Source organism: Ovis aries, chromosome 1 (genome assembly GCF_016772045.2).
Source record: "Ovis aries strain OAR_USU_Benz2616 breed Rambouillet chromosome 1, ARS-UI_Ramb_v3.0, whole genome shotgun sequence".
Lineage (NCBI taxonomy): Eukaryota > Metazoa > Chordata > Mammalia > Artiodactyla > Bovidae > Ovis > Ovis aries.
In genome coordinates this window covers 238,076,070-238,148,158 of record NC_056054.1, presented here as the reverse complement: position 1 = coordinate 238,148,158, position 72,089 = coordinate 238,076,070, and the positions used below count along the sequence as shown (strand labels likewise).

The 72,089-nt window shown below is 44.6% G+C and overlaps 1 protein-coding gene across 1 annotated transcript; it reads right to left on the bottom strand.

Annotated features, from left to right (window-relative positions):
• Positions 1-38,543: 38,543 nt before the first annotated feature.
• On the bottom strand, positions 38,544-58,409 carry SIAH2 (siah E3 ubiquitin protein ligase 2). The gene is made up of 2 exons (XM_015092602.3): positions 57,666-58,409; positions 38,544-40,120 (listed from the first exon to the last, which is right to left on the bottom strand). The coding sequence occupies exons 1-2, from the start codon at positions 58,092-58,094 to the stop codon at positions 39,563-39,565; spliced, it is 987 nt and encodes a 328-aa protein (XP_014948088.2). The 5' UTR covers positions 58,095-58,409; the 3' UTR covers positions 38,544-39,562.
• Between the last annotated feature and the right edge of the window lie 13,680 nt (positions 58,410-72,089).

Below are 72,089 nucleotides of genomic sequence, written 5' to 3'. Positions count from 1 at the left end.
GGCACATGTTACCTCCTCACAGAGAACTACCACTCAGGCCTCCATTACAGTCTCCTCTTTTATTTTTTTGAAAGGAACTAGCCCTGCCAATGGGCTTCCCTGGTGGCTCAGTGGTAAAGAATCTGCCTGCCAAGTAGGAGACTCTGGTTGGATTTCTGGGTCAGGAAGATTCCCTGGAGAAGGAAATGGCAACTCACTGTGGTGTTCTTGCCAGGGAAATCCCACAGAGAAGCCTGGCATGCTACAGTCCATGGGGTTCCAAAAGTGTGGGACGTGACTTAGTGACTAAACAGTAACAAAGCCCTGCCAACACGGTGACTTTAGCCCCATAAGACTCATTTCAGACTTCTGACCATGAGAGAATACTGAAGAACTGGCAAAGGAGGGGAAGCAGTTGGAGGACCGGGTTAAATTCACTGTCTTAATTGGCTATGGCTGCTAACACCACAGCCTGTTTAAGGGCGGCTTAAACAACATGAATTTATTTTCTCGCAGTTTTAGAGGCTAGAAATTCATGACCAAGGGACCAGCAAATTTTCTTTCTGGCTGCCTTCTTGCTGTGTCCTCATAGTCCTTGCCTTGGTGCATGATCACTTGGGGGTGGGGGTGGGGGTGTGTGGAGTGAGTTCTCTGGTGTCTCTTCTTGGAAGAACAGTAATCCTATCAGATCAGAACCCCTCCCTCCAAGACCTCATTTAACCCTAAGTTCTTAGCTGGACCTATCTCCATATAAAGTCACCCTTGGCGTCAGGGCTTCAACATATGAATTTTGAGGGGATGAAAACATTCAGTCCATAAATACCCACCTTGAGGAAAACAAAAGAGCCAAGGTTTCCAGTGAGCCATTGTAGCGGGGTGGTGACCAAGAAGCAGAAGCAAATTTAATGAAGTAAACACATTAGGACAAGTTTTAATGACCAAACATTAACTAAAATATGTATAATTAATATAAACTTCTCCATAAATGGTGTGAAAGTGGTCACACTCATTGCCTTTCCCAAGTTAATCACTTAAGCCCTTACCTGCCTGGCTGGCACAATCTCAACGCCAAAGGCCGCTGCCCTGAGTTTTCCAAAGAAGATAATTCACATCCTGGTTGCTAAGTGCCCCTTGTTTGGGTTCACAAACTTACAGCTCTTATCCCATTCTGTTCCTATCATAGCTGCTCCGGACTGGACTCCACTACCCACCACCTCTTAGACCGGAACTACTGACTGCCTTCCCCCTTAGGCTCTACCTTTGAGAGAGGAGTTTTCCCCTTAAACATCCTGAGCACGAAGACTCTGAAATCGGGATGTGCCTTTCCCATAGACATTCTAGCTTGTTCTTCCGGCCAGGTCAGATACTCCTAGGAATTCCCAAGTGTCTTACACAGGTCTTTAGGGAATATGGTCCATTGAACACTAAGATGGCTGCAAATTCCTCCCCTCCTTGCCTTCACTGTTATGGTAACTTTGCAGCTTCTCCCTTCAAGAGGTTAGAGTCCATTTTCCCACTCCTTGAGGTTGTTTCTGGTCATGTGATCGGCTGTGGCCAATGGAGTGTTTGCAAACATGACGTATGCGGAAGTACGTACGCACTTCCGCTTTGGGAGGCTTACCTGTTTATGCTGCTGGGAACGTGGAAGCCCTCAGGTGCTGGCGCCTGGGTTAAGCTGCTGGCGGATGCTAGCCCTCTTCGAGGCAGGCGGAGCAGTTGCAGCGGAGGGTCCTGCACCCACTAGTCAGCCAGCCAGCTACTGTGAATGAACAGCCCAGCCCACCCACCAGCTGACCAAAGGGATGAACCAGCGGGCCCAGGTCAGAATCTCACAGCTGAACTCCAGAACTGCAAGTGAAGTAAAATGATGTTCTGTTTTGTTTTTAAAGTCACTACCTTTGTGAGTGGTTTGTTATTTGGCACAGGTGACTGAGTTTAAAGCAATTTTTTGTTCTAGCTTACAGAGTGCAGTAGCTGAGACTTATCTAAGGAAACGAACAAACACGCATTTGGCAGGTAGCTTTCCAGATACAGATGGAGATAAACAAACGTACACACATACATGGGGCTTCCTGGGTGGCGCCAGTGGTAAAGAACCCACCTGCCAATGCAAGAGACTCAAGAGACGCCAGTTCAATCCTTGGGTCGGGAAAATCCTCCTGGAGCAGGAAATGCCAATCCACTCCAGTATTCTTGCCTGGAGAATCACATGAAAGGACGAGCCTGGCAGGTTACAGTCTATAGGATCACACAGAGTCGGACAGGACTGAAGCGGCTTATCAGGCACGCACACATACAGGCAGGAAAAGAGTTTTTGTTTTTTAACGTTAAAAACAAATTCCTCTAGGGAGCGGGAATGAAGGAGGGATGGAAGGAGTGAAGAAGTCCTTTGACTTTAGCTGTATGTATACCTGTATGTAGATAGTTTGCAACAAATATGTATTTACAATATTACCTGAGTTATTTTGAAAAGTGAATAAATACCCATATAATGCTGAGGAACTTTCATGATGTCCCTAAGTTGTGGCCTGGAGGACTAATTCCCCTTCCCTCCCAGCCATACTCCTGTGGAGTATCCCTTCCCTCAGGAGGTGAGGGGACGTGTGCCTAAACATGGCTCAATACGGGAGGCCTCAGAGCAGCTGGAAAGCTGCCTACTCCCCTTTCACCATCCCCACCCCCATTTCCACTGGTAGGAGTAGGGTGAGAGGCAGGTATGGGTGGCAGAGAGAAGGTAGGGGGAAAGGCATGGAGGAAGAGGAAGTAGAAATGTGTTCTGCTATTTCCAGATGCAAGGAAGTAACCTCAGGTCTTTGGGGGCAGTGCTGAGGGCCTTCTTCTGGTCTGTCCCAGCATCCCATTTGCTGACCCAGATACTCCTTCCAAACTTCACGGGATGGCTCAGTGGAAAAGTTGTGGGAGCTTAGATTTTGAATACAGACCAGAAAATTTGCAAACAGATGGGGTCTGGGCTTCCCAAGACAAAAGAAAAAGGGGTTTGTTTAGGAAATGAACATGGCTGAGCAGAGAGGAAAATGTGATAGCTGAGTTTCTGTACTAGGGATGAGTTTGATATGGAAACTTTATGAAAGGTCACATTTCCCTGGGTTTAATTTCATGAGTAATGGTGGCTAGTGATCACTGAGATGTCTTTGTTCTGCTTCCTTGAGAAGCACCCATTCCATTCGAGTTTCTCTGGGATGATCTTTCACAGCTTCTTGCCACAATCAGGGTTTGGCACAGCACATGGTTTCCTAATTCTAGAATTTTGATTGGGAAATTATATGGAATATAGAATATTATATTATAAAATCTTCTCTGTCCTTAATATTTTAATATTTTTGAATGGAAACTTTCAGTCTTTTGTCTCCTTTAACATGTAAGCATAGTTATTTTTCAGCCTATGTCTGATAGCTCCAATATCTAGAATCCCCTAGGTCTGCTTCTGTCATCTCTTTTTCTGCTCATTTGTTGCTGTTGTTCCTATAAATCTTGTCACTTGGTGTTTTTTTTTTTTTTTTTTTTTTGAGTACCAGACTTCCCTGGTGGTTCAGTTGGTAAAGAATCTTCCTATAATGTGGGAGAAGCTGGTTTGATCCCTGGGTCAGGAAGATCCCTTGGAGAAGGGAATGGCTGTCCACTCCAGTATTCTTGCCTGGAGACTCCCATGGACAGAGGAACATGGCGGGCAGGCTATAGTCCATAGGGTTGCAAAGAGTTGGACTTGACTGAAGAGACATAGCACGCATGCATTGTTATTTGAAAATACTGTAGGAGTTAATTTGGAGGTTTAGGATTATATCATCTGTTTCTGGAGAGGAATTCCATTTGCTGTAGGAAGGAACCTAGGAAAGCTCGTAATCCAGGATCACGTTAATCCAGTTTCAGTGATTATTGTGATTTAATGCTTCCCTGGTGGCTCAGATGGTAAAGAATTCTCCTTCAATGTGGGAGACCTGGGTTAAATCCCTGGATTGGGAAAATCCCCTGGAGGAGGGCATGACAACCCAGTCCAGTATCCTTGCCTGGAGAATCTCCATGGACAGAGAAGCCTGGTGGGCTACAGTGCATGGGGCACAAAGAGTCAGACAGGAGTGAGCGACTAAGCACACACTGTGTTTTAATCTAGATTGCATCTCTACAAGGATTATTTTATTTCCACTTCACCCTGTGATTTGAATACAGCCTTCAGGGTCTCAGCCTCAAGTGTGGGCATTCCCAGCACCTCTCTCCCAGACTTGGTTGGCTTGGACTCTTTTTTTTTTTCTTAGCCAATTCAAGGCTCAAAAATCTTTCTCTGCCTCTCAGTTGCCTCTTCTAGAGTTGGCAAGTGCCCAGGGAAACAGCAAATCCAAATTCATCTCTTTGGATTTACCCATTCTCCACTGTCTTAGCTTAGTTCTTTTAACTGCCTTGTTAGCTCTTCAGTGCCTTTAAGTACATTTTTAGAAATTAATTGCATCTGGCTTTCATAGAGGTCCTCAGTGGGAAAGTTGGTCCAAGTTTCACTAGCCTATCGTTAGTTAAAGTAGAAGTCCTTATGTAAAGTGGTAGCTGTTTTGAATGGGAATATATATTAAAGGTGGATGTATGGAAACAAAGGCATGAAATCTCAGCCGTAGGAAAGGAAAAAGGATTATAGCTTTAGAAAGGAAGCTCTGCCCTCTAAAGAAGATACAGGCTGCTGCTGCTGCTGAGTCGCTTCAGTCATGTCCAACTCTGTGCGACCCCGTAATTGGCAGCCCACCAGGCTTCCCCATCCCTGGGATTCTCCAGGCAAGAATACTGAAGTGGGTTGCCATTTCCTTCTCCAAGGCCATGAAAGTGAAAAGTGAAGTTGCTCAGTGGTGTCTGACTCTTAGCGACCCCATGGCCTGCAGCCCACCAGGCTCCTCCGTCCATGGGATTTTCCAGGCAAGAGTGCTGGAGTGGGGTGCCATTGCCTTGGTTACGACAAAAAGAAGTATAGTTCAAACAAAGTCACAGTGTGTCTATTTCTCTCTCACGTAATAGTCCAGAAGAAGGTAGGTTAGGTTCTCGAGGCAGCTCTGATCAAGGAATGTCCTGTTGCTCCACCACAGAGCAATGTGGTCCTCATCCTTGTAGCCAGATATTAGCATTCCTGGTAACATCCATGCTAACTGGATATTAGCATTCCAGTTGGGGAGGAGGGGAAAAAGAAGAGGAAGGCAACCAGATTCGTTTGTTTTTTAAAGCCATAATCTGGAGGTTGCATGTATCACTTGCATTCATATACTCTTGGTCCAAACTAATTATCTGCAGAACCATATCTAGAAGCAAGAGAAGATTGATTATATAGTTTCCCACTTGTATTAGAAGAAGAGAGAAGGGTGGAATGGATCCTGAACAGTTAGTCTCCGTCACGGGCCCTAGTTAATAGAGGTAGAGAATAACATCTCACACTCAGGATGGGCTGATGGGACAAACAGAGACACAAGTATGACCTCACACAAAAATAGGGGTACCTGATGTTTCTGTTTTAAGGGGAGATGAGTTTGAGTGGTGGTGGTTAGATTTGAGGAGGCATCAGAATTGTCTAAAAGGCTTGTTAAAATACAGGTTGCCTGGTAGTGCCTCCCAGGCACTACCTATATTCATTTATATGCTTCATTTTTGAGAATTTTGGTTGTGTGGCTCTAGGGTCGATCTGAGAATTTTCATTTCTAACAATTATCTGGATGATGCTGATGTTACTGGTCCATAGAACAAACTTTGAGAACATTATATTTTGTGCTGAATTAGCTTGGATCTGCGTTGTTTCTGAAAGTTGATAAAGTAGAGTGCATATAACAAAAATAATACAATTGAGCAATATATTTTTGGTTTTAAAGTTCTGAAATCCTTCACCATGGTATTCCCGAGGGGCTTATTCAGTCTAGACTAGGTAAACTTCTTAACACAGGTGAGCAGAACCGCTTTACTCTTGATTTCCTGACACTTTCTCTCTCCCTTTCGATAGAATATCCTGGAAAGTCCCTTAAAGCTCTTCACTTGGAGATTCTATGATAATCAGATTTCATTGTGTTCACTAAGATATGTGCAGTGTATTTTAATTATTTAATTTAATAAAAATTTTAAAGCTTTTAATTTATTTTTTAGTGAAAATTTTATGTATTACAGGTCGTGGTTCTTCAGGACAAAATGAAATACAATTTATTTAGTTGCTTTCTCCCCTTTTAAAAAAATTAGGAAAGGTTGTATTTACTAAGTGAGGGACCTGGATTTCCATTTACTATTTATAGAATAGAATTAAGGGAATTCTCTGGCAGTCCGGATGTTAGGACTCAGCGCTTTCATTGCCAGACCTGTGTTCAGTCCCTGGTCAGGGAACCAAGATCCCACAAACCTTGTCGTGTGGGGGAAAAAAAAAAAAAGGAACTGAAAACAAGGACAGATCAATTTGAAAATAATTACATTTCCCGAGGAAATTACCAAAGGGGTGGAATGGATGAAATTCATTTATGGGCTTCATTTTTGATGATGGATATCCACCACTTAGCTAAACTTTGGGTCGTTTTATTTCGAATTCCAAGTGGCATTCATCAGGCAGGTGGGAAAAAGAGAGAGGAATGACCTTTAACCCTGCAGTATGGCAGTTGACCCTGAGCAGGACCTTAGGGGACACAACTGGAAAAATGAGAAGGAGCCCAGGTATGAAGAAAATAAGAAATGTGGGAAGTAATGCTGAGGAAAGAGCTGCTATTCAGGTCAACTCCCAAGTAGCATGTGGCTCATCCAGGGCAGTTCTCACTTTCTCAAATCTAATATGGTGGAAACCTAACATGGCAGAAACAAGCTGGAGGTACAGTTTGAAAGAAAATTTGGTAAAGATCCTTATATCAGGTTCAGACCTGGGTTACCCATGTAGAAGAATGTCAGGCAGGACTATGGCCACCACCCAGCGGCCTCTCTGAAACATTCAGGAGTTTAGATTTTATGTGGAGAAGTAACTGTCAGTCCAAGCTCCACTAGTTTTCTGGGCAAGCATGTAGAGAGTGTCAGAGCAGTTTCGTGACAGTTAGATGCTGTTTCAGACACTGCCTGAGCAGACCAAGTGAGTCTACCTGGGGCTGAGGTTTTTGGATACCACAGCTGAATCTGGAAGGTGCTTTCTTTAAAGCTGCTTATTCAAAATGTCTTAAATAAATGGAAGATCTCAAATCCTAAGACTCAAGAGTCTTCTCTGAGAAGCGGTGTCTCTTAAACACCTTCTGAGTCTGGGGTTAGGGTTCCAATAGGATGAATGCAAAAACCTGTTGTTGCTTTGCATTTTAGTATTTAGCCGACAGGTGGGGAAAAGAGAGCGGGGTGACTTTTAATCCTGAAGTATGGCTGATGCTGAAAAAAACCCAGAGACATTACTTTGCTGACAAAAATCCGTCTAGTCAAAGCTATGGTTTTTCCAGTAGTCATGTATGGATGTGAGAGTTGGACTATAAAGAAAGCTGAGCACCAAAGAATTGAAGCTTTTCAACTGTGGTGTTGGAGAAGACTCTTGAGAGTCCCTTGGACTGCACTGAGATCAAATCAGTCAATCCTAAAGGAAATCAGTCCTGAATATTCATTGAAGGACTGATGCTGAAGCTGAAACTCTAATACTTTGGCCACCTGATGCGAAGAACTGATTCACTGGAAAAGACCCTGATGCTGGGCAAGATTGAAAGCAGGAGGAGAAGGGGACAATGGTGGCTAAGATGGTTGGATGGCTTCACTGAGTCGATGGACATGAGTTTGAGCAAGCTCTGGGAGCTGGTGATGGACAGCAAAGCCTGATGTGCTGTAATCCATGGAGTCGCAAAGAGTCAGACACAACTGAGCGACTGAGCTGTACTGATGGCAGCTGACCCTGAATATAGGGTCAGTATTTACTTCACTCCCCTGATACAGGAACTTGAACTTGAAAGATGGCTGTGGAGAGCATTAAGTATTTTTTCCAAATATATATATCTTTTATTGAATGTTCTTTTAAAATTATTATTAAAGTACACATTCTGACCTCTGCAGGAAACTTCCCTTTTGTCCAGCCTTCCTCTACTTCTTGAGTAGTGAGTGACTCACCCCCGAGGGAAATCCCTGACTTGATATCTAACAGTATTGGCTAGTTTTGTCAGTTTTTACCTTTTATATATGTAGAACATATACTTTTTTTGTATCTGGCTTCTTTCATTTTTATCACTGTTGTATAGTTGTGGATTGTATATTCTCGTTGCTGTATAGTATTCATTGCCTGAATGTACCAGTCTATTTATTGATTATTCTGTTGATGGATTTTGGGATAACTGTCCAATTTAGGGCCATTATGAGTCATGCTGCTGTGAATTTTCTAGTTTATGACTTTTGGTGAGCACATGTTCACATTCTTTTGATACTTCTCTTTTTATTTAATTTTTATTGGAGTAAAGTTGATTTACAGTGTTATGGTATTACAGTTTCTGTTGTACAGCAAAGTTAACCAGTTATACATAGACATGTTAATATATCTACTCTTTTTTAGATTCTGTTCCCAAATAGGTCATTGCAGAGTATTGAGTTCTCTCTGCTATATAGTCGATTTCTTATTAGTTATTGATTTTATATATAGTAGCCTGTATATGTCAACCCCAGTCTCCCAATTTATTTAAAAATAGTTTACCATTGCCAACATCTTCTTTGAGTCAGGAATTGCATGGTAGATGCTGTGAAGAATTAAAAGGGAACAATTCGGTGTGTCTAATGGCAAAGTTCGGGTGAGGAGTAAAGACAGCTAATGCAACTTTGGAATCCTGCATTGGCAAAGGGACTCTATCCAAACCTCAGCCCTTCCCATATATTCTTTCATTTAATCCTCCCAATGGAAGTTCCATTTTCTCTTCATTTTACAGATAAGGAAACAGAGGCATAAAGGCCAAATATCCTGCCCCGAGCCACATGGGCAGCAGGTGGAAAAACCAGAATTGAACCCAAGCTGTAGATGCCGGACCACTGGGGTTGTCACTCAGCTTTCTTGCTTTTCTGTACCTTCATCCTCCCATCTCTACTAGAAGGGTGGATTCTTCTCATTCACATGTAAATATGCCTCATCTTGTCACCTTAAAGTCAACTCTTCCTTGACTCACTGCTCTTTTCAGCTGCCTCCCTGTCTTCTGCCCTTTATTTCCATAGTTCTTGAAGGAGCTGGCTACTTGCATTGTCTGTTTCCTCACCTCCCACACCCCCCTCACTTCATTCCAGCCTGGCTTCAGCTCCTACCACCCCGCCAGCCGTGTTAGATCTTGCTAAGGTCTCCAGTGATCTTTGCAGCTAAGTCCAGTGTGTGTCACATAGTACATGCCGGTGTACGAAAGTCTCTCATCTCTTGACTTGAATAATGTTCCCATTTCTCATCCTACCAGTTGACTGTCTCCTCAGCCTGCCTCTTCTGCTGACCAGTCCTCATCTGTATGTCCTTTAAATATTGCAGTGCTACGTGCCTCATCCCTGGGTTCCCTTCTAACTCCATACTTTTTTCCTTAATAATCTGTTCTCAAGGCTACATTTACCACGAACATCCTGAGCATCCCACGTGTGTACCTTTAGCTTGATCTTTCCTGTGAGTTCTAAACTGTCATATCAGACTGCCTACTCCACCTTTCCACCTGGTGTTTCCTGGGCGCTTGTAGCTTCTTGGGAATAAACTCATGATCTTCCCCTCCCCCACCTGCTTCTTCCCTGGAGTTTCCCTGATCTAGTCTGTGGCCCCAGCAGCTGTCCAACTGCAGAGTCAACCTTGACGTCTTCCACTTCCTAGCCCCTGAATTTAATCATTCACCAAGTTCTTTAAAATACCTCCCAGTTTTCTCTCAAGTCTCTCTACCATCTCCAGCCCTAGACTCAGGTTACCTTTCTCTCTGGCTTGGAATAGTTTAATTCACTTCCTGAAAGGTCTGCTTTTATTCCTTCTTTGTAGTCCTTGCAGTGAGAGTGATCATTGGAAATCCTATATATAGTCCTAATACCTGCTCCCTGACTTAAGACCCTTTAAACAGTGACTTCTTATTGTTCTTGGGGAGAAGGTCAGAACTCTGAACACTAGTTGTAATGCCTTGCATGACTGAACATTGTAATGGTTTGCTTCCCCAGCCTCCACTCACCTTGGAACTTTCAGTTGTCATTCCTGCTCAGCCCCTCCCTTTCCTCTCTTCCTACGACACAGCCCCTGCTTCCAATAACAGTGAGCCCGCCCTGCAGATCTCCACTCAAACTTCCCTTCCTCTGAGAAGTCGCCCCTGAGCCCTCAGACGAAGTCAGGACCCTCTGATAGGTGTCTCACAGCCTCTGTTACCTCTCTTTCACAGAGCTTTCTGTGACTGTAATGATTTCATTGTGTAAAGAGTTGCTTAGTTGTCTCCTCTGATAGAAACTGCCCCCATGTGGCTGTCCACCCCTTTCCCAGCACCTCACATAGCCTCGTCCCTCTACTGCTGCTGCTGCTGCTGCTAAGTCGCTTCAGTCGTGTCCGACTCTGTGCGACCCCATAATTGGCAGCCCACCAGGCTCCCCCGTCCCTGGGATTCTCCAGGCAAGAACACTGGAGTGGGTTGCCATTTCCTTCTCCAATGTATGAAAGTGAAAAGTGAAAGTGAAGTCGCTCAGTCGTGTCTGACTCTTAGCGACCCCGTGGCCTGCAGCCCACCAGGCTCCTCCATCCGTGGGATTTTCCAGGCAAGAGTACTGGAGTGGGGTGCCATTGCCTTCTCCTAACAGGGGCTCAAATAAAAGAATAAATGAATGACTTGCCATTTTCAGAATTTTCAGCTCCATCTCCTCTGATTATTTTTTGCTCATATTTTATCTGAGGCATTTAGACTGTTAATAAAAGTAAAACTAGATTATATTAATTGGGCCTATGTGGCTTCTGTATTACAAGTATCAGAAAAGTGAAACACTAGCCTTCAGAGACAACGCAAAACAAAACCACAACGAGACACTACTTTACATTCACTAAGATGGAGGTAGAAAAAAAAGACTTGTCGGGAAGACTATGGAGAAATTGAACTCTCATATGCACTCACAGGAGTGCAGAATGGTGCAGCCACGTTGGAAAACAGTCTGGCAGTTCTGTGGTATGTTAAAAGTGGAGTCACCATGTAACCCAGAAATTCCGCCCCTAGGTGTATGCTCGAGAAATGAAAACGTATGTTCACATAAAAACTTGTGCATGAATATTCATATCAGTGTTATTCATAACAGTCAAAGAGTGGAAACAACCTGTGTTCATAAACTAAATGGGTGATTAAAATGTGGCGTGTCTAAGCAATGAAATATTATGTAGCAATAAAAAGAAATACAGCATTTATACATGCAATAGTGTGGATGAACTTTGAAAACACTATGTCCAGTGAAAGAAATCAGTCGCAAAGGACCCTGTGATTCCATTTTTTATGAAACGTAGAATAAGCTACATAGGCAGACCTGTAGAGATCGATAGCAGATTCAGTAGGATTTGGGGAAATGAGGAGTGACTCCTCGTGGCATATTGTTTCTTTGAGGAATGATGAAAATGATCTAAAATTAATTGTGGTATTGCACATCTCTGTGAACATGTTAATAAAAACCATTGGATTGTGTCTTTTAAGGGGTGAATTATATGGGATGTGAGTTATCTCTGTAAAGCTGCTAAAAAGAAAAAGATGGTTTACTTTTAAGGGTAAACCAAAAGCACACCACCTAGATGTTATTAACAATCTAACAACAGCGTGAAGCCGTGACTCTGCTGTCTGCATGTTTATTCCAGGGTCCTTGCTCTGCATACCATGTTTGTACATGCTCTGATGTACAAACTGATGTTCTCAGTACATCTCAGTACATCTGGAAGTTCTCAGTTTTGATGGGACATTTTATGTCTGTCCCCTCCTTTCCATTCATGGCACTTCACGAGCTCAGAGCAGCTTATAGTTCTCCCCTCTTAGGATTATTGTGAGGATTAAATGGACTAATATATACAATGCACTTAATATTGTACCCAGCACATGGGAAGTATACAATAAATATTTTTTATTATTATCCCAGCCAAAAATTAGCAAATTTTATGTGGTTAAAGAAAATGAAGAACTGTGGCTTATGTTTTTCAATTTAAGTGGCAGTTATTTGAGTACTTTTGACAGTTCTGTCACATGTCTGATACACTTATTTTTCCCTCTGAGAAGTGGAGGGGCATAGACCTATGTCTATACTCCATCCCCACCCTATTACAACAGAGTGCAATAATGTAGATGAACACTAGGGGGCAACATGCAATTGCAGTTAAAAATCACACTTGAAATTCGGACCTTAAAAAAGAGTCAAAGGAAAGGGAAATGTCTTCCTTTAATATGATGCTTTATGGTATTCTTCTGTAGGAGGGAAAAATTATTACTGTATCAGAGGGGTGTTGCTTCCAGAAGGATGACTTCAGCATTAGTCAGATTCTACCTATATGTGTGTGTGTGTGTGTGTGTGTGTGTGTGTGTGTGTGTGTGAGAGTTGCTTAGTCGTGTCTGACTCTTTGCGACCCCACGGACTGTAGCCTGCTAGGCTTCTCTATCCATGGGATTTTCCACGCAAGAATACTGGAGTGGGTTGCCATTTCCTTCTCCAGGGGATCTTCCCAACCAAGGAATCAAATCCAGGTCTGCATTGCAGGCAGACTCTTTACTCTCTGAGTCCGGGAGTTGGTGATGGACAGGGAGGCCTGGCGTGCTGCAGTTCATGGGGTCGCAAAGAGTCGGACACGACTGAGTGACTGAACTGAACTGAACTGAACTGAGCTATATACATCTGCATAAAAAGGGTATATAACCATTTCCTCACACGCTACAAGCTTTGTGTACATGTGAGAACACATAGCTTTTCCTGTTAGGTGGTCCCACAGATGGGAAGTGTTTGAGCTGCCCTTGAAAGCATTTTAACATAATATCTCGTCTCTGGGAGGCCTAGATGTCCTTCAAATCCTAGGTTTCCCTGAAATTGCTGATGAGTTTCTGTTGAGGTATATGTGCCCCCACTTGAAATTAGTCCTCCAAGGGCAGGGACTATAGCCCCTCTTCATCTTTTGTCCCCAGAAGTTTGCAATACTCGACATGTCCCAGTGAAGCCAGATAAGTGTGTATTGGACCAGACTGCTCTGTGAACTGAAGCTGGAAAAAAAGGGAAATTAGGACCACCTTGAGTGTGAGCAATAAGACAACCTCAGTGAAGTTTCTTTAATTATTTTTCCTAAGGGAAAAAAAAAAAAAGAGTTTAGTCTCAGACTTCCCTGGTGGTCCAGTGATTAAGATTTTGTGCTTCCAGTGCAGGGGATGCAGTTTCAATTCCTGGGTGGGGATCTAAAATCGCACATACAGTGCTGTGTGGCCAAAAAGAAAAAGCAGTTCATGCTTCTAAGGAAAAAGCAGCAAAAAGAACACTTAAATTGCTCATCATTCTCATCCACCCAAACCTGGGGATACCACAAATTCCTTTTACCTGGTGTCAAAGCATAAAATATAGATATGTGTGTGTGTGTGTATATATATATATGCACACATATATAGATATATAGTGTTTACATTTATGGCATAGAACATGGTATTCCATTACATGATGGTATTATCTTTATTTAACTAATCCCCCCCACTTTGGGAACTCAGGCTATTTCTAAATTTTGCTCTTTTAAAGAGCGGCCTGGTGAATAACCTTGTAGCAAAAGCTTACCCCACATTTTTTATTAGTTCTTTAGGATAAATTCCCAGAAGCAGAATTGCTGGGTGATGGGTAATTTACATTGTCACCCACAGTGACAGTGCCCTTGATCAGGTGAAAAGTTTTAATTAAACATCACACAGAATTCTATAATCTTGTCTCAGTAGTGTCATCACCACTCAAAACATTTAGTGAACTCTGTGTTTGGTGATCCAGGCTATGACTCACACAAGAAAATAAATCTTAATCTCTCATCTTGCCTTTGATCTTGGACTACTCAGGAAAATCTAATTCATCACAAAAAAAACAAAGAAAGTAACCCTGGAGGATACTCGAATACATGTGCCGCCAGAGTCAGGAGGTAAGAACAGAAACACTTGCTATGGTGGAGTAGGGGGCACACCAGAGCATAAGTGTTAGGAGCCCCTCAGGCCAGCTTTCATTGTATGTGTCCTGATAGAATTATTCAAAACTCATGTCATTGCACCTTATGTACTCTCCATGTGCCTCTCTCTTGATGCTTTCCAATTTGAAGGTTTTTTTCACCTATTATTTTTATAATTTTTTTTTTTAAATTTGAGTGGAATCATCTGAAGACCCCTTATGGGTTACAACAAAGAAGGCTCTCTTAACCGTTTTTTTCCTCAAAGGTTCCCAAGCTTCTCTTTCTTTAGGTCTTAAAGTGAAAGTGAAGTTGCTCAGTCATGTCCAACTCCTTGCGACCCCATGGACTGTAGCCTACCAGGATTCTCTGTCCATGGGATTTTCCAGGCAAGAGTACTGGAGTAGGTTACCATTTCCTTCTCCAGGGAATCTTCCCAACCCAGGGATTGAACATGGTCTCCCGCATTGTAGGTGGATACTTTACTGTCTGAGCCACCAGGGATATACATAAATAAAGAACTAAGCATTTCAAAATGTTTTTATAGGGTTTCTTCATGGAAGGTAAAGAGACACAGTAGCACCCAACTGGGGCTTAGTCTTTCTTTCCTTTTTTTTTTTTTTTTGATTTATCTTTTTGGCTGCACTGTGCAGCATGTGGGATCTTAGTACCCTGACCAGGGATCAAATATGTGCCCCCTGCAATGGCAATGCCGAGTCTCAACCACTAGGCCACCAGGGAAGTCTCTGGGACTTAGTGTTTCTATATGGAGGGTTTTTTTTGCTTGCTCCTTAGAAGAAAACCTATGACCAACCTAGACAGCATATTGAAAAGCAGAGACATTACTTTGCTAACAAAAGTCCATCTAGTCAAAGCTATGGTTTTTCCAGTAGTCATGTATGGATGTGAGAGTTGGACCATAAAGAAGGCTGAGCACCAAAGAATTGATGCTTTGGAACTGTGGTGTTGGAGAAGACTCTTGAGAGTCCCTTGGATTGCAAGGAGATCCAACCAGTCCATCCTAAAGGAAATCAGTCCTGAATATTCATTGGAAGGACTGATGCTGAAGCTGAAACTCTGATACTTTGGCCACCTGATGTGAAGAACTGACTCATTGGAAAAGACCCTGGTGCTGGGAAAGATTGAGGGCAGGAGGAGAAGGGGATGACAGAGGGTGAGATGGTTGGATGGCATCACCAACTCGATGCGATGAGTTTGAGCAAGCTCCAGGAGTTGGTGATGGACAGGGAAGCCTGGCGTGCTGCTGTCCATGGGGTTGCAAAGAGTCAGACATGACTGAGTGACTGAATTGAACCGAACTGATGGAGGGGTTTAGACGTGGCTCTTGATTGATGCACTGATTTTTACTGTGATTATATGCTTAGTTGGTGAAGTCTTGGTGAAGAGCTATTATTTTATGGAGGGAACAGGCTGAAATTAACTCAGGCCAACCATTGTTGCTGCCATGTATATTACTTTATTGCACAGAACTCCTCAGTGGCTCTTGGCAGCCTGCCAAGTAAAGCTGTGCTGCTTGGGCTGATGTTCAGGGTCCTCTGCAATGTAACTTCCACCCTGTTTCTCCAGTTTAACATCTCCTACTCCTTGTGCAGCCCTGTGTGGAGGCTCTTCATCTTTTGGCCCATCTCCTTTCTCCAGCTGCTGCCATGGTAGCCAGCTTTGTACACATGTGACCCAGAAATTCTCATGTAGCTGCACGGAGAATTGTTCACATGTCCCTAACTCTGCAGTGTGGACACATTGGTCTCCTGGTTGCCTTCTGGGCATGCAAGGGACTGACCATCTGTGGGGCAGCCTCTGGTAAGTGGGGATGGGAACTGGAGGGTGAAGAGCCCCCTTCCTGTCTGTCAGCTGGGTGATTCTCAGGTCCTTCCACACGACTCCTCAGAAGTCCCCACAGGACTGTGCCTCAGGTGTCCACAGCAGTGCCTGGCTGATAGCCCACCTCCATCCTTGGGCTGGTCTTCCCTCCTTGTCTGTTCCCCTCCCCCAGTCCCTCACCCTCATTTCCTGGGATCACTTCCCCAAATGCACGGCATCGAAGCCTCTTCTAATGCTTCACTTGTTGGCAGGAATGAGTCCCATTCTATTTTCTGATCATGTTCCTTGCTCTTGTCTCTTCATTTCTTTAATATTCATTCACAGGGAACATCTAGAATATTCCTTGTCGAGAGAAGGGCCCCCAATACAAAAAGGAATCAGGCCCAGGCTTGCTCCTGAGGTGACAGAATAAGTGGTCTGGTTTGGGGCATCTGAGGTTTTCTCCAGAATGTCTTTTTAAGGAAGGAATTTGCTGGGAGACAGTGGTGGAAGACGTTCTGTTTTGTTTTTGTAAACAAGATGGCCGAGGGAGTGGTGCAGGCAGAGAAGTAGGGTGGTGAACATGGTCTGTTTGGGGACTGGAAAGTTGAGGGAGACTGAAGCGGAGGGCCTGGAATGTGCACATGCCCACAAGGTCAGGGAGGGCCTTGAGTGGCTCCTTACATGTTGCTTTCCCGGTCTGGCCTTCTGTTCTAGGTGGCCCTTGCTGGGCTGTGGCTGCTGACCAGGTGTGGGTGCTGGCTGGCATGGCCTTGGCACAGGCCTCAGTCTGAATCTCTCAGTACAGGAGCTCTGGGCAGCTGAGTCTCGCCTCACCCAGGCCATCCTGCCCCACAGCCAATCTCTGGAACAGCTGGCAGGCCCAGGAGGTATGTCCTACACCCTTCTTGAACGCCCCAGATCACGCTGTGCAATCTGCTTATGTGTGTTTCTGTTTTCTTTGCTCTGAAGCAGTCCTGCTGTGGGGGTCTTTATGCTGAGCCCGTCCCGCTGTGGTCACCATGCTGCTCCTGGCTCAGGGGCAGGCCAGTGACTTTACAGTGGGGCAGGGTGTCTGGTAGCTGCCCCATCAAGCGGACCCCATCTTGGGGACCTGAAATTAAAAGACGCACAGAGATGGCAGCAGAGAGAAGCAGTGAGGACGAGACAGGGCGAGCAGAGGGGAGCAGCGTTGTTGACGGCAGGACAAGCAGGGAGATGGTGGTTGAGTCCCAATGATGTGGCCGTACCAGGACCTGTGAGACAGTGAAGGATCCCCAGAGAGCCCTGGAGGGTCTTTTTGTTTCTGAACTAAACCCCAACCCTCACCCCAACTCTGATCTCCTGCCCCCCTCCAAGGCCAGTTCAACTGGAGGTCAAAGGACAAGGCAGTTATGAGGATACAAAACCCAGAGGTCAGCCCGCCAGGGCCCAGGGCAGGTGGTGAGGGTAGGAGCAGAGATACAGCCCTTGGAGCCTGTTTAGCACCTGTGCCGGCTGAGGTGGCTGTGACTCTTGTGACAGTAAATGCCTGTCACTTAAAGGCTCAGCCTGTCTCCATTCCTTGCAAGCAGAGCAGCCCGACACAGCACAGTGGGGAGGGCCACTTGGTCTCCTGGCTCCCAGAGCGCCCTCCTACGTGCCCACAGAGGGCCAGTACTTGTCAGCAAGGCCTCTGTTGGGCCATGGCTGAAGGAACCCCAGAGACACATCAGGCCTTCTTAGTTACACTGTGAGCTGTTTATTCACCATGTAGCTATACTTAGGAATGAAGACTCTCACAAGGACTCCTTCCCTGTATTTATCTACCGAAGTTTATTCTGTCAAATCAAAAAGAACACTCTGAGTACCCTTCCCCCCACCCCAGAAGTTTAAAAAAAGAGATTAAAAAAAAAAAAAAGAAATATACACCAGCTCTCTCAGGGCAGCTGGCCTCCTTCAGGAACCAGCTGAAACTCCAGGGGACAAGAGCAGAAAAGCAACTTTAGGTTCAGAATGCTGAGTCATATGGAGCATGGGCTGGCTGCTGTGGGAGGCGATTAGGGAAGAAAATTGCTGTGTGTGTGAGTGTGTGTGTGAGAGGGAGAGAGAGAGAATATTTACGAGGAGGAGGTGTGGACTGGAAGGCGGTGCCCAGCTTGGATCAGGGAGGAGGCCAGGCCCAGACCAGACTCCTCGCTGGAGCCCTTGTTTACTCAGCCAGTTGTGCCAGACCCCAGGCTTCCCCGAGCTCACTGTTGTAACATCCCTGTGGTGTCACCCCTGTTGTCCGGTTCAGGACCCTGGGGCTCCAAGTTCCCAAAGCCAGCGAACGAGTATGTTAAGCTATGGAAGTGACAGTCACTCAGTCGTGTCCAAGTCTTTGTGATCCCGTGGACTGTGGCCCCCCCAGGCTTCTCTGTCCATGGGATTCTCCAGGCAAGAATACTGGAGTGGGTTGCCATTCCCTTCTCCAGGCGATCTTCCTGACGCAGGGGTTAAACCTGGGTCTCCTGCATTGCAGGCAGATTCTTAACCATCTGAGCCACAGGGGAAACCCTAAGATAGGGATGTTGGTTGATGCTGTCAGGGTTAAAGTGAAGCAACAAACACATTTGTCAGGATTTCACTAGTTCATCCACTTCATCAAGGATACGAGTGACTTTTTTGCTGAACTGGGTAAGAGTTTTAGAATCCTGGGAAAATATTTCCTCATTTTTTGGTTTTATTTGCAATGTAATGGATCCCAAATGTGGCACACTTTTAAGTGAATGCTGTGCTATTAACACTTTCTCCTTCACTTTCTTAGATCTAGATAACAAGACAAGAAATAAAACCCCAGTCTGTAGCATTTGCCAATTCCTGCGGTATAAATATTCCTACTATGGCACATTTCAAATTACTGACACGACACTGCTGAGAGTGATGCAGATTTGGGAATAGAAAGGCAGGGCACGCCTTTTATAGTATTTTCACCATACAGACACGGTAGATGTAAATGACCAGAATAGCCCGGGTAGTCGTTAGATGTAGCAAAATAATTGGGAATGTGTGAGTATTTAATACTTTTGTGTTTCATATAATTTATTAAATTACAAATTGCTGTAACTTAGTTTTTAATAAGAACTGTGTTTATCACCTGGGTCTCCAGATTCTTCAGAAATTCTCTCACCACTGGTGTGTGTCAGCTCCAGTACATCAGATTGTAGCCTTATCTCAAAACTTGGCAAGTCACACATGCACCATGTGGAGCCAAGATCCTGAATCATTTCTGCTATTTTCAGATGTACACACATGCCCCACCTCAGTGAAAGAGCAGAGTTTGTCCCTCGTCTTACTTCTCTAACTTCGTGTCCTGTACTTTCCTTCTCACTGACTCTGCTGCCTAGATATTCCTTGAACACACTGGGCTTGTCCACCTCAGGACTTTAGCACTTGCCATTTTCCTGGCCTAGAATGTTCTTCCTCCAGCAGTCTGCATGGTTCATTCCCCTGCCTCCTTCAGATCTTTGTTCAGATGTCACCTTCTCAGTGAGGTTTTCCCTGCCCACCTTGCTTACAACTGCAGCCCCTCCTTTCTGTTCGCCTGCTGACCATCTCTCTTCCTTGCTTTATTTTTCTCCCTAGTGTCAGTTACTTTTAATGTATCACACTGTACAAATCCTCCTATTTATTCCTTTTCTTTATTGCCTGTTTTCATCCATGAGGATGTAAGTAGTTCAAAGGCTAGATATTTTTTGCACGTTTTGCTGGATCCTATGTGTATAGAACAGTGCCTAGCACAAGATGGGTGGTCAGTATATACTGTTGTGTAAATAAATGATTGAACAGTGGATGCCCAGTAAATATGTATTGAATAAACAGATGAATGTTGCCTCAAGGTCTGGAGGCATCAGATTACCAAGGGGGGATTTAAAAACTGTATGTTTGTGTGTATGTATGTATATATGTGTGTGTGTGTGTGTGTGTGTATGAGAGTTTTATTGAGATGTAGTGTTCACCCACTTGATGCTTACAGTTTAATGGCTTTTAAAAATTATTGATTTATTACTATTTATTGATGCTTTATTGATTAATTATTTGTTTATTGAGCAACTGAACAACAACAACAAATTGATTCCTTCCACTATATAGATTCAATTTTTGGCTGTGCTGGATCTTTGTTGCTGCATGTGGGCTTTCTTTAGTTGCATCAGGGAGGTGTTACTCTTCGTTGCAGTGCAAAGGCTTTTCATTGTGGTGGCTTCTCTTGTTGCGGAGCACAGGTTCTAGGGTATGTGGGTTTCAGTAGTTGTGGCACATGGGCTTGGTTGCCCCACAGCACATGAGATCTTTTTGGATCAGGGGTCAAATCCATGTTCCCTGCTCTGGCAGGCATGTTCCTAACTACTGGACCACCAGGGACGTCCAGACAATTCAGTGGTTTTTTTAATGTTTTCAGAGTTATGTGAGCATCAATGATACCAATTTTAGAACATTTTTAATCACTCCAAAAAGAGCCTCATGCCCATTAGCAGTCACTCTCCATTGCCTCCAAATCCTCCCAGCCCTAAGCAACCATTAATTTACCTCCTGTCTTGATAGACTTGACTATTCTGTACAGTTCATACATATGGACTTGTACAACGTGTGACCTTTCATATCTGGCTTCTTTCACTTAACATAGTCTTTTCAAGGTTCATCTATGTTATGGCATATATTAATACTGCTTTATATTGGTGAATAATATTCCACTATATGGGCATATCAAGTTTTATTTATTCATTTGTCAGTTGATGTATGTTCAGATTTGTTCCATTTGGGGGGCTATAATAGATAATGCTACTATGAACATTCATGTACAAGTTTTTGTGTGGGTATATGTTTTCATTTCTGTTAGATATATACCTAGAAATAGAATTGTTGGGTCATATGACACTCTAAGTTTAATATTTTAGAGAACCACCCATCATCTATGTAGATTTCCAATTTCTTCACATCCTCAGCAATTCTTGTTAGTATCTGTTGATTCTATTATAGCCATATTCAGTTCAGTTCAGTCGCTCAGTCATGTCCAACTCTTTGAGACCCCGTGAACTGCAGCACACCAGGCCTCCCTGTCCATCACCAACTCCTGGAGTCCACCCAAACCCATGTCCATTGAGTCGGGATGCCATCCAACCATCTTATCCTCCATTGTTCCCTTCTCCTCCTGTCCTCAATCTTCCCCAGCATCAGGGTCTTTTCATATTAGGAGGTAAGAAGTCATTTGTTAATTTGGTTTGTAGTTCTTTTTTTCTAAATGAAGTATACTTGATTTACAATACTGTGTTAGTTTTAGATGTACAACACAGTGTCTTAGCTATTGTAAATAGCGCTGGTTTACATTTGTTTGGTGACTGATGATGCTGAGCATCTTTTCATGTGCTTATTGGCTATTTGTGTGTCATCTTTGGAGTCATGACTTTGCCAGTTTTTAAATTAGGGTTGCCTTTTTGTTGAGTTGTAAGAATTCTTTATATATTTTGCATACTAGACTTATTAGATATATCATTTACAAAAATTTTTGTGCACTGTTTTTCACTCTCTTCTTGATGGGTGTTCTAAGCACAGATGTTTTAATTTTGATGGTGCCTTATTTACCTCAGTTTGCTTTTGTGTCTCGTGCTTTTGCTGTCACATCCAAAAACAATCACTTAACCCAAGATTATAACGATTTACACCTTAGGTTTTCTTCTAAGAGTTTTATAATTTTTGCTCTTACATTTAGGTCTTTGATTCATCTTGAGTTAACTTTAATGCATGGTGTGAGGCAGGGATCCAACTTAATTCTTTTGCATGTACATATCCAATGGTCCCAGCACAATTTGTTGAAAAAGCTATTTTCACCCATTGAATTGTCTTGGCATTGTTGTCTAAAACAAGGGGAGATTTTAAATCAGATTTTTGTGATTAGGTTTATTTATTTGTGATTTATTTTCCTGGAAGCATTGAGAAGTCTAGTTAAAGTCTATTATGTAGAAGGCAGGAAATGCTTTCAAACTATTTTAAGAATAAAGGGAATGCTCTTAATGCCTAGACTGTGATTTTTTCAAAATGTTTTACCTTTTTTTCTGAAATTGAGGTATAATTACATATAATATTTTATTAGTTTTAGGTATACAAAGGAATGTTTCAATATTGCAAAATGACCACTGCAATAGCTCTGTTTAACATTTGTCACCATACATGGTTATAAAACTTTTTTTCTTGTAGCGAGAACTTTTAAGATTTACTCTTTTAGTAACTTTCCTATATGTAATACAGTATTATTAACTATGTGCTTCCCAAGTGGCTCAGTGGTAAAGAATCTGCCTGCCAACCAGGAGACTTGAGTTTGACCCCTGGGTCAGGAAGATCCCTTGGAGAAAGAAATGGCAACCAACTCTAGTATTCTTGCCTGGAAGATCCCATGGACACAGGAGCCTGGGCTACAGTCCATGGGGTCACAAAGAGTTGGACACTACTTAGCTAGTAAACAACAACAACAATTGTAATTATTAATTAGTAGCTATTGTCACTATGCTATAGATTGCTTTCCTATGACTTACCTATGTTGTAACTTTTGACCCCCTTCACCCATTTTGCCCACCCTCAACTCCTTTCTCTGGCAACCACAGATCTGTTCTCTGAACCTATGAGCTTTCTAAATTTTTGTTTTCATTTTTAGATTCCACATTATAAGTGAGATCATGCACTTGGCTTTCTCTGTCTGACTTATTTCATTTTGCATAATACCCTCCAGATCTGTCCATGTTGTCACAAATCTCAAATTTTCACCCTTTATCATGGCTGAATACTATTCAATTGTGTATATGTACCACTTCTTTTTCACCCATTCATCGATCAATGGACGTTTAGGTCATTTCCATGTCTTGGCTAGTGTAACAATACTGCAGTAAGCATTAGACAGTGATCTTGAATTATTTTCTACTAAAAGAAACCAAGGTCCCTTGGAGACATAATTGATTCTAGGTTGAGGGCAGGAAAACCTTGGAACAACAAAGACTGCTATCTATGTTCATGTCAAAAAGACTCAGAAACCAAGCTACATAAGCATTCACTAGGCCAAGATGGAATGGTGATTATTAACAAGAATAATAACTACAATGGACTGAAATGCATTAAAAATGTTTAAATCCATGATTAATAATGATGTTTTAAAAGTATTTCTTCACTGGTTACTTTTGGAAGATGCCAAGAAATCACCTCATTATTTTGTAAATTGATGGAGGAAAATAAGTATTTATCTTACCTTGCTCCTCTAAAGTGTACCCCATGGTAACCAAAATAGTTGAAAAGAAGAAGTTTCTGTAAAAGTTTTCCAGCTATTAAAGGAATGATAGGTTTGGAATGTCATTCTGTAATCCCTAATAAATGAATATGGGCCATCAGTGGCTGATAATATCATCTAAATAGAGAAAGAGGGAGAGAAAAAGAGAGAGAAAAAGGTGGTAGAGAAAGGAAAAGGAGAAGGAGAGAAGGAAAAGATTATTTTGTCCTTCCTACTATGCAGTACACAGTACCCCCACACCTATGAAACAGGTTAAAAAATAAAACAGAACTTCCCTGGTGATGGGATAGGAGTCCGCCTGCCAATGCAGGGGACACTGGTTCAGTTCCTGGTCCGGGAAGATTCCACATGCCGAGGCGCAGCTGAGCCCGTGTGCCACAGCTACTGCCCCTGAGTGCTGCAACTACCGAAGCCTGTGGACCTAGAGCCTGTGCTCCGCCACAGGGGAAGCCGCTGCAGTGGGAAGCCTGTGCACCGCAGCAGAGAGCAGCCCCACCCACCTCAGCTAGAGAAAGCCCGGGCGCAGCAACGAAACCCAGCGTAGCCGTCAGGAAAGAAAGAAGGGAAGCCAGCTAGCTTCCCTGGTGGTAAAGAGTCCACCTGCCAGTGCAGAAGACGTGGGTTCAACCTCTGATCCAGAAAGGTCCCACGTGCTGAAGAGCTGCTAAGCCTGTGTGCCACAACTGCTGAACCTCTGCTCCGCGGTTCGTGACTCACAACCACTGAGCCCATGTGCCGCAACTACCAAAACCCCTGCACCCTAAAGCCTGCGTCCCACAACAAGAGAAGCCACCACAGTGAGAAACCCATGGGCTGCAGTGAAGAGTAGCCCCCACCCACTGCAACTATATAAACAGTCTGGGCAGCAACAAAGACCCCACACAGTCAAAAATACATACATACATAAATGAATTAAATAGGAATCTAATCAAGCCTCTTGTCCTAACTACTCATTGAAAGAAAATACAGGAAGCAGAAGAATATGTTAAATGATATTCTGGGGATATAATGAAACTATAGGAAACTCTGTTGTAGGAAGCCTGGGTTTCTGAATAAATAATTTCATGGAAAGAAAAGAGATGGAAGGAGAATCTATACATTCTATAGATTAAGAGATGTAACCATTTCATCAGTTCAGTGTAAAACTCTAACATGGATCCCAGTTCAAGTAAAGGATCCCAATTTGGAGTATACATGGACCAGAGAAACATGTACGTTGATTGGATATTTGATTACACTAAGGAGTTATCACTAATTTTTATATGTGTGATAGCAGTATTGTTATATACTCTAAAGTATTGTTATATACTCTGAAACCATTGTCATCTACTTTAAAGTCCTAGTTTTTCTACACTTAAATATATACATATATACCCACACACATACATACATACATACATACATATATATATATATATATATATATAAAGAGAGATGAAATGATACAATGCCTGGGATTTGATTGGAGAAATCCACCTGTGGATGTAGGTGAGGATATAGAGTTTTGCTAGGAGAATGCACTGGTCATAGCAAACACCCTTTCCCAACAACACAAGAGAAGACTCTACACATTGACATCACCAAATGGTCAACACTGAAATCAGATTGATTATATTCTTTGCAGCTAAAGATGGAGAAGCTCTATATAGTCAGCAAAAAGAAGACCGGGCGCTGACTGGGGCTCAGATCATGAACTCCTTATTGCCAAATTCAGACTTAAATTGAAGAAAGTAAGGAAAACCACTCGACCATTCAGGTAGGACCTAAATCAAATCCCTTGTGATTATACAGTAGAAGTAAGAAATAGATTCAAGGGACTAGATCTGATAGATAGAGTGCCTGATGAACTATGGACAGAGGTTCGTGACATTGTACAGGATACAGGAATCAAGACCATCCCCCAGAAAAAGAAATGCAAAAAAGGATAATGGCTGTCTGAGGAGGCCTTACAAATAGAGGTGAAAAGAAGAGAAGTGAAAAGCAAAGAAGAAAAGGAAAGATATAAGCATCTGAATGCAGAGTTCCAAAGAATAGCAAAGAGAGATAAGAAAGCCTTCCTCAGCGATCAGTGCAAAGAAATAGAGGAAAACAATAGAATGGGAAAGACTAGAGATCTCTTCAAGAAAATTAGAGATACCAGGGAACATTTCATGCGAAGATGGGCTCAATAAAGGACAGAAATGGTATGGACCTAACAGAAACAGAAGATATTAAGAAGAGGTGGCAAGAATACACAGAAGAACTGTACAAAAAAGATCTCCTTGACCCAGATAATCACGATGGTGTGATCACTCACACTCACCTAGAGCCAGACATCCTGGAATGTGAAGTCAAGTGGGCCTTAGAAAGCATCACTACGAACAAAGCTAGTGGAGGTAATGGCATTCCAGTTGAGCTATTTCAAATCCTGAAAGATGATGCTGTGAAAGTGCTGCACTCAATATGCCAGCAATTTGGAAAACTCAGCAGTGGCCACAGGACTGGAAAAGGTCAGTTTTCATTCCAGTCACTAAGAAAGGCAATGCCAAAGAATGCTCAAACTACTACACAGTTGCACTCATCTCACATGCTAGTAAAGTAATGCTCAAAATTCTCCAAGTCAGGCTTCAGCAATACGTGAACTGTGAACTTCCAGATGTTCAAGCTGGTTTTAGAAAAGGCAGAGGAACCAGAGATCAAGTTGCCAACATCCGCTGGAGCAAACTGTGTGATTTTGAGCCAAATCCCTTAGCCTCCCTGAGCTGCTTCTTTCTTTGTGAATGGGAATGATACTGCTCACCTCAAAGTGTTTTGTGAGGATTAAATTCTATTAGGGATGTAAAAGCACGGGACTGGGCACAGATCAATTGACTGATGTGCCTTCAATGAGTAGAAATGTTAGGCCTTGAAGGGTGAGAGGCATTAGCATAGCTGGAAAGATAAGAAAGGTCAGGAAAGTGAAGTGCCTCCCCAGCAGTATGCCTCCCTCCGGAAAGGTGAGAGGGTGCGTTGGCTAGGCAGAGGGTCAGCACTCATGTCACTCTGGATGGGACGTCTTTTCCTGTTTTCGGAGAAGCCACTGTAATTCTGGGACTTGGGTAGCCCCGTGTGCTCGTCTGGTGTAATGGAAACTCTGCCCTCTCGGCTGCACTGTGCCTCTTACTTGATATCATTGCCCCAGCCACTGGTAACTTGAGCAGGACATGGCGCTTGGCTCTCAGGGAAGTACAGTTTGACATTTCTCCTCAGTAGCATTCCACAACCAACCCCTCTGTTCTACCTGAGTCCAGTATTCTCTTGGGGGTGGGGGTTGTGACACCATATTCTCTGGGATTTCCCCCCACTTAAAAAACACATTTTTATTTATTTGGCTGTGCTGGGTCTTAGTTGCAGCACCCAGGATCTTCAATCTTCATTGCAGCGCTCAGAATCTTTAGTTGCAGCATGTGGGATCTAGTTCCCTGACCAGGGATCGAACCCGGGCCCCCCTGCATTAGGAGCATGGAGTCTTAGCCACTGGACCATCAGGATTTCCCCCAACGTTGACAGCCACTCCTGAAAGTCTCCTTTCCTGTCTCTGGCTCCTCATGTCACCTCCACAAGGTTGGCAGTTTTGGGACACAAGACTGAGTCACTCCCTCATTTCCATGCATATCGCTCCCCAGGTCTTCTCTCCCCACCCCACAGCTCAGAAACTCTACAGATGCTGATGGCCCCAAGTGCTCCCTCCAGCCTGGCCTCCCTCACAACTCCAGACTCAGATAAACATCTGTCTGCTTGCTGCCTTCAACCACGAGTCTCTCTCTGGCTTTCTCCCCTGAACAAACCCTTTCCTGTCTCTTTCATCTCAGTAAATGGAACTTAGTTACTCAGGATAAACACCTAAGAGTGGCCACCTTTGGCTCTTTCCTTTTTCTTATTCCTATAACCACTTCTCCACCCCATCTCCCCATCCAATCCTTTAGTAACGCCTGTTGACTCTCCCTTTAAAACACAGCCCCCAGGTACCCCCTTCTCCTTAGCTCTCCCATTCTTGTCCAGGCCAAAATCATGTTGCCTCTGAACTAATGCAGTAGCTTCCTGAATGTTTCATTCCTTCCTGAATGCATCCACTATACTCATGTTTCTTTACAAAGCAGCTTGAGCTAGTTTTAAAAATTAAATCATGCCATTTACGCTCCTTCTTAAAATTCTTCAGTGGCTTCCTTTCGCTGGAAAGAAATCCAGTCCCCTAAGCTTTGGCCTCTGAGGGCAAGGATCTAGCTTCCCATGGACCTCCTCCTCAGACCACTTCCCTGCATCCACTGGCCTCCGGCCTTGCTGGCTGACCCGGCCTCCGGCCTTTTGCACCTGCCATTCTCTTCTTGTTAAGATGCTTCCCTCCAGGTGACTTCGCATGTATTTGCATCCCTTGGCCACTCCATCTCAGGTAGCCATCTGGTCAATTTTAGCATCTTGCTCCATTCCTGTTCTCTGTAGCATGCTTCTGATATTTTCTTGTTTGGTTTCTCATCTGTTTGTCTCCCCCAGTTGCATGTACACTCCATGAGAACAGGCGCCAGGCTGGTTTTGTGCATGGCTATGACCTCAAGGGCCCGCACAGGGCCCACCACACCCAAAGTGCTGTCCGGTCTGGAATTTGATTCTGCCCCGCTTACAGGCTAATGAATTAGCCTTTGGCTCTTGCATGGGTGCTGGCAGGAGACATGAAACTCGGAGGTTGGAAATTAAGGACTTATTCCTCCCAAGACAGCAAGCAGCATGTGTGTGCCAGGTTTCTCTTGCTCCTAGTTCTCAGGAGGGAGACAGGACCTGGGCCAGATGGTGAGAGCATGCACAAGGAGCTTGTGCTCTGGGCGAAGGACACAGAGCTTGGGGGAATTCATGACTCTGACAGTCAGCAGTGTGCAAGCCTGTCCTTCATCCGAAGGGAGACATTACCTCATCCCTCAAGGTTTCTTGCTGATGACACAACCCTGAGAAGTGAGTAAAGAGCAGTCAGGCCTTGTATGCCTGGCACACCCAGCTAGGTGTGTAGGTGTGTGAGTCACATGGAGGAGGAATGCGGTAAATATTTGTTGAATGAATGAATGAATGAAAGAAACCTAGTCTAGTGACCAGTGTTGATGCCTGCAGATGGACTCACCTGGTGGCAGTTCCTGCCTGGATCCCCACCCCCCACCTACCGCTGTTCTTCTCAGCCCTCACCACGCCTCACTCCCGCCTGCATTCACAGGCTGAATGCTTGCTGGGACTGGTGGCATCTTCTGCTACCGCCTGCGTCAGATACTATCTTTTTCTGCTTGCTGGATGGGGATTCCCCCGTGTCTGTGGCTGGCAGTCGCCCCAGAATCTGCCCTGCTCCACCCCCACATCACACTGCTGTTCAGTGGCCCAACATTGGCCCTGTCCACATGACATGAGGCGTGTTAATGATGGTGCTGTGATGGCGCTTTCTGTTACATACTGGGTGTGTAAGAGGTGTGGCTAGGCATGTGTAAGGTGTGGCTGCTCATGCTTCTCATCCTAGAAAGTAGTCTGTGAAATGGCATTACATTGTCCTCTCCTGTCATCCAGTCTAGACTTACAGATTTAGAAAGTTCAGATTTCTAAATTTTTGAACTTGAATCCAGGCAGTGTCCAGGGTTGACATAATTTAGTGATGTCGACTGACCAGTTAGCTCTAAGAGAGTGAAGATATTTGAAAAGCAATGAATTTAATTAGCAGAAAGTCCTGTCAGATAGTTGGAACATTAACAGCAGTATACCCGAACATTCCTACACTGTATGTAAACTCCATGGGAAGTTAAATTCTATTCAGAAGCGGTCTGGCAGGCACAGAATTAGACACCACACTAGGAGGAGCTGGCTCGGGAGGGTTAATGGCATCCTGCTTCGGAAGCCTAATGTATCTGTTTTCATGTTAGAGACAGTCCTAGGAATTTCTTGGTGGTCCAGTGGTTAGGACTCTGTGCTTTCACTGTTGAGAGTGTGGATTCAACCTTTGGTCGGAGAACTAAGATCCCACATGCTTTGAGACCAAAAAATAAATACATTAATTAAAAAACATTAAAAGAAAAGAAACATTCCTGCTAACGAGCCTTATCGTTACCTTGAAGAGTTCTTATTATAAGCCAATTGTTGTCTCTTGGATTCTCCTTTTTAATATTTCTAGGGTTGACAATTCTCCCTTTTTGATCAACACATTTTTTTTCTTTCTTTGGGTTTCACTTCCATTTGTTTTTCTGTTCTTTTACTACGTAACTGATACATAAGTACATTTTGATGTAAAAGATCCAAGCAACACATACATCTCTAGAGACAAAGCACATGGAATTTCTCTGTCACATCCCTCTGCCATCCTCTCTCCTATCCCACTGGGACACCATGGACCTGGAATATGGAAAGAATCAGACAGGAAGGCCTCAATACGTGTAAGTGACTGTTTCTCAAAGAGGAGTTTGTTAGTGATTTATATTTATCTTTACATATTACTGTTTTCTTAAAATAATAACTCATTATTTCTTATAAGAAGAAACAAAATGTTTTCCTAAGAAAAAGTGGAAAAGAGCATAGCCTCTGGAATCCCACAGACATGGATCTGAATGCCGGCTGTACCCCCCTTCCCCCCCGCCCCCATGTGTACACACTACTTTTCCTCCTGAACCTCAGTTTCCTCATCTGTAAAAAATGGGTATAACACGCCCTTCCCCCACTTACGAGGTTGTTAGGAATAAAGTACGTGAAAGCACCTGACACGTGGTCATCACTCACTACATCAGCTTCCTCCCAAGGAAAAGAAAAGGCGCGTTGCCCTGGGACACCTTGACAGGTCATTTCTAATTTTACACGTTAAAGGTTCCAGAGCTGAAAAGTTGTGAAGATACTGTGTGTGCACACATGTAGGTGTGTGTGGGAAGAAAAGGAAATCTAAGAATAAAACTCTTAAACGATGCAAACTATGGGAGTGTACATAATACCACTGAATTGGGCACTTAAAAATGGTTGGAATGGTAATTTGATGTTAACTAATTTTACCACAGAAAAACACGTTTTTTAAAAAAACTGCTAAAAGAAGAGTGAGAACACCTTTCTTTCTTACACCCTTTGAGCCCCAGACTTTCTCAGGTAAAGCTGCAAAGCCATGTTTTGGGTTTTCTTACAGAGTTTCAGTCAAAGGAGCTCTTTTTACCTGTGTTAATTCTACTGTTCCAGTAAATACAGATAAACATGCAGTATGGAAAAGTGGTTTTTTTGGTAAGTTTCAAAAACACACAACAAACAACACACAAACACAACTCAGTGATTATAGGTCTTTGACCACTGGCACAAGCTGTTTCTCCAATCAGGGTAGCCATCTGGATGGAGGGGGAAGGGAATGGAGTGGGACTAGAGGTACGAGCTGGTGCAGGGGGCCAAGTGGCTGGAACATGTGGCAAAAGAGACTGGCTTTGCTCTTTTCCCCTTGGATCTCACTTCCAGCCTCTTCTTCTGCATCTTTTCAATGTTGTTGTTCAGTCACTAAGTTGTGTCTGATTCTGTGACCCCATGGACTGCAGCATGCCAGGCTTCCCTATCCTTCACTGTCTCCTGGAGTTTGCTCAGATTCATGCCCATTGAGTCGATGATGCCATCCAACCATCTCATCCTCTTCACCCTCTTCTTCTGCCTTCAGTCTTTCCCAGCATCAGGGTCTTCTCCAGGGAGTCTGCTCTTCATATCAGGTGGCCAAAGTATTGGAGCTTTAGCTTCAGCATCAGTCTTTCCAATGAATATTCAGGGTCCATTGATTTCCTTTAGAATTGATTGGTTTGATCTTGCTGTCCAAGGGACTCTCAAGAGTCTTCTCCAGCATCACTGATCAAAAGCATTGATTCTTTGGCGCTCAGCCTTTTCATCTTAGTCTTAATGAATGTTTTTTCAATACATTGGCTCCATACTTGGAGAATATGCTGGGGAAGAATTGCAATGTGCCAGCTTTTTACTCCTGGGACAGCCATCTGCTGCTGCCCTGGGGTGCTCTGACTTAGGCAGTCAGGGTAGCTGCCAGTTATTAGGGCCCTACTACACCCAAGTGCAAACATTCCATTCTCCATACTTTGCTGGTATTTCTCACAGTAACCCCCTAAGGTGGGCTTTATTACCTCCATTTTATAAATGTGGAAACTAAGATCCAAGCAGACTAGTGTTTTGCCTAAAGCATCACTGCTAATAAATGACAGAATCAAGGATCTGAATATTGACCTGTTTAATCTCTCAAGTCCACACCCTTTTCATCATGCTTGGTAGGTCACTCCACTTGTTTTAACTGTAGTATAAAAAACAAGGGGAAAAGAAAAGAAGGCCATGCAGTTGGGCTAGATTGGTAGTTCTCAGCTCTGGCTGCATGTTGGACTCTGCTGGAAAGACTGAGAAAGAACATGAAGCACAGCCCTACTACTGCCAGGGATTCCAGTTCAGGTCCTAACATGTTAAAACTCCCCCCGTGATTCTAAAGGGCAAGTGGGTTGAGAACCCCTAGTCTACACCAGTGCTTCGCAAACTGGAGCTGCATGCAGTCCACTTGGGTTTGTGTTAAAATGCAGATTCTGATCCAGCAGGTCTGGGTGTGCCTGAGATGCTATACTTCTAACAAGCTCCCGGGTGGTGCCGATGCTGTGGGTCCTTGGACCACACTTTGAATAGTCAGCGTCTGAACCATCTCTAGGTCTCTGTGCCCTTCTAACGTAGAGAAAGACTGTAGAGAAGACTCTGGAAAGGCTGTAGAGAAAGAAGTTCTAAAGCACAGGCGTTCTGTTCTGTTTCCACCAAGCTTCCTGCATCTCTATATCCTGTCATCTCCATCTGTATTTCTGTTGATGGTCAAAATATGTAAAGGCTGAGTGCCAACATGATGGACCATGGGCCATGGGGAAGAAGCTTGGACTAGGCCTGGGTTCACATCCCCACTGTTGCTTGCCAGCTGTGTGAGTTCAGACAAGTTACTTAATCTCTCTGCGTCTTAATTTCCTCAACTCCAAATTGAGGATGCTGCTGCTGCTACTGCTGCTGCTAAGTCGCTTCAGTCGTGTCCAACTCTGTGCCACCCCATAGACGGCAGCCCACCAGGCTCCCCTGTCCCTAGGATTCTCAAGACAAGAACACGAGTGGGTTGCCATTTCCTTCTCCAATGTATGAAAGTGAAAAGTGAAAGTGAAGTTGCTTAGTCGCGTCTGACCCTCAGCGACCCCATGGACTGCAGCCTTCCAGGCTCCTCCATCCATGGGATTTTCCAGGCAAGAGTACTGGAGTGGGGTGCCATTGCCTTCTCCGCAAATTGAGGATAGTAAACCTTTATTGCACTGGGACATGGGGAGGATTAAATGGGTTAATATAGACCAAGCACTTTGTACCAACAGGTGTGCAACAAATGGCAACTGCTGTTGCCTCGGTGGACTTTCCAGGCTGACCTAATCTGATAGAGCTCCCTGTGAGTCAGGGGAACCCTGATCTCTGTCCTCTGCACAAAGCAGAGTCCGCCTTTGATCTCAGTGTCAGGTGACACGGTGACGTAAGCCATCTCAAGGCGCAGGACTTTTGGACCAGTGTCCTTGCCTAGAGAATGACGGGCTTCCTCCCTTCTCAGGACTGTTTGATTATCTCCCCATCTCTGTTCCCTGCCTACCTGTGGAAATTCCCTGGGGGTTTTTGTTATTAAAAACAGAGAAAGTTAGCTCTTAAGGTATGGGTTCTTAAGTGCTGCTCTGAGACTAATCGTTAGGAGTAATTTATTCAGTCAGTATTAATAGATGCCCAGGTACCGGGGATACCAGGGACAAACAAAACCTTCACAATCTCTTTCACCTTAGAATTTGTCAAGAGGGTGGGGGCAGATGTTGAACAAATACAATATCCATTTTCCATTGTGGAAAGTGGTGTGAAGAGAAAGAACAAGGCTTCCTGGAGAGAAAATACTGCCAAGTTTGTGGCACCATCAATTTTGACTTAAAAGCCTTGTGATTGCCTGTGTGTAGACTAGGCTGGAGCAGGACAGAAGGGAGGCAGGCCATGCTGTTAGGAGCTCTGACAGTGGTCCAGGCTCAGGTGGTAGCAGTGGAGCCGGAAGAAGTTGGTGGAATCACGACTAGGGGCAAATTTCTTTCATTTGTCTTGAGTATCATAAAATGTCAGTTTGTAGATCGAATAGTTTTATAGTTTTTCCCCTTTTGTTCAATACAGATTGGGGCTCAGCTGATAAAGAATCCACCTGCAATGCTGGAGACCTGGGTTTGATCGCTGGGTTGGGAAGATCCCCTGAAGGGAAAGGCTCCCCACTCCAGTATTCTGGCCTGGAGAATTCCATGGACTATATATAGTCCATGGGGTCACAAAGAGTTGGACACGACTGTGTGACTTTCACATTCAATACAGAAGACACCATGTTATCACCATGGAAAATTCTAACTAGTTTTTTGTTGTTGGTTTATTTTTAGGTCAGTGACTTCCCTTCTGTATGTCTCTATTCATCTATTCATTCTGTAAAATAGTGATAGTGGTAGCAGGTGTTGGTATCTGCAGCATCTGACATTCTTTCTTGCCCTGTCTTTTGGAGACTCCAAGGCAAAGGTATTCACAAATAAGAATTTTTTTAAAGGTTTTATTTGTTTTTATTTTGGCTGTGCTGTATCTTCCTTGTGACGTGAGGGCTTCTCTTGTTGCAGAGCAGGGCTCAACAGCACATAGGCTCTCTAGTTGCGGCTCAAGGACTCAGTAGTTGCCCCTCGGCATGTGGTATTAGTTCCTCGACCAGGGATTGAACCCTTGTCCCCTGCATCAGAAGGCAGGTTCTTGACCACTGGACCACCAGAAAAGTCCTCACAAATTATCAGCTTCAAATGAGGAGCAGAAGCAGAAAGTTTAATACTGAGGGCGGTGAGATTTCCTATTCTTGAAGAACTCCTGGCTCCCTTTCTTCGGGGTCAGCATAGGTCAGTGAAATTATAATCATACTTCAAACACAGAATGCATGAGTCAGGAAAAGTCAAGGCCACAGGCCCCTCAAGCCAGAACTACAAAGCAAAGCTGATTTCAATGCCCAAGTCCCATCCCTGGCTCTAAACCGTGGGAACTGAGAAGCAGCTAGAGCATGACTCACCTGCTAACTCTGAATGACACACGCTGGATCAATTATCCCTGAACCGTGGCATCCAGAGCCCTGCTGGAATGACCTACACACCTCAACTTTGTAGTTCAGCTGTCTCAGGAAATTAGTACTAGAGCAAAAACTTTTACAAAATGAAACCACGTGTTGCAGAGAGGTCACTCATGGACCTAAGGTCATACTGCCAGCTACTTGGCAAGCCCTGGGAGCCTAAAGTCAGGGACAAGGAGAATTTCCTTGGAATGGTATTTTACAGGAAGTGCAGGACTCTGCTGCTGAGACAAGTTCAATTCAGTCACTCAGTCATGTCTGACTCTGCAACCCCATGGACCACAGCACTCCAGTATTCCCTGTCCATGACCAACACCTGGAGCTTGCTCAGACTCATGTCCATTGAGTCGGTGATACCATCCAACCATCTCATCTTCTGTAGTCCCCTTCTCCTTCTGCCTTCAATCTTTCCTAGCACTGGGTCTTTTCCAGTGAGTCAGCTCTTCACATCAGGTGGCCAAAGTATTGGAGTTTCAGCTTCAGCATCAGTCCTTCAATGAATATTCAGGACTGATTTCCTTTACAATTTGTCTGGTTGGATCTCCTTGCAGTCCGAGGGACTCGCAAGAGTCTTCTCCAACACCACAGTTCAAAAGCATCAGTTCTTCAGTGCTCAGTTTTCTTTATAGTCCAACTCTCACATTCATATATGACTACTGGAAAAACCATAGTGTTGACTAGACAGACCTTTGTCAGCAAAGTAATGTCTCTGCTTTTTAATATGCTGTCTAGGTTGGTCATAGCTTTTCTTCCAAGGAGCAAGCATCTTTTAATTTCATGGCTGCAGTCACCATCTGCAGTGATTTTGGAGCCCAAGGTAATAAAGTCTGGTACTGTTTCCATTGTTTCCCTATCTATTTGCCATGAAATGATGGGACTCGATGCCATGATTTTTGTTTTTCAAATGTTGAGTTTTAAACCAGCTTTTTCACTCTCCTCTTTCACTTTCATTAAGAGGCTCTATACTTCCTCTTCTCTTTCTGCCATAAGGGTGTTGTCATCTGCATATCTGTGGTTATTGATATTTCTCCCAGCAATCTTGATTCCAGCTTGTGCTTCATCCAGCCTGGCATTTCACTTGATGAATTCTGCATAGAAATGAGCAGGGTGACAATATACAGCCTTGATGTATTGCTATCCCAATTTGGAACCACTCTGTTGTTCCGTGTTAAAACTGTTGCTTCCTGACCTGCATACAGATTTCTCAGGAGGCGGATAAGGTGGTCTGGTATCAGTCCACACAGTCAAAGGCTTTGGCATAATCAATAAAGCAGATGTTTTTCTGGAATTCTCTTGCTTTTTCTATGATCCAGCAAATATTGGCCATTTGATCTCTGGTTCCTCTGCCTTTGCTAAATCCAGCTTGAATATCTGAAAGTTCATGGTTGACAAACTGTTGAAGCCAGGCTTGGAGAATTTGGGGCATTACTTTACTAGTGTGTGAGATGAGTGCAATTGTGTGGTAGTTTGAACATTCTTTGGCATTGCCCTTGTTTGGGATGAGACAAAGTGCACGCCAAGACAAGTGCATGTGTGCTAAGTCACTCAGTCGTGTCCAACTCTCTGTGACCCCATGGACTGTAGCCTACCAGGCTACATGAGATTCTCCAGGCAAGAATATTGGAGTGGGTTGTGGTGCCCTCTTCCCGACCCAGGGATCGAACCTGCGTTTCTATGTCTCCTACATTGGCAGGCAGGTTCTTTACCACCAGTGCCACGTGGGAAGCCCTGCTGTTTGAGGGTGGAGTTTCAGCTTCTACTTAGGTGTGTTCCATGATGTAATGATGGTTCCATGGCCTCTTCTCAATATTCCCATGATTTGCACTGGACGGTTTGCTGTGAGGACACCATCCTCTGAATCCTCTAAATCTTAAGAATCCAGGGAAACCAAGGCTAGTTCCTCCTCTCGGAAAAGTTAGGAACCTGTGATCTCAACTGGTTAGTTTAAAAACAATTTTTTTAAAAAAACAGAGAATAATGAACGCTAATATAACACATACCGGGTCCCTGCATCCCAGAATTAATGAGTATTAACATTTTCTTCAAGGTACATTAGAATCTTTTTTTTTTTTTTCTTTAGAATGGTTCAGGCAGTATAAGATATAGGCTGAATCTAGCATCGTGCTCGATTAGCCAGATTTCTATCAAATTAGAATACAGAACTAGCATGGGAAAGAGAAAGGTTGTTTTTTTTTTTTTAATATGGTACATAGGTGGATCATGAGTCTTGACAAATGCTTATCACTGTGTTTTTTTAAAAAATTAACCAACTTTTGGCTTTGCCGGGTCTGTCTTGCTGTGTTCAGGCTTTCTCTAGCTGTGACGAGCAGGGGCTACTCTCTAGCTGTGTGCTCGGGCTTCTCATTGCGGTGGCTTCTCTTGTTGCAGAGCAGAGGCTCTGGATGCAGGGGCTTCAGTAGTTGTATCACGTGGGCTTATTAGTTGTGGCTTGAGGTCCTTAGAGCGTGTAGACCTTAGTAGTTGTGTCATGAGGACTCAGTAGTTCTAGCACATGGGCTTAGCTGTTCCGCAGCATGTGGAATCTTCCCAGACCGGGGATCTGTGCCACCAGGGAAATCCTATCACATATTTTAAATTGCATTTTACAATTGGAACTAAAAGGAAAGATTTTAATTTACATGATGTTTCACTATTTTTCACTTCCTCTTAAAACAGGGAACAACCTGGGGATTTTTGTTTGTTTTCTGGCAGAAAATGGTTAAGTTAAAAAAAAAAGCTGGAGAATAAAAGTTAAGTTCACAGATATCCAGTGACAGAGACTAAAGAGAGTCAGAAAACTATGGAAAGTAAAAGCTCAGTTTTGTTGCCTACGACCTTATTTTCATTCTAGACAGTGTCTGAATGGGGAGTCAGGAAGCCTGAATTCTGTGCTCCCATTAGTGCACTGTATGACTGCTGGCCCATCCCTTGACCTTTTGATGCTGATCATCTAACATTTTATGCTTTTGCGGTGACTTGATTCCACTGTCTGCTCCTTTACTGTCTTTTGTTTATAGTTTTACCCTCTGGTACTTCCTTGACCAGTTGGTCCTGATTTCCTCCATCACATATAACAAGAAGGGTGAGCTATGGGCACCATAGGATGTTGGTGAGCTTGGCTAGTTTTTGTACAAAACACATTGCCTGGGTGTCACGTTTGCACCGGGCAGCCATTCCTGGACCAGCTCCACCCTGAGGGTCAAAGTCTGCCTGCTCCTAGATCTTAGTCTTACCTCCAGGGAGCCCTCTGTGTACCGGCTTGAAATATGACTTTTTCCATGACGAGAACTGTGGTTTTTATTCTTTACTCGACCTGTTATAAGCCTGTCCTTTGATTTGTGGTACTGCTTTTTTTTTTGGTTGGGGGGGCTTCCCACGTGGTGCTAGTGTTAAAGAGCCTGCCTACCAATGCAAGAGAAATTAGAGCTGCGAGTCTGATCCCTGGGTCAGAAAGATCCCTTGGAGGAGGGGGATGGCAACCCACTCCAGTATTCTTGCCTGGAGAATCCCATGGACAGAGGAGCTTAGCGGGCTACAGTCCAGAGTGTCCCACAGTCGAACGAACACTACCGACCTGACAGCATGCACATGTGTACACATACTACTTTTCACCTTCATGTGAAGAACAGTCTTGAAGGTAAGTTACTTTAGCAAATTTCTTAACTGTTAAACTATTCCCTGGCTAAAAACTCAGCCCTGCAACTCACCTGAAATATGAAGTAAGTCTAAAGCCATCACTCCCACCTGGCACTTCTCTGATGTCATCGGGCCACTAAGGGAAGCAGTCCATCCTTGCCGGGCATTTGGGGCTAAACTGTGAATTCCTTTGAGAGTTCAGGGTTGGGATCAAGGGAGTGGGTCACCCTGGCTCAAACCTAGTGCTCCGGACATCACAGCCAAACCTCTTCCTTCTGATTCTGTAAACCAGGAAAAGTATTCTCTCTCTACAAGCCCTGGCACTGTCAGGCAGAAAGAACCACTCAAAGGAGGAGACCTGCCACACCCATGTCACTTTGTGGTTGAGAGAAGTGAGTTCAGACCCCAGTGGTGCCAGCAATCTGTGCTGTGGTCTTGGACAAATGCCTGTTTCTCCACACAGAAACAGTGAGAGCTCCAAGGGGTGCTAAGGGTGAAGCTTCATGGCACCTGCACAGTAGATACCCAATAAGTATGCATCATTCCACTCAAGATGAAGCAGAATATTCATTTTTGAAAAATATTTATTAAAAAACTAAAGTGAATGTGGAAAAAAAAAACCAACAAACCAAACCCAACACATACCTTTAAATAGCAAGCATATGACACTGGTTATAAAGCTTTTCCAACTCTACTGATCTAGTCTTTCCCACCATCTAAGTTAAGGAGGGCCTCTGAGGGAAGCCAGGTGTAAACAGGTCATTTGTACTAGTGATGAGCAAAAACTAACTACGTGAGAGCTATCAATGGCTACCCTTTTTGCTTTCCTAGGCAGTCCCTCCCAAACACAAGAGAGTGACTAGATCTCAGGACTGTGTTTGTGGGGATCTGTGGTTCTTGTTTTAATCTGGGAGTGGGAGTGTGTGTGGATGAAATAGTAGAAAGACAGACAAATCAGTAGAGGGTAATCGGAAAGCACCTTTAAAATCTGGACCCTTTCCCACAATTTAACCCAGTAATTCTCAAACTTTACTGTTGGAAAGCATCCCCTGATGAGATTGTTAAATTCGCAGGCTCCCCAAATTGCATGTTTCAGATAAGCACTCCATTGATTCTGTGCACACTGGTTAGCCATCCGGTTTGAGAAACACTGTTTAAAATGTAGTAAAACAATTCCTACCTCCTTAAACACAAGGTAAAAGCAAAGTTAAGGACTCTGCTGACAGTCACTGTGCTTTCGTCAACTTGGAGGGACCAATATAGGGAGGCAGGAAGGAGCCTCCAATTCCTAACAAACATCCTGGTCTAGAGGAGCCCGAGAAACCTGTCAGGTGCTGTTCAGGAAGGAAGTAAAATTTAATAATCAAGTTGATTTCCGATCATAGGGTAGCCTCCAAACGACTAACCGGCCAACCTCCTCTGTCCCGGTTTAATGAACTTCGTTGGGCCAGTGCCAGATGGGAAGCTGCCATTCAGACAGGACACGGGGAAACTGTGGGTCCTGACTTGTGAAGACACTGTGAATAAAACACCTATAAAAACCTTTATTAACCAGAGAGCGCCATGCCCAAATCATGTCGGTGTGTCACGGACAACATGTAGAAATAGTCACATTGATGCCAAGGTTCCCGTTATCTGCAAAAAGATGCGCTATGGCTGTGTCGAACACCAGGCAGTCGCTGTTCATGATGGCTGCGGACACGCCATCGTGGATGGACCGGGGCGTGGCCTCCCAGGTCAGTCTCCTCCGGTTCCCATTCAGTTCCAGTCTGTAGGCGAAGTTCTCCGCCTGCTTGCGAGTGCCGATGAGCAGGACGATGGCGAAGAACTGCTGGTGGCCCTCATACTTCTCTTGTTTCTCCAGCACCAGCATGAAGTGATGGCCGAAACACGACTGCATCATCACCCAGTCCACAGCTCCTGGCAGGTTAATGTCTGTGGCCAGGAAGACGATGTCTTCTCCCTGAAGGGTGGTGATGCTCTTGTGGGCGTGCATGAGATGGGACATCACGGCTTCCAGGGACCCCTGCCACTTGCAGGAAGCACCGGGACAAGGGCAAGAGTAGGGACGGTATTCACAGATGTCTTCATGCTCTGGCTTCTCGGTGTGGTGCAGGGTCAGGGAACAGCCCGTGGTCGCATACTGCAGGGACAGAAAGCAGCACAGTGAGACACTGGGGGCTTCTTCCACCTCTGAGTCTGCAAACCTCAGGTTTTCCAGACTCAAACTGCACTTTTGTTTCAACTACTTTGGTTCCAGGTGAGTTAAATATTGCAGACTGAAACGTCTTAGTGCCTATTCATCCTTGCACTGCCATGCATAACATCAGGGGCCCATCCCGGCCAGGAATGAGCTGCATTCCTGCCCCCGTTCCAGCACTGTTGAAACTGTGAGAACTCAAGTACTCTTACAAATGTTTCAAACAAAATTGTGGAGCCAGCCCTAGAAAACCTGGCTTTCCCCTTATTTTCTGTAAATTTAAAGAATTTTAAAAAACAATTTAGAATTGCTTGTGTGCTTTGAGTGCTAAGTCACTTGAGTCGTGCTTAACTCTTTGTGACCTTATGGACTGTAGCCCTCCAGGCTCCTCTGTCCATGGGATTTTCCAGGCAAGAATACTGGAGCGGGTTGCCATGCCCGCCTTCAGGGGATCTTCCCAACCAAGGGATGGAACCCGCATCTCCTGCACTGGCAGGCGGGTTCTTTACCACTAGCACCATAGAATTGCTTAGGGGTAGGACAAGGATGAACGTCATCTTCGGACTAGTTTTCACCGACAGTTTTGCAGATGGTGTAATTCCCCCCCGTTGGCCCCATCCACTGCTTCCTGGCTCCAGCTGTGACCAGCAGGTGGGCTGTGGGAAAGCTGCCCTGTGGCCCCCTGCTCTTGCTGGCGGAGTGACCAGCCCAGTGCAGAAGAGGGCTGGAGACCCCTCACGTGGCTAGAACTGTGACCTCACCTTCACCTTTTACCCCCTGCCCCAAGGGTGGGCTTTGGACATACATTTTTCAGGAAAAGAAATCACATTCAAGAACTTTTCAGTTTGGTTCCAGCCAGTGGAGCTTGGAGTGAGAAGGGCCTCACTCTCCTCTCAGAGTCCACTGGACTTGCCTCAGACCCCCTCCTCAGGCCTGTGCTCACCTCTTTGTGACTGGGTGGTCAGGTCCTCCTGACAGGCCCGGGAGGAAGGGGAACTAGAGTGGGCGCTAGAGTGGGCGCTTGTCCTAGGTGGGTTTTCTGACACTGTCTGTCTTTCAAATGCTGCCTTAATAGGGAGGGAACAAAGCCCTTTTCTCCCTGCACATTCCTGATGGATAAATCACATCTATCGTGAGAAAAGACCACACCACAGGAATTAAGACTTCTGTACCCAAACTTCATTAGAATGACCCTGCTAATTCCCAGACACCAGATAGAGAATGAATCCACCAGTAGACACTTGCTCAGAGGACTATGCTGTATTTTTGTCAAGAATAAGGAAACCTGAATGACCTCTTTAGGTGAAACCAGAAGTCAGCTTCCTCCCCCTCAAGCCCAGAGTGGCAGCTTTGCCATTTGGGTTCCTGCACTTGGATTCCCTCACCCCCTGTTGAGACATGAAGACATCAAATGATGGCAGGGCCACATCAATTTTCTTTTTGGTCCCACTGGGTGACTTGCAGGATTTTCATCCCCTGACCCAGGATTGAACCCAGGGCCACAGCGGTGAAAGCCCTGAGTCCTAACCACTGGACCACCAGGGACTTCCTCTGCTTCATTTTTTCTAAGATGCCGTGTCCAAGGCTGAAAACATAAAACCCCACAGCTGTTTCTACTTCTCCCTACCCGTCCTTAAGGAATAAACCCTTATGAATTTTAAAAATAGGTCAAATTCTGATCTTTGCAGCTGAATTAAATCACTAGCAGTAAGCAGGCCCTGAACGTCTTCTCCTTACAAGACCCTAAGCTGCAGTCACTGAGAAGTAGATACGGAGGAGAGAAGGCCGCCACCACCCTTGAGGAGATGAGTCTCCCCTAATAAGGAAGAAGAAGGTGGCTTAGAGAGAGACATGCAGCTCCTTCCTCCTCCGTACCGAAAGTGAATTATAATGGTCTTCAGTAGAAATTGGCAGAAATAGTTCACTGTTATTTATTAATACTTTGCCTGTAGGAACTGCTTATTCATCTTTGAAAACCATGGACTAATTTTAAAAGCATGGGTATAAAACTTAATCAAGAAGAAGGAACAAATTTACTTATCCAGATATATTTATAGTTTGTGTTCCTAGCAGTGTAAGGCCCTAAAAAAAGCAAATCTCTATTAACTGTGTTTTAAATCCAGGGCGAGGCTCAGAATACAGAGCCTTCTGAAACTCTTCTGTGAGTGATGAGTGAGACACTTCTGCCAGTGATGAGTGAGACACTTCTGCCAACTGTTTAAAAACACACATCCAACACAATAAAAATAGCAAAAATTAGCCCAAAACCTGGCCGATTTCCTGGCTGAAACAAACCCTCAATATTTGGATCTGAAGACCTTTCAGAAGGTGCTGTTTACCACAGTTACCCAGGAATAATCTCAGGAACAAGATGAAGTCTGGCTTAGAATGTACAGAAAAAGTACCAAAAAAAAAACAAAAACAAAAACAAAAACAAAACAAAAAAAAAACAAAAAAAAAGAAAAAGTACCACCTGCCCCCTTCCCCAGCCCAAAGCTCCAAACTACTCCAGGTTCACCAAGTCAAATGTACAACAAATATTTATCACCAAGCAATCATTTAAGAACTTTTTCTTGTGTAACTCAGGTAGGAATATTTATAGTCTGAATTATTTGTTTGCCTTACAAGTCACATACTTTACCTTCCACCCAAATATAGACAGTAGGGGACCTCCCCAAATTACACAGATAGACCAGGCATTACTTAGCATCTCTGTGGACAGTGACCTTGTGAGAAAAGATCTTACTGCAGCCTCTATTAACTTAAGTAAATATAACTTTAAACTGTTACGTGCTTATTCTGCTTTTTCTCAACAAGCTGCACTTTAATGCCAATCTATTCCTTCTCTTTTCCATCATGGGTGAGGGCGTGTCTTCATGACCACTGGCGCCACTGTTAGGATGACCGAATTAGAGATGATGGTCTCTAAAAAGCAAAGATCTAGACTTTAAACATGTGTGCACTCACACGTACACAAACACATGCACTCTCGTGCCACATCCGATACTTGTGACAGTCTCGCCACTGTTCTGGAGTGATGCTCTTGTCATTACATTATCAGTGCTCCTGCAGGGGTCACAGGGCTGCCTTTGGGGTCCACAAATCTGAGGCAGCTTGTAGAATGGTTTAGGGGCCTCTGAGGAGCAAGCTTGTGTCTTCTCGATAAGCGCCAAGGGTTTCTAAGGGCTGCCACCCTCTGTGGCACAGATCCCGCCCCTGTGGCGTCTGCTGTCAGAGGGGTTGTACCATGCAACAATAAACAGCTCGAGCACATCAGAAATACAGGCACCTATGCAAAGGAAGAAGGGGGGGCAGGGGTGACAGGTGATTTCAAAGTGGAGACAGGTTGACGAAGGGGGGTATGGAAAGCCTCACAGGGGAGAAGGCAGATTGTGGAAGGAATAGTTCCATCTGGTTCTAGCGCAGGGTGAACAGAGCATGTGTTGGGGACAAAACATAATGAGCAGGCGGGTCCAGGTTCCGTCCAGGACGTTACTGACAGTTTAGTTCATTTCCAGAGTTTCTCTGCAGCAGCACTACTGGCCAAGAGCAAATGCGTCTTGGTTTGGGGGCTGTGCTGTGTACTGGAGAGTGTTTAGTGGCATCCCTGGCCTTGAAGATGCCAGGAGAGTCCCCCCCCCCCACCATGTGGTGACCACCAGAAATGTCACCAGGCATGGCCACCTGTCTCCTGGGTGGCAAAATCACCCGAGCTGGGGAGCCTCTGATTTCAGTGAGTGACACAGCCGGCTGGGCAGGCACACTCCCAGGCGTGAGGAGGGGCCACAGCAGGAAGCTGGTCCAGCTGGTCACTGCCCTGCCCAGTGGGTGCCACCCGGGGCACTTCAGGAAATAATCCAGCCGCAACACACAGCTAGACCTCGATGGCTTGAGCAGCATGGTTGGAAGCTGGGGCACTGGTTCCACCCATTTTACAGGATGACTCATCCCAGCCATGTGGTCATCCATGGCCACACCAGGGTCAGAGCCTTGAGTTTCTGGATCCTCTGTGGCTCTTTCTCTGAACACAGCAGCTCAGGGGTCAAAGAACCAATCTTTTGCAGAAAAAGAAATTTGCCTTGATCTCCCCACCCAAGCCCTCCCAGCCCCAACACACACACAAAGCCCAGGGCCCACAGATATGCCGTTTCTGGAAACTGGTTCAAATATAACTTCTTCCAGGTTTGCAAGGAGAAAAACAGCCCCAAACGCGGCTATCCCTAAGGAACGAGGCAGCAGCACATCACAAACAAGTAACCAGTAATCAGGCCCCCCCTCCTCCCCCTTCTCTGGCATCTGGCAAGAAAGTCCTGAGGTCTCCCTCCTCTCGCTCTGGCCAGGGCCTGCCCACCCGGTGGGAGGGTTCAAAGGATGCCTGTTTTTCTTGAGATGACTGGTTCTTCAAGGCACACACTTGTCTCTGAGATAAAGCACCTGGGCTGCTTTGCAGAGGGCTGCCTGCAGCCTGGGACACATCTGCGGTTATAAATGAGATATCCCCCCAAGGAAATATCTGCTCATCTCCCCTGGGGGGTGGGGCACGAGGTGGGATGTGCTTTAAGTAAACCCCTCTTTAGGCTGGGGGCCAGGGGAGGCACGACCACACACACAAGCCCAAAGCTAAAGAAGAATGCACGGCAGGGGGAGAGATGGCCCAGCAAAGCAATGTTGAAATAACACTTCTGACTTTTCCTTTAGAAATTTTTCACGTTGCGATGGCTCAAAAGTCTTGTACAAACACATTCTGCCACTGTGAAAAGGCGACAGAGGACCCTGGTGCCTCATTCTGATGTCTTTGCAGAAAGCAGTAAATAGTGCCAATTCTTTCCCTGGACATGGGGTTTGAAGATGGTTTTATTTAAGCTGGAACTTAGCAAGGTTTTCTCCTTTTTGGCACAGAGACCCTTGACACACAAATACACATGACAAGGTACGTCAGAAACACAGTCAATCACTAGACACCTGGTGTTTATTCAAGAAACACAGGCATGTTATATTTGTTTAAGGAATAAGTATATAAACGGAATTCTTAGCCTGGGTGCTAGTGAAGGTCGCGGATTCCATGACTGGTTTAGAACAAGTTTTTTCACCTATTTAATTAAATCTGAGTCCAGGCAATTTAAGGACGATTTGCTGCACTCTCAACAATCAACAGTCTATGACACTGGAGGCACTGGGAACCAACCAGGTCCCTCTGGGGACTGTGAGGTAACCGCCTTGCCTCCACCTGCTTACCTCCTAGGAAACAGGGAAGTGTATTAGCAGACTATCTGCCAGTACCTCAAATGAGAACATCTCAAGAAAAACAAAACATAATAAACATAATAGATACTTGTTGTTGATGCTTATAAACTTCTGAATTAGACCCAAGAAATGACCTTGTCTTGGGGTAAGCAAAAGCAGACTGCACTTTCTTTCCATCTAAATAAGCTGTAAGCATCACAGAATGCACACGGAGGACCAAACGTCTGACCCTGGCCTGGGAAACCAAAACCGCTACAAAGGGCATTACTGGGGCAACCACTGAAATTTGAATATGGACTCTGGACTAGATAAGACTATCTACACCATATCACATTTCTTGATTTTGATAACTGTACCATATTACATAAGAAAATGTCCTTGATTTTAGAGGAGAAACACAGGGAAGTACTTAGGGATAAAAGGACAGGGTGTCTGCAGTTTCCACGTTATATATATATATGAATGGAGAGAGCACAAACAATAAAGCAAGTGGGGCAAAAAGGAGGTAAATGGTGAATGTGGATAAAGGCAATATGGGAATTTGTACTATTATTGCAAGTGTCATGTAAATCTGAAATCATATAAAACAATCCAGAAGGACTTTCCTAGTGGTCCAGTGGCTAAGACTTTGCACCTCCCAGTGCAGGGGGCCTGAATTTAATTCCTGGTCAGGGAACTAAGATCCCATGTGCCATAACTAAGACCAGGCACTGCCAAATAAATAAAAATAAATATTAACAAAAAACCCCAGAGACTAAGCATGTTCATCCTTCTGGGGGTAGAGATTCTTTTTGCAGATCTGAATGATTATTGTGATAGTTTTTTTTTTTTTAAAGAAAATATGCTTTTAACTACATACTTGCATGTAAATGCAACTAAACTAATAGTTTATCTTTTATTAGAAGCTCTTGGGACTCATTTTAGTGAACCAACAAAATGTGGCACTGAAGACATCGATTGTTACAATCACCAACACTGTTTTGACCCCCTCCTCACCCAAGGAAGACAGAGCCTTCTCTGTTGCTCCTCGGATCCTCCCAGAGGTTTGTGGGCACCTGACAGATCTATGGCCCTGGATGATGGTTTCCAGGTTCATGATCCACCACCCTTAGTGCCCCACAGGAAACTCCTATTCACTTCCAGACCACATCTGGAAGAGGAGCTCCAGGTATGAAACATACCTGCACCCCTTTCATAAACAGGTAAACCCCTTTTATCACTGGGGAGGTGACCCCATGAAGGGAATCAGAGTTAGTTCAGTGGGAAGGATGGATCCTGACAGTATAACAGGTATGCTCAGCAGATGATAAAAGGCTATTGGTTGAAGTCTCTGTTTCTCAACATTGTTTAGACTTGATCAAGTGGGAGGTGCAGCTAAACCTAGTCTAGACCCATATAGTGGTAAAACTTAAATCTTAACCAGCAGTTACACTTAAATGTTACCATTTTCTTTAAAATTTTTAAATTTTTATTTGTGGCTGCTCTGGGTCTTCGTTGCTGCGTGTGAGCTTACTCTTGTTGTGGAGAGCGGGGGCTGCTCTTTGTTGTGGTTCACAGGCTTCTCACTGCAGTGCCTTCTCTTCTTGTGGCTCACGGGCTCAGGGGCATACAGGCTTCCATAGTTGTGGCTCATGGGCTCAGGAGCCGAGGTACGTGAGTTTAGTTGTTCTGTGGCATGTGGGATCTTCCCGGACCAGGGATCGAACCCACCGGCGTCCTCTGCGTTGGCAGGTGGGTTCTCAACCACTGGACCCCCAGGGAAGTCCAATTTTACCACTTTCTAACAGGACTTCTAGCAATCCAAGCTAGCTCTTTTGTGACTAAAATTTTTTTATCTTCCCCCCAAAATATCATTGAATGATCCCATGTTATTTTCCAATTAATTTATGGGTCTGTTAATTTTGCTTATTGACTTAATGATTTATTGCCTGCTTCCTGTTCACCCACTATTTGTTGGTAGATGAATAAATATTAGGTTTATCTGCAAAAGATGATTGCTCTCCACCATGTTACTTTTACTTTAAGTCAGTCTTCCTGTGGAACTTAGAATTAAAAAATAATTCAATAGATCTTGAGACCATGTAAGGAAAACATGTACATTTTAGACTTCATTCATTCTGGGTTGAATGTCTTCTGTAATTTTTGACCAAGGCATTTCACATACTTTATTTACATAAACTATTTCGATGGGGGTGTTTCTAGCTTCTCTGAAGCCTTACCTAGATGGGGAAACAGGATGCTGTTGTCATTCTGATGCTGTATGTCACTTTTGCTTAGTGTGTTTGCAACCACTGGTAGAATGGCTGTGATTGGAACTCAAGTAACCAGTGTCTTGTGTGACCCTGGATTGAGCCTGCCTACCCTGTCACCTCTGAGTGGGTCTATAAAACTACCTGCCAAATAATCAGCCCTTGACTGTCATCACCAGTGGAGAAGTTCAGACTTGAGCAGCAGGAGAAATGACATCTCTTTTTGTGACTTCATTATAATACTCACCCTGCATCTGTTTGTCTAGCATCTTTTCTCTAAGAACCTCAGCGGATTTTCACTTAAACGGTACATTCCTCACCTTTGCTATGAGGTAGTGCAAAGACAGAATTATCAGAGTGCAGTCTTAGTTTCACAGATGTTAGTATGAGAAGAGTGTCACTCAGTCCCCGAACTGTCAAACAGTGGTGAGGCCAAGCAAACACTGACGCTGAACTTTATAAACTTTCCTCTGGAGAAGACAATGCTCATGAAAACCTTGGGCTTAAAAATTCTCCTTTTTGCCTAAGAAAAAGTCAACAAACCCCATGTGGCAGGGCTTTCTTACTGAAGGTGACTTGGTGGGAGAATCTGGCCTCTTATTATCGCAGTCATCTGAGAACATCCTGCTTTTGGGGAGGTGTGTGTGTGCAAGTGTGCATGTGTGTGCGCGCATACAAAGACTCCTTTTGATGGCAGGGGTTTCTTTTTAATCTTGGAAGTGTTAAACAAAAGTTGACTTTTGACCAAGTATACCTCTCATCTGACCATAGATCGAGCTAGCAGGCAACACCCCCCCCCCACCCCGTGGACTTGGAGAACCAGTTTCGTGAGGTCCCTTCAGAATCTCTGCTGAAGCAAACAAAAGCAGGAGCTGGAGTGAGAGGCTTTATGGACCTTGTCCAGCCTTTCTCAACACCCTTCTTCCTGCCAGCTTCCCATCTGTGAGATCACATTCACTGCCCTGCCCACCCTTCAAACGCTGCTCCATCTCTCTGGATGCTTTATTTCTCAAAGGATACAACTGAATTCACAAGAAAGCTTAAGTGGTAGGGCTGCTAGATTTAGCAAATAAAAATACAAGCAGCCTAGAATGTTCCAGGCAATTATTTATCTATTAAAATTTAACTAGGCATCCTTATTACACCTAGCAGCTTCAGGGGTACCACTGTCATCCCTCCAGAAGCTACTGTGTGAGCCTGGAATGGGAAGATCACCTCAGCCAGGCAGAGGGGTAGCAGAAAAGACACTGTGTATAATTACAAGGCACCTTCTGGGGTTTCTGTTCCCAGTGCTGTGTTACTCAGCATGTGGGAATCTTAATTCCCAGACCATGGATGGAACCCACATCCCCTGAAGGGGAAGCTCAGTGTTTTAACCAGTGGACCACCAGGGAAGTTCTCAAACTTACAAATTTTGAGCAAATTTCTTAGGGGGGATGTTAACCATGTCCTGTTTCCTTTACAAAGTAATTAGGAGGATAACACGAGATAATGTGCCCAGCTTGGACCAGGTAAACAATGTTTTATACAAGCACTGGCCTCCCACGAGCCCCACTGGATATTCCATCCCTTCCTTTCCTGCGGACACCCTGCTCATCCTCCTTAATACAGCTCTGACACCACAACTGAGGGAGGCCTCCAAACTCCTCTGCTCCTACTACTCAGAAGGGCTCTGTTGGCACATCTGTCTCCACAATTAGACTCAATTTCAGAAGGACGGGGTGGTAGGGGAGGCAGTGGTTGGCTAGGGAAATTTCTGGTAGGAAGAGAGGGCTTGGGGCTGCAGGGTATTCCAAGGCCTGGGCGGGTCTGATGAAAAGTTAATGGGTAATCAGGAGGAGCCAACTCTGGCCTGATGTTACATGAGGGAGAAAAAGTAGGCACTAGCATTAAAGCAAAAGGATAACACCTATTGCTGGTGATGCTGGAGAGAAATGGGCACTCAGTGCCCATTTGATTCTACGTGAAAAAGCAGTTTGGCTTTATGAGCAAAAGCTGATTTCTGCACATGCTCTTTGTTCCTACCATTCAACTTGTAGGAGTTTATCATTAGGAAATAATTATTTCCTTATGCACAGGGATTCAGTTATAGCAGTACTTTTTTTTTTTAAGCACAATAAGAAAACAATGATTTAAATGACCACAAACAGGGGCTTGATTAAATAACTCTGATACATTCATAACCAACATCATGTTCCATAACATTCCAGAGTTAATGGAATTGTAATACTATATAGTCATTAAACAGGATCTTAACGAATATTTATCAGTGTGGAAAAGCAGTCACAATGTATTAGAGGAAAAAATAGGTTATGAAATAGTGTGTGAATTCCCTGTTTTACCTGTTTTTCATTGTTGGTTTTTTGTTGTTGCTGGTTTGTAAGTTTTGATGTAGAGGTAAGTTTGCGAGGACATGTGCAAAAATGGTGTAGTGGTTATTCTAGGTGGGCAGGATTATAGAAAATAGTATCAAATTAAAATCTCCTGTATGTTCTACATTTAAAAAAGATCATTACTTTTAAAAACAAAATATATGCATAAAAAAGTTCCCTAATCTAAGCAGGTTTTCTCTTCTAAAAGCATTAAAGAAATTTTTAAAAACTCTCATCACTGAAAAACCAATGCCAGAGCCAACTTACCTAGTTCTATGGAAACCCTATAAGACTAGGAATAGGGAAGAGAAGCTCGATGGGAGAACTGATGGGAGAAAAAAAGATTCCTTTTTTTCTTTTTAGGGCTTCCTTGATAGCTCAATTGGTAAAGAATCCACCTGCAATGCAGGAGACCCTGGTTCGATTCCTGGGTCGGGAAGATCCCCTGGAGAAGGAATAGGCTACCTACTCCAGTATTCTTGGGCTTCCCTGTGGCTCAGCTGGTAAAGAATCTGCCTGCAATGCGGGAGACCTGAGTTCGATCCCTGAGTTGGGAAGATCCCCTGGAGAAGGGAAAGGCGACCCACTCCAGTATTCTGGCCTAGAGAATTCCATGGACTATATATGTATAGTCTGTGGGGTCATAAAGAGTCAGACACGACTGAACAACTGGACCTGACCTCAGACTCCAGTCATTTGCTTTCTGTTAGTTTCTAACTGTGCACATTTATTTAGTTTTTACTTTGTGCTGGGCACTCTGCATGAATTACTACCACAATCATCACCCCATTTTAGCAACAAGCCACTGAGGCTTGGAGAGGTCACCAACCAGTACAGTAAAGACAGATAGGATTGGGACCAGGAGGCTCGACTAGGGCCTGCCTTCAAAACTACCAGAGTTAAGAGGTGAAGGGGAGGAGTGGGAGAAGGGAAGACCTAAAGACACCATCTCCATTGATTCAAAGTTTTGAAGTAGGGCCCAGGTCCACATATTTAATACAGGTGTACCTTCCATTCATCTCGACAGCTGAAAACTAGGAACGGGGTGATCTTTTATCTCACGGACACTATACAGTATAAAAATGATTACAATAAAACTTTTACCCAACTGGCAATGAGAATGTCAGTTTCACAGTTTTTAAGAAACAAATGGAGAATGGATGTGTGGGGCAAAGTTGATGAAATTCTGCTAGGGAATTTTCAGCATCTCTCATGAGCTTTAGAAAGTATACTCAGGTGAATGCTGGCATTCACTCTGGCACATGTATACCTACTATGTGCCCTTTTCAAAGACTGAGGACTTTATGGGTGTGGATGAGAAACACCACTGTTTACAAATTTTGTCAGACGCACAAGTTGGACAATAAAGATATTTTACATTGAGGTCTTCCTATGGTCATGTGTATACAGCATTTTATATAGGGCTTTCAACAAAAAAAACAAAAAGGGCAATTCTAATCCATCCTAACCTGGGGACTCTATAGGTCAGACCTCCTGTACCTTTTGGTTTTCGTCCATTCTGGCTGTACCAAAGATCAATCTTAACTAACAATGATTTACTCTAGTTCCAGGACTTGGTGACCTGTGAAAAATCTTTGGCCAGCTCTGTGTAGAATCATCATTAAACTTCCGAGTACTCTTTTCACGCATTCTAGTGCTTCTGTCCTTGATTTTACACTCAAAAGCTGTCCATTGTCTTCTGGAAAATCTTGAACCTCACCAGAAACACATGTGGACCCCAGTGCTTGCCAGCTCAAGCTTCTATGAGCCAACCCAGTCAACTTCAGCCAGGAATGAGGACGGAAGGGATAACTTCCAAAGTAACGGATTTTGTCTTAGAGGAATTTTTGAGGTTCGGAAGAGATCCCTGAAATGGTTCTGGCAAACTGGCTTATCCCCTCAGACTGTTAGGTGACTGATCACCCATCACCTAGCAACTGCTCTGATCCCACCCACCTTCCATCTGTTTTGGTGACACAGAAGTCCTCGCCAGCATTGCTAATCTGACCTGAGAGCACCCACCAGCTCAAGGTTATCTCTGTTCTTTTTAACTGACGAACAAACAGATCTAAGGAGCTAGTGACAGCACTGAGATCACAGAAAGCCAGGATGAGAACCCAGTTCTGTCTCCTGACTAGTGCCTTTTCTCTTGAACAGCTCACTAGACTCCAGAATTTTTGGCAGAAAAAGATCCTTGGTATAGTCATCTTGTCCAGCTCTTAAGACATTCAGGTGCAAAGAGATAGACTGACTTGTACAAAGTGTCAAACATCTAGTCAATAGGACAATAGTTCAGGTCTCCCAAAGGCCAGAATGTTGGCATTTTCTCTCAGCAAAACGAAGATGAAAAGGCAGTAAGCTGTAACAGTTGGGACCTATCAGAATTCCAGAGTTCATATGTTCTCAGAGTCAAATGAGAACTTCCAGGCTCAGTGGATGTTTTCTGAAAGAGAACCAGGTCAGAGGTTACACCCTGGAAGCTGGAGTTTGGTCTACAGACACGGTTGGTTTGGCCTGCAAGTACTAGCTTTACATCTGAATTTGGACAATGTTTTGTTTTGTTTTGTTTTTTTTGTTTAATCGAGATATTCAACATTAAAAAAATGCAGATTTCTGAATTTTCTTGAAAAAAATCCAAAGATCTGGCATGGCTGCAATCACATTCCCATCCAGGCCAATCAGCCAGAGTTGAGCAAAAGTTGTGGTCCAACTCCCAACCACCTCCACTGCCCCTGACGTTGCTTGAACCCTAAGGTCACATGGCAGATACCCCTCTCCCTTGCATTACCTATCCCTGCTGGTGTTTAGGGTTTCTCCCCACTGGACTAGATCAGTCCACACATTTTAACTTACAACTGGATTATCTGATCTGACGTTAAGATTTTTTTTTAATGTGGACCATTTTAAAGTCTTTACTGAATTTGTCACAATATTGTTTTTTCTTTTCTTTTAATGTTGGATTTTTGGCCCAGAGGCATGTAGGATTTTAGCTGCCCAACCAGGGATTGAACCCACACCCCCTACACTGGAGGACAAAGTCTAAACCACTGGACCATCGCAGAAGTCCCTCGGTTTTTTTTTTTTTTAAAGAATACAAACAACACTGTCACAATCCAACTACAGAGAAGAAGTATCTGACGAGGCTTTCTAGTTCAGTGTTTGGAGATAATGCTGCAAGAAACTTCTACAGAAACCAAAGAAAAAGTGGAAAGAAAATGTCTCATAGTGTAAGCTGGGGTGTGTGTGAGCATTTCCTATGGTTTTGGAGAGAAATAATTCTTTGCGACCCCATGGATTGTAGCTGCCAGGGGAATTCTCCAGGCAAGAATCCTGGAGCTGGGAGCCATTCCCTTCTCTAGGGTATCTTTCTGACCCAGGGATTGAACCTGGGTCTTCTGCATTTCAGACAGATTCTTTTACCGTCCGAGCCACCAGGGAAGCCCCAAAGAAAAAGTGGAAAGAAAATGTCTGATAGTGAAAGAGGGCTGGAGTGTGTTTTAGCATTTCTCATGATTTTGGAGAGAAATAGTTGGCTGATATTAAAATACACTGTTGAGTGGGGGGCCCCAATGTGTCAGCCTTCACTTCTCCCCCTGCATCCACACTCTCCAGAGATGATGGTGGGTTTGTGATAAGGGGACAGGATGTCAAAACTTCCCAGGCGTGGCTCAAGTCATAGAATGGACTAAAAATACCCCAGGTGGCAGACAGCCATACTCTGATAGAGATCCTTTTTTAAAAGGAGATCTGAGCTAACAGTGCATGTGGTGCCCTCTGTCACAGGTGCTGGCAGGACTCTAGCCTTTAATTATGTGACCCCCTCCCATTTTTGGTGACTCATACCCTGGTTCAGAGGGTAAAGCGTCTGCCTGCAATGCAAGAGACCCAGGTTTGATCCCTGGGTCGGGAAGATCCCCTGGAGAAGGAAACGGCAACCTACTCCAGTATTCTTGCCTGGAGAATCCCATGGACAGAGGAGCCTGGTGGCTTACAGTCCAAAGGGCAGCAAAGAATTGGACACAATGGAGCAACTTCACTTTCTTTCCACTTCGGGGCCAATGGAAGCATGAGCAATTCAGAGCTGGATTGCTGCTGCTGCTGCTGCTAAGTCGCTTCAGTCGTGTCTGACTCTGTGCGACCCCATAGACGGCAGCCCACCAGGCTCCCCCATCCCTGATTCTCCAGGCAAGAACACTGGAGTGGGTTGCCATTTCCTTCTCCAGTGCATGAAAGTGAAAAGTGAAAGTGAAGTCGCTCAGTCGTGTCCAACTCTTCTCGACCTCATGGACTGCAGCCTACCAGGTTCCTCCGTTCATGGGGTTTTCCAGGCAAGAGTACTGGAGTGGGGTGCCACTGCCTTCTCCGAGAGCTAGACTGAAACCCCCCCAAATATTGGGTGTATAAGCTATTCCCCCTCACCCCTTGATCTTCCCACCCCCCCAAGCCCTACAAAATTCCTCCCAATAAACTTTATAGTCAGCAGCTATGTTGTCTCACTGGGATGTGTCCATCTGGTGACCTCATCCAGTCGGATGATTTTGTTACTGGTGTCAACCTCAGGTTGTGATCTGGAGCCTCCGAGTATAACCTCAGACTCCAAAATCAAAGGATGTGTGCCTTCAGGATGAAGGTTTATGAACTGGTCCACCATGTGATCTCAAGTCACTTAACTCTTAACCTCTCTATAGGCGCATGTTTCCTCACCTGAGAATAAGAAAGGTAGACTCATAAAAGATAACCCACACAAAGAAGCTGGCATGCAGAGGGCCTTAACAAGCATTCCATAGAGCCTCCCTTCTTTTAATGGAGTTCCAGAACCTACGGGTCCTTAGAAGTTGAACAGTCCAATCCCCTCATTACAGATGAAAATAGCAGGCTCTCAGAGGTAGTCTCTCAGGCAAACAATGGCAGTGCCAGGCAACTCTTGAGAGCTGGCTTTTGGTATTTTACCCAACACGGGTTTTCTCCCATGAAAGACTCAGACCAAGTAGGGACAAGGCAGTCCCTATGACTTTCAGGAGCAAGTGTGAAGCATAGGGCTGGCTAAGCAGACCACTGTGTTGGAGTTTGCCATAGGCCTCACCACTCCCTATTGCTCTCAGCCTTCCCAACGAATATCATTTCAGTTGTTTGCTGAGTCTCTGTATCCATCCGAGTTTGATTTATCCAGACTAACTGGCTGAGTTCCCCTGTCAATAGTCTGGATTACTGATCAATCAACGTTGAGGCGTGCATATTCCAGCTTTACAAATCTCACATGTATGTATTTACACAAAAGTGACCTCCTCCCCCCAAGGTCACTTTCTAAGCTGGATTCCTGGTCTACAGGGGGATGGTTGACCTTGTTTAATTTCAGCTTGCAAAGCAATGGCTTTATCCAGCTGCAGTCCTACAGAATGGGACCTTTCTAAAAATCAGTGACATAAACAGAAACACTGGATACCCTTGATTCCCAAGAGAACTCTTCTTCAAGACATATCACATTAGGAAAGAATATATACTTCAGTAGGAACAATAATTCGGGATTCTGAAAGTGAAACTTCACACTTCATATAGTATGTTATAACTGCCCCCATTCTCTAAGGAGCAAGCAACATAATGCTCTTATGATACTGCTTTAAAAAATAAATTAGGGACGGCTTGTTCAGTTGCTAAATTGTGTCCGACTCTGTGACCACATGGACTGTAGCTCGCCCAGGCTCCTCTGTCCATGGGATTTCCCCAGGCAAGAATACTGGAGTGGGTAGCCATTCCCTTCTCCAGGGGATATTCCCCACCCAGGGATTGAACCCGCATCTCCTGCATTGTCAGGCAGATAGGGATAGCTGACTGATATCAAATGCTCATTTGTAAAATGTTATTCATCTGAAATCATTTCTTCTGTTAGCCACTAAAGGCCTAGGGGAAAGTGAAGGCTGAGAAGATGGCTCCCCAGAAACCCTGTGGGGCATCCCCCACCTACTCACCCAGCTTCCACAAAATATCTCAAACCTCAAATATCCACTCTTATGTCACTAATCACCAAATCTTCTCTTGGTCACTAGGCTACCACCTTGTTCATGACCCTAAGAAAATTTTGAAACTGTTTTGTGTAAATTTTATGACAAACTACTACTGGGCTGGGTGCATTAGTAAGCATTGCATGAGGAGTGGTTCAAAGCATGATAATTTATTAGGGTTGACTGAAAACCCAGAGCTCAAACACAAGTTCAAACGCTTATTTGAATATGCTATTTTAAACCCTATTTGTGGCAGGACACAGACCAAATTAAATCACTCATTTTACTGACATTCGTCCCAAGCTTCAGTTCTCTGGTGGATTATTTTTAATTTAAAAATAAGCCCTTGCCCTATAAAAGTAAGCAGCAGCAAAGAGAAATCAATGCCAGAGAGCCTAAATGGCCCATGAAGCGCTTTACCAAAAAAACTCCAAAAATATTAATGACATTATTTCTAAGTTTAAAAAATGAGATGTATGGTAAAATTCTAGGTTATAATGCGGTAATATAGATAGATACGTCTCTATCTGCTCCTGAAACTGCTCCTGAAGATTTTTACCCAAAAGATGTAAACTGATGTTACAGTATGACCACACAATGCAAAATTATGCAGCCATTTAAAATACAATGAGATAGACTTAGGCTGCAGACATATAAAAACATGTGTGATGAAACGAACTTAAGTCAGCAAGCTGCAGAAGCCATTTTTGGAGAAAAACTTACGTGTGCATATATAAACCTTCCTGACATTAACATCGACCATTCTATATTCAGCTGCGGAGAGTGTATTTATACATGGTTAGAAAAAACTCCATGCAGATGCATACTAAACCTAACATTGGTGGGAAAGGAGACGTTTGGGTCTTTCACTTGTCTCAGTGATGTGCCCTTTTTTTTTTTTCTTTTGCAAGAGCACTGATAATTTTTTAACTAAACAAAAAATAAAGTGGTGGGCTTTAAAGAACTGTAACAACAGCTCCTGCGTGCCCTTCCAGTTAAATTCCCCATCAACTCTTGTTTTCTCCCCACTTAGTAAAATAACACAACTCATCAGTCCTTGGAAGGCTAGGAGAGGGAAAGGCGTGGCTTACAAGGTTTTCTTGTTGGAGGAAAACAGGCTGTAGGCGCCCTTTTTTTTTTTTTTTTTAGCTACACTCCCGAGGGCTCCCACGTGTCAGGGGTGCGCAGAAGGCAGACGCGGGGGGGGGGCAGGAGGAATCCAGGACCAGTCCTTCCAAGCCCAGCGCTGGCGAGGGGTGCGTTTAATTCGCTCCTTTCCCCTCTCCTCTGTCCCCCACAGATAGTCAGCTTCTGGGTCCAAGTTTTCCTTCGGCGGCCCAGCTCTACCCAGGCTGAGTACACGTCTGCAGAGTACGCAGGCTCCGGGTGGGGACAGCGTGATCGCGTGCCAATCAGGCTGGGGTCAGTGATCGGGCAGCAGTCGGCCCAGAGCTGCTCCCAAAGTGGACAGGTGGCATGGGGGAGGGCGAACACGGTGTAAACTTTTTTTCCCCCCCAGTTAATGAGAGAAGCCCACTGCCTCTCAGCGCCCGCGAATGGGCTGGGGACACAGGAGTCCCAGGAGGTCGCCGGGCGGTGGTGCGTGGCTGGCACCTGGGCTTACCTTGCAGGGAAACAGAACTGCCGAGGCCACCTTCTCCATAGCCAGGTTCCTGATGCTGGGCGTCAGGGCGCCCCGGCACGTCGGGCAGCAGCTCAACTTCTGGCGGCATTGGTTACACACCAGGTGCCCGGCCTGGCACTGCAGGATGGGAGGCAGGACATAGTCAAAGCACACCGGGCACTCGAAGAGCGAGGTCAGCTCGTGGTGCTGCGGAGACACTGGCCCAGCCCCGCCGCCGCCGCCGCCGCCGCCGCCGGGGCCCGAGACCACCGCCGCCGCGGCGGGCACCGCGGACGAGCCGGGGCCCGCAGCCGAGATGGTGGCGGCGGCCGGGGGCGCAGCCGGGGACGGAGCGTGCTGTGGCTGCGGCGGCGGCTGCTTGCTGCAGGGTTTGTTAGCGCTGGGGCCGGTGGAGGACGGGCGGCTCATTGCGCTCCGAACCAACCATGGAACTGCGGGCGTCTGCCTGCCGCGGGGCCGCCGGGGTCAAGGCGGTGCGCGCCCCGCGGGCGGCGGGCTCCTGGGCAACGCCACCGCGCCCAGCCCGGGACCGAGCAGCGGAGACGATCGGCGCCGGGCAGGATGGAGGGCTGGACCGCGCTGACGATCTCCGCGGTCCCCGGCGCTCCGAACACCCCTTCGAGCCCCCAAACTCCTCCTCCCGGCGGTGTCGCGGCCCCGAAGCCGAGCGGCGCGCAGAACCCCGGCCCACCAGCTACCGGAGCGGCCGCTGACGCAAGCCCCGGGGGCGCGCGCGGACGTGACGCTTGGACACGTGTGCGGCCGCCCGGGCGCGCGGGGACTGGCAGAACCACCCGGAGCTGGAGCTCCGGCTCCGCCCGACTCCAGCTGGCAGCGCTGGGGACCGCCTAGCGCCAGCGCTTCCTGCCTGGGCTGCGGTCCCGGCCCGCGCCAGTGAGCATGCCCGGCTCGCCGCTGCCGCCGCGCGGGGTCTCCTTTTCCGGGCCGCGGAGGAGTCCGCCCTTCGGCAAGGCGTCGCCTGAGTTCTTCGGCCACACCCCGGGGAGTCACGCCAACGCGTTCCGCGGGCTCAGAGCCGAAGGATAACTTTAGGCGGGGCGGGGGCTTGGGTGGGGGGGGGGGCGGGGCGGGACGCGGGTGCCCCAGGGACAGGTCGGAAAAAACCGAGAGGTTTCTTTTCCCAGGGTTGAGTCAGCAGCACGCGGGGGAGGCGTGACCGCGGTCAGGACGGCTCTTACTTAGACCCGGAGCTTTGGGCGGGAGCAGGGCAAGGGGCTCGGGATGGGTCTGCAGCGGGCGCAGGACCTAGTGCTGGGATGTTAAGGATATGTTTGGACCACTCTTTGGTCCTGCTCTTCCCAGGGGGAAAGGAGGTAAACTAGTCTTTTACCATTGGCCCTGCCAAAGCCTTCGTTGAATTGAGTTGAGCGCCTCTGACTTGCTAGAGGGCCAGGGAGGGAGTTCACGGACAGAGTTAACTAAAAGGAGTTCGAGATCGCCAGAATCTAAGAATGCCAGAAATGCGGCTAGGGTCCTGAAACCCCGGGAAAACAATGGATGATGCTCCAGTATAACGCATCTTTATCTTTGAGATCCCGCGGAAGTCCAAGACTTTGATGGCAAGGTGTGGGCCCTGGCCCCACACGCTCAGCCGAAGCCCTGGAGTGAGAACCGCAAGTTAACGTGTACGGAGTTGAATTGCTTTTCTGCAACTTTGACCCACTGACACTGGAATTGAGGCAATGAACTATGTAGCTGGGACTCAGGTCTTTCTTTGTAGGAGAGGCAGTGGTAAAGACTAGGTGAAAAATGGGCCTCTGCTTACCATCAATGTGACTTTGGACAAGTTCTTTATTTCTTTGTGCCTCAGTTTCCTCATTTGAGAAAGTGGAATAAAAACAGTACCTATCTTATGGGTGGGATAGTGAGGATTAAATGAGTTTGTTATATGCCAAGAACCTGGCCCATCATAATAGCTGGTTAAAAGTTTAGCAGTTATTTTTAAAAAGTAGTATTAGGGAATGTTTAATAATATTAATGAGTCCTCAGTGAATAAAATTTGTCCAAAAAATAGACTGTTAGAAGCCAGAAGAAAGTTTAGTCTTATACACGGTATATAGAAAGATTACATGCAAGGATTTTGTTGCATTTGATCTAAATCTTGAAAAAAATTAATAGATAACGTTGCTCAATCTTAAGTAAATGTTTCCTGAGCATTTATTATGTACCAGCAGTCACTGTTGGACTCTGACAGTGGTTCTAGTTTAGTCTACTAATAGTAAGGGAACACTATGCTAATAGCCAAACACTCATGAAAGAGAGTTTCAGATGAATAGGTGAGAGTATGAGGGGTGGTGGTAAAGATATTGTAGCAGCAGCTAAAGCACATTGAGAGAAGGTATTGGGACTTGGGGGCCTAGGGGTGGTACATGGGAGCCTCAATTGGCCTGATAAGACCTTTAGATCAGTGACAAGGGGTAGCCTCTGTAGGTTTTTGAAAGGCACAGTAATGTGGCTGAGTCTGAGTTTTTGGAAGAGTACTCTGGGAATACAAAAAAATAATAATAATAACTGATGTTTATTAAATGTCCACTATGTGCCAGGAATGGATGGTTTTCAGGCCTCTGCAATAATCCTACAGGATGGATACTAATGTTATCATTTCCATTTTATAGTCAAGGACACTGAGCCACAGAAAGACTTAATTTGCTCAAGATCACATAGCTGATCATGTTGGGAAAGCTTCAGAGTCCCTTTTTCCCCAAGCTTTTTGTTTTTTTGACCTTGGACAGTTTTTTAAGTCTTTATTGAATTTTTTACAGTGTTGCTTCTGTTTTGTGTTTTGGTTTTGTTGATGCATGTGGGATTTTAGCTCTTCTACCAAGAATTGAACCCATATCCACTGGATGTGAAGATGAAGTCTTAACCACTGGACCGCCAGGGAAGTTGTAGGGCCTTTCTTGTTAAGTACTAATCTATATCCTTTCAGTTATACCACAAAAAGTACTTATAGTCTGGTTAAGGAGTTAAAGTTAGCACACTCAACACAGAAGACAGCTATACAGCCTCTAATAGAGTGCTGAATTTTGTGAGTACACTTCACCTAAATTCTTTCCTTAGCTGGTAATGAGAGGAAAAATTTAATCATATTGTTGGTTCCATTTTTACCTTTTTATGGCCTAAAGAACACAATAGAGACAATAGAAAAAAAAACCACCCAGTTTCACATTTATTGGAGAAAATAGAATGTTTTCCACTTTTAATTTAAAACCCAAGCAAATGGAATTTATTACATGTGCTTTCACTCTCTCCACCTCTCAGTGCAGGTGGCTCCCATTCTCCCGTCTTACTAGCTCTCATCAGAGAAGCGAGGTCCCCACCCTTGCCACGTTGATATGAATTTTCAGTATTCCAGCCAGCTAGGCCCTGGTTGTTCTAAAAGCAGTTTGGTTTCAGATGGGAAAAGCAATTTTCTGCAGAGAGGATCCGGTTTATTTTTCTTAAAAGAAAAAACAACTGACCTATCAACTCTTAACCCTGGCAGATGCCTCCTCCCTCCTTCACATCATTGCACTTCTGAATAAGTTGAGCAGGGTAATTAAAAAAAATTGCTGAGGCAGTTGCCGAGCGTGAGTGGATGAGCGTGGACAGGCCTGCTGGCTAACCTATACCAGTGCCTTCTCCAGGCTGCCAGGCTGGCCTTTCTGGTCCTGCTTCCTGCTTCCTGCTTCCTTGGGGCTTTCGAATCAGATAGAGGTGGCCTTTGCACACTGGGTGCTGTGAGCTGGGGCGCCCTCTCAGGAGGCCACGTGTGCTGAGTGGAGTTGTGTTTACTTGCCCTTGGGAGTTGCTGCTGTTGCTGGGGGCTTTGTGGCCTGGGGAGGGCAGTGGGGAGTCCAGCCTTTTGTTATCACCTGATTCCTGACCCATTTACCACATCTGCTGGTTGGCTGCCTTCCCCCACCCACCGAGGCCTGAATTACACAAAAGGGACATGTGTGAAGCAAGACACACTCCTTAACCCACCTCCCCCTCTGTATTACCCTTTTCAGATTAGGGGTAGACCGAGTAACCCATCTTTCCCTATTTTTTTCCCTATATATTTATCCCTATATATTTTTTCCCTATGTATTTATCCCTATATATTTTTTCCCTATATATTTATCAGGGTGGGTCTTATTTGTAAAAGCTCGCAGGTGACCCCTAATCTCACTTAAACTGCTGAGCATGGTGAGAAAGGCCCCAGTGAAGTAGACACGCTCTCACTCTTCTTTCTGTAAGTTACAAATTGTGTGGTTTTGCTAATTAGGCAGCTTCTGCAATTGGGCAAATGGTGTACCTTTTCAGAGTGAAGTGTGGTCGGCCTTTTCTGTTTAGACATAGAGATGACTCAGGAGTGCGCTGGAGTTTGCTGTGTGGAAATTTCTGATAAGAGAAGAGCTAGTGGGAAATTTGGAGGTGACTGTGTGACCTCTCACCCTGGTAATTATGGTAGGTACTTTTACCTTTAGAAAGTACTTTTGTTTCTGGGATAGTTTCCACGTGCTCAACCTTCTTTTGAGTAACTAGGGGTCATTTAAGGCAAGTATTTCTTGAACAACTGCCACAAACTTGGGCTTCCCTGGTGGTGCAGTGGTAATGTAAGAGACAGAAGAGATGCAGGTTTGATCCCTGGGATGGGAAGATCCCCTGGAGAAAGAAATGGCAACCCACTCCAGTATTCTTGCCTGGAAATCCCTTGGACAGAGGAGCCTGGTGGGCTACAGTCCGTAGGGTCACAAAAGAGTCAGATACAACTGAAGTGGCTAAACAACCACCACCAGACTTAGTACTGTGCACTGTTTGGAGTAGGTATATGCATTTGCATTACTTTTTGTATCCATACTTAGTTTGTATTTCTCTAGTGTTCATTGTGTACCAGGTACTATTCTCTGCACGTGATGTATTTTAATTCTCTTAATTCTCGTAACGTCTCCTATAAGGTAGCTGTTTACAGACGACAAAACTAAAGTACAGAGAAGCCAAGTTACTTGTCATTAGTAGCCTTTACGGAGAAGGCAATGGCAAGCCACTCCAGTACTCTTGCCTTGAAAATCTCATGGACTGAGGAGCCTGGGAGGCTGCAGTCCATGGGGTCGCTGCTAGTCCGACACGACTGAGCGACTTCACTTTCACTTTTCACTTTCATGCATTGGAGAAGGAAATGGCAATCCACTCCAGTGTTCTTGCCTGGAGAATCCCAGGGACGGGGGAGCCTGGTGGGCTGTCGTCTATGGGGTTGCATAGAATCGGACACGATTGAAGCGACTTAGCAGCAGCAGCAGCAGTAGCCTTTAAGATGGCTCTGGTGATCCCTCTTCCTGGTATATGCCCTCAGTGTAATCAGGAGAGCCAAATGTGCTAACTCACCTTATTTATTTATTTATTTTTAATTGACATATAGTTGATTTCCAATGTTGGGTTAGTTTCAGGTGTACAACAAAGTGATACGTTCCTGTCAGATTCTTTTCCATCGTCGATTATTACAAGGTATTGAATATAGTTCCTTGTGCTATACAGTAGGACCTTGTTGGTTATCTGTTTTATATATAGTAGTGTATATCTGTTAATCCCAAACTCCTAATTTATCCCCTCGTGCCTTTAAATGAATAGATATGGCCAAAGTGATAGAATGCCTCTTCTGAGATTAGGTTACAAAAGACTGCAACTTCTGTTTTGCTCTCTCTGTCTTCCTCCCTCCGAGCCCTCTATGTGTGTGAAGCCAGCTGCCATGTTACAAGTAGCCCTATGACTATGAAAAGCCTCACACCACTAGGAACTGCTGTCTCTGACGAACAGCCAGCAAAGATTCCAGGCCTGGCTGACAATTTGATTGCCTTTGTGAGACCCTGAACCAGAGGATCCAGCTGAGCTAATGCATGCAAACTGTGAGACAGTTTTAAAACAATGCCAGTTTTAAGTCACTAGGTTTGGGGCGGTTCATTATACGGCAGCAGTATATAACTAATACAGTTGTCCAAGGTCCAAAAGCTTGTGTGTCAAAAGAAATGCAACATACGGAACCTCTACCTTGTTTCTCTTCAATTGCCTGGACTGTGATGCTACTCAGATATATAGAAACAAACCTAGGAATAAGATTTTTATGATTATTATATGTATTATACACAGCTGTAAAAATTTTTTTTAATGAAATACTAAAAGATATCTAGAAGTCATGTTTTTATTTTGATTTTAATTTGTGTTTTTAACATGTGATCAAAGATGTGCTGCAGTGAAATCAGCACTTAGTTTGGAACAACTTCAATATCCATCAACAGGAAAACAAACTATGTAAAGCCATCCTACAGAATCTCTGAAATTTGGAAAAGATCTCTAAGACAAATTTCTATGTGAAAAAAGCAAACTGCAACCAAGAAACTCCCAAATGACCCCATTCATGTAAAAGGAACCAAGCGAAACAAGAGTACTTTATGTATACAAAAGGGCATAGAAAAGTCTGGAAGGAGACGGTGAACTGATGATCATGATGGAAGAGTGTGTATGGGTATGGGGCAGCTTTGCTTTGTATTTTCTGTATTTCTGTAGTTTCTTTTGTCTTTTGTCTTTCTGATCTTTTTCTATTCTCCCTCCACTTGCCTCCCCCTCCTTTTTTTTGCAATGAGGATTTATTCATGTGTTACAAGTGTAATTAAAAAAAAAAAAAAACTGTTGTCTCTGCCGTCTAGGGTTATTTTAGTGCATAATTTATTTAGCTGTAGGATTAGTTCCAAAATAAATGATACAGAAAGGATCAGTCAGCCAGCCAGAAAAGGTGGTTCCTGCACTGCCAGACCGCCATGGGCAGGACCAGGAGCTTTGATCAGGGCTTCGGGTCTGGGAGATGTCTTGCTGAAATTGGTATTCTAGTAAGAGTAACTCAAAGGCCATGTGTCTGTAGAACTTGGAGACCTAGGGGAGAAGGAAATAGACAGGCTGGGCAGGGGTTGGGAGGGTGGGGGTGTGGGGGGGTGGGGAGGTGAGGGGAGTGGGGTGAGGAGGGGCGGGGGGGGGCGGCGCCTGGTGCTCAGAGGGAGGCTTCCTGGGACCAGCAGAAATTAAGCGCTGGGACAGAGGTGAGGGTGGAGTTGTGAGCCAAGTAGTCATGGTCATTGGCCAGCTGACCAAGTGCAAAGATTTATTTTGGTCAATAGTGTCATGTTTGGATGCCAAGGGTGAAATCAAACCCAAGCTTGACTTCTTGGGGAGTTAGTAGCTCAGAGGGGAATAATGTTAGTGATGGCTCATTCTTGTGTACATGATGCTACTATACGTGCCACGCCCGTCTAAGGATAGAATGTTTAACCCTCATAATAACCTTATGAGGCATGTACCACAATCCTATTTCATAAATGAAGAAAGTAAAAGATCTTGGAGGTTCAGTATCTTCAGTGTCTTAGTCATAAAGCTGGTACATGGCAGAACTAGGAGTTGGCAGGTGTTTTTGTTTTTTGGGGGAGAAGGAAATGGCACCCCACTCCAGTACTCTTGCCTGGAAAATCCCATGGACAGAGGAGCGTTGTAGGCTACAGTTCATGGGGTCTCAAAGAGTCGGACATGACTGAGCGACTTCACGTTCACTTTCTTTTTGTTTTTTCAGTGTACCATTTTTGGAGTTTTATTTTTTCAGAGTATAATTATTTTTAAGTTATTTTTATTGGAGTATAATTGATTTACAATGCTGTTAGTTTCTGCTGTACATCAAAGTGAATCAGTTATATGTACACATATATCCACTCTTTTTGCGATTCTATTCCCATATGGTCATTACAGAGTACTGAATAGAGATCTTTGTGCTATGCAGTGGTTATTAGTTGCTTATTTTATATATAGTGGTGTGTATATGTCAGTCCCAATGTCCCAGTTTATCCCTTCCCACATCCCACCCTTCCCCCTTGGTAACAGTCAGTTTGTTTTCTATATCTGTGACTCAATTTCTGTTTTGTAAATAAGTTCATTTGTTCATTTTTTTTTTTTTAGATTCCACATATAAGTGATATATGATATTTGTCTATGTCTGACTTCACTTAGTATGACAATCTCTAGGTCAATCCGTGTCACTGCAAATGGAGTTATCTCATTTTTTATGACTGAGTAATGTTCCATTGTATGTGTGTGTGTATGTATACACCACATCTTCTTTATCCATTCGTCTGTTTATGGATATCTAGGTTGCTTCCATGTCCTGGCTATTATAAATAGTGATGCAATGAACAGTTGGGGTACATGTATCCTAATTATGGTTTTCTCCAGAAATATGGCCAGGAGTGGGATTGCTGGATCTTTTGGTAGCTCTATTTTTAGTTTTTAAAGGAATCTCCATAGTGTTCTCCATAGTGGCTGTAGAGATTTATATTCCTGCTAACTGTGTAGGAGGGTTCTCTTTTCTCCACACCCTCTCCAGCATTTACTGTTTGTGAACTTTTTGATGACAGCCATTATAACTAGTGTGATGTGATACCTCATTGTGGTTCTGATTTTCATTTCTCTAATAATTAGTGATGCTGAGCCTCTTTTCTTGTGCCTCTTGGCCATCTGTGTGTCTTCTTTAGAGAACTGTCTATGTAGATCATCCGCCTCCTTTTTGATTGGGTTATTTGTTTTGTTGATATTGAGCTGCATGAGCTGTTTGTATAGTTTGGAGGTTAACCCCTTGTTGGTCTTGCAGCTGGTTTTAACTCCAGTATCTGTGCTCTTAGCTTCTCAGCTAAGAGCAGAAATTCTATGGAAACTCTAGTACAGTGTGATAAATGTCAAAATGGGATTGAGAAAAGAGAGGAGGGTGAAATGTGCTTCCTGGACAAATATGAGGATGATAAGAAAAATGGACATTTTGGGGGGTCTTGAAGTAAGAGTGTGACGAGCAAAGAAGGGGGTAAAGAATGCAGCCCAGAGAGAGGGAACAGATACTCTTAAAACTGTTACCTCCCCTGGGAGTCCTGTCCTCTCTCCTTTATATACACCCTAATCCGATCCTGCTCTCCTCTTCTGTCTGAACTAGCTGTTAAGGTAGAGTTGTATACCAGGCAGCTCTCCCAGGACTGTTTATTCCTAGGTCTCTCCCTTCAAGAGTAAAACACTTAGTCCTTAGTGAGAAGTGAAGAAAGGCAGAGTGGAAAGGGTCCCCAGTACTCCCCTCTTCTCCCCACGTCCCTAGGCCTGATCTAAGTTTTCCCAGAGAACCACACGCATGAAGGGCCAACACAGAATGTGGATCCTTGAGAACCAGCAGAACTGACATAAACTTGAGGCCTCAAACAATACATTCCCCTCCTTCAACATCAGTTTTGTCAGATTAAAAATCTAATAGCAGGCTGTCATTGAGTCTGAGAAAAGAGATGGCAATAAAAGGGAGAATCTGATTCTATAATGGAAGGCAGGTGATTTGTAAACTTGGTTTTTCCAACTGTCTGTGCTACATAAATGACAGAAAGCCTATGCATGTATCTCTCCTCCCAGTTCTGGCTTTTCCGCATATACCTTCCTTCCCCTTCTGTTTCCCTGGACTTGGTGCCCAGCTGCATTATTGCTCCTGTTTGCCTGTCTGGGACTCAAAGTGTTGTCCTCACTTCCCCCGCTGTTGGTTCGGCCTAGTTCTCTCCTTAGCACCCCATAACCTGCCCTTCACACCATCCCTGTTTAAGTCATGAGGGACTCTGCTTCCTGCTGCCCCATCACTGGCCTCCCTCCTCCAGCACCTCTTTTGCCATCTCTGAAGCACAAATAGAAATCACCCTGGCAAATGAATGACTGGATACCATGTGATAACATGTAAATCGTTTCCCTTGCATTGAATTCACCACATATAAAAGTGCTTGGGGTGTGCCCTGTTTTGGGTTAAGTCTGCCTAGGCTCTTTTGATTGCAAGGAACTTATCTTAGACTAATCCAGGAGGTCTCACATGGAAAACAGGGTAGGCAGTGCTGGCAGGGTTCAACATTGGAATCAGAAAAGCAAAAGCCTCCGGGAAGAGGCAACTTGTGCTCTCCAATTCTTCCTCCTAGTCTATTTGTTTTTCTTCCTCTGTCTGCAGACTAGCTCTCAATGCTTCCCAGAGCGCAGGGTCAAATGTAGTCAGCCTGCACGGTTGGAGTTTATGGTCCCCTGGAAGATGAGTCACTGTTAGATCTTAGTTTTGAGCCCAGATCTCAGGAGAGGATCTGATTGGCTTAGCCTTGGGCAGCTGACTGTTCGTTGTCCAATTGCTAAGGCCAGGCTGGCTGCCTTGATCAATGCAAACATGGCTACTTGTTGCCCACCCTTGTCCGGTGGAAAGAATTCTGAGAAGGGGAGTTTGGGGCTGGCCAGACACTCCTAAAGCTGTCTATTAAATTGTCTGTTGTCTGTAAGGAAGGGCATGATGTCTAGCATCTTAGCACTTAAGCTCTACTGGAGAAACTGAGTTGAGCGAGTTAGGATTACTCCAAACACATGTGAATATTTGATTTTGAGGAAAGAAATTGGTGTTTATGAAGGAAGTGTTGACTTCAAGGAAGTGTAAGTCTTTGAGTTTTGGAGAGAATGGTTATTTCAGATGAGAAGAGTAGAAGGATCATGAGTTCCTAACAGGAGGGAGGGTAGCGAAGACTTCCTCCTAGGGAGGATTTAGTTTTCAATGGTGATGGCTGAGATTAGGCGGGTAAAGTGGGAACATTCACTGGAAGGCTTTGAACATAATTAAATAAGCTCAGACTTATCCCATTAAGGACAAGGAATTAGACATTAAGGACAGCCAACAAAGTTAATAATAATTTAAAAAATAATATCATCCAAAAGATAGTCTCTGGTTTTCAGTTTCCCCAAATGACTACAAAGACATCTTTACAGTTTGATTTTTGAAATAAAAATTCAAACAGAGTCCACAGATTGTATTTATGCAGCTAATATGTCCCTTAGGAATCTTTTAATCTATAAAAATTTCTCTTCTCCTTTATTTTCCTTTACCACTTATTTGTTGAAGAAACTGAATCCTTCATGTAGAATTTCACAGATTTTAGGTTAATTGTATTATTTGATGGAGAGAGATGTTGTTCTGTTTCTCATATATCCGCAAAATTGGGTGTTGGGTCTAGAGCAACCCTGTCTATATGGTGCCCACTAGTCATGTGTGGTTGGGCATATTCGGTATGGTTAATCCAAATTGTAATGTGCTATAAGTGTAAAATACACACCAGATTTCAAAGACTTACTATGGAAAAAAGAGAATGCAGAACAATTTGTTAATATTTTTATATTGATTACATACTAAAATGAAAATATTTTGGAGTGAAGTTAGTATATCGCTCAGTCACATCCAACTCTGGGACCCCTGGACTGTAGCCTGCCAGTTTCCTCTGTCCATGGGATTCTCCAGGCAAGAATACTGGAGTGGGTTGCCATGCCCTTCTCCAGAAATTCCTGACACAGGGTTTGAACCCAGGTCTCCTACCCTGCAGGCAGATTCTTTACCGTCTGAGCCACCAGGAAGCCCTAATGTATTTTTGGTATATTAGCTAAATAAAATACACTTAAAAATTAATTTTACCTCTTTATTGTTGTTTTTTTTTAAAAAATAGCAGCTACTAGAAAATTTTAAATTACATAATGTAGCTTATATTTCCTTTCCATTGGGCAGTGCTGGTCTAGAGGTTTAATTAGATTCATATTCTTTTTCTTTTTGACAAGAGCCCTCCAGAGGTAATGTGGTATATATTTCTTCCTCCTCTCCTTCGTTAATATTTATATATTTGGTTATACTGCATGTTAGTTGCAGCACTTGGGATCTTCAATCTTTGTTGTGGCATGCAGAATCTTTTTAGTTGTGGCTTGAGAACTCTTAGTTACGGCATGTGGGATCTAGTTCCCTGACCTGGGATGGAACCCAGGTCCCCTGCATTGGGAGCATGGAGTCTTAGCCACTGGACCGCCAGGGAAGTCACAGTATACTTCTTCTTGCACCACATCTGGAGACATATTATCCAGCTGTCCTACTTTTTAATGAGGTTGAGATTGATCAGCGCTGAGAAAGAGAGAAGCAGGTCCTGATGGGGGTGGGCCCAGCACTCACAGCTAAAACTCTGGTGTTTTGGTAAACATCAAGTTTCACAGAACGCAAACATCATGCAGGATCACTTTGTGAATATAATGGAACAAGAGAAAGATCAGAGGACACCATGGTCATGTGTGAGCATATATAACGAGAAGAACATTGCCCAAACCACAAAACTCCCTTCCCTAGGGGCTAATATGAATGGCTGTTGTTTCCTGACCAGTTATAGCTTTAGCTTTACTTTGTTCCTTCTGCCTTTTACATGAGAATTATTAAAATAGCCAATAATAGAATCACTCTGGTCCTGACAGTATCCAGTTAAGAGCAAAGCCCCCTTTCCTTGAAATCTCCCCCAAATTATTACCAAGTTCAAGTCTCATCAGTCCTTTCTGACACCCTCTTATTGAGACCGCCATGGCTCCCTTTGATGTGCATTCTCCTTTGTTGCTGCTGCTGCTGCTAAGTCGCTTCAGTCGTGTCTGACTCTGTGCGACCCCATAGACGGCAGCCCACCAGGCTCCCCCGTCCCTGGGATTCTCCAGGCAAGAACACTGGAGTGGGTTGCCATCTCCCTCTCCAATGCGTGAAAGTGAAAGGTGAAAGTGAAGTCGCTCAGTCACGACCCCATGGACTGCAGCCCACCAGGCCCCTCCGTCCATGGGATTTTCCAGGCAAGAGTACTAGAGTGGGTTGCCACTGCTTTCTCCTTTGTTACAATGAGACAATAAACACAGATTTGTTTCAGTTCAGTTCAGTTCAGTTCAGTTCAGTCACTCAGTCCCGTCGGACTCTGCAACCCCGTGAATTGCAGCACACCAGGCCTTCCTGTCCATCACCAACTCCCAAAGTTCACCCAAACTCATGCCCATTGAGTCGGTGATGCCATCCAGCCATCTCATCCTCTGTCATCCCCTTCTCCTGCCCCCAATCCCTCCCAGCATCAGGGCCTTTTCCAATGAGTGAACTCTTTGCATGAGGTGGCCAAAGTATTGGCGTTTCAGCTTCAGCATCAGTCCTTCCAGTGACCCAGAACTGATCTCCTTTAGGATGGACTGGTTGGATCTCCTTGCAGTCCAAGGGACTCTCAAGTGTCATTTCCAACACCACAGTTCAAAAGCATCAATTCTTCAGTGCTCAGCTTTCTTCACAGTCCAACTCTCACCTCCATATATGACCACTGGAAAAACCATAGCCTTGACTAGACCAACCTTTGTTGGCAAAGTAATGTCTCTGCTTTTTAATATGCTGTCTAGGTGGTCATAACTTTCCTTCCAAGGGGTAAGTGTCTTTTAATTTCATGGCTGCAACCACCATCTGCAGTGATTTTGGAGCCAAAAAAAAAAAAAAAGTCTGACCCTGTTTCCACTGTTTCCCCATCTATTTGCCATGAAGTGATGGGACCAAATACCATGATCTTAGTTTTCTGAATGTTGAGCTTTAAGCCCAACTTTTTCACTCTCCTCTTTCACTTTCATCAAGAGGCTCCTCTTCACTTTCTGCCATAAGGGTGGTGTCATCTGCATATCTGAGGTTATTGATATTTCTCCCAGCAATCTTGATTCCAGCTTGTGCTTCTTCCAGTCCAGCGTTTCTCATGATGTACTCTGCATAGAAGTTAAATAAGCAGGGTGATAATATACAGCCTTGACGTACTCCTTTTCCTATCTGGAACCAGTCTGTTGTTCCATGTCCAGTTCTAACTGTTGCTTCCTGACCTGCATACAGGTTTCACAAGAGGCAGGTCAGGTGGTCTGGTGTTCCCATCTCTTTCAGAATTTTCCATGGTTTATTGTGTTCCCCACAGTCAAATGCTTTGGCATAGTCAATAAAGCAGAAATAGGTGTTTTTCTGTAACTCTCTTGCTTTTTCGATGATCCAGCGGATGTTGGCAATTTGATCTCTGTTTCTTCTGCCTTTTCTAAAACCAGCTTGAACATCTGGAAGTTCCCGGTTCACGCAGATTTGTTTCAATGCAAGTTATTCCTAGTAGACATTGGTTAGAGAGCACTGACAGTGGGTTTAGGTAGTGTCAACCTCATCTTCCCATAATTAAGGTCATTCAGTAAATTTTTAAGCGGGGGTACAACTTAATGGAATTATTTGTTCTGGGAATTACATGGACATGAGTTAGTAACTGAACAACAACTTAATGCAATTAGATGTTCTGGGAATTACACAGTAGCTATTGGTAACCACTGTGAAACTAGACTTATCAGTCCAACCCATTATTGAAACCTTTTTACAAGTAGACCTAAGCCTATCTGGTCATTGTGTTAGTTTTCTGGGGCTGCTGTCAAAAAGTACTATATTCTCAGTGACTTAAATAACAGTTTCACAGTTGTCCTGCAGTTCTGGAGGGTAGAGGTCCAAGATCAAGG

Excerpts from the sequence above, each read along its gene's own strand:
- SIAH2 (XM_015092602.3), bottom strand. The coding sequence starts at position 58,094 with ATGAGCCGCCCGTCCTCCACCGGCCCCAGCGCTAACAAACCCTGCAGC. Across the intron at positions 40,121-57,665 it reads CAGTTCTGTTTCCCTGCAAG|TATGCGACCACGGGCTGTTC; the intron begins GTAAGCCCAGGT and ends CTGTCCCTGCAG.